Source organism: Saccostrea cucullata, unplaced genomic scaffold, assembly GCF_032062105.1.
Source record: "Saccostrea cucullata isolate Sc308-1 unplaced genomic scaffold, CSIRO_AGI_Scuc_v1 ctg1494, whole genome shotgun sequence".
Lineage (NCBI taxonomy): Eukaryota > Metazoa > Mollusca > Bivalvia > Ostreida > Ostreidae > Saccostrea > Saccostrea cuccullata.
In genome coordinates, this window is record NW_026918010.1 from 68 (window position 1) to 72156 (window position 72089).

General features: G+C 33.9%; 2 protein-coding genes and 2 long non-coding RNA genes across 5 annotated transcripts; 3 read left to right on the forward strand and 1 right to left on the reverse strand.

Moving 5' to 3' along the window:
- Nucleotides 1-3522: 3522 nt before the first annotated feature.
- LOC134231959 (uncharacterized) lies at nt 3523-4730 on the reverse strand. Its single transcript, XR_009984675.1, has 3 exons — nt 4672-4730; nt 3747-3831; nt 3523-3648 (listed from the first exon to the last, which is right to left on the reverse strand). It is a non-coding gene; the product is annotated as an uncharacterized LOC134231959 (long non-coding RNA).
- Nucleotides 4731-20604: 15874 nt separating this feature from the next.
- Nucleotides 20605-32422, forward strand: LOC134232449 (uncharacterized). Its single transcript, XM_062714441.1, has 4 exons — nt 20605-20625; nt 24576-24709; nt 25431-25537; nt 31930-32422. The coding sequence occupies exons 1-4, from the start codon at nt 20608-20610 to the stop codon at nt 32013-32015; spliced, it is 345 nt and encodes a 114-aa protein (XP_062570425.1). The 5' UTR covers nt 20605-20607; the 3' UTR covers nt 32016-32422.
- Nucleotides 32423-51976: 19554 nt separating this feature from the next.
- On the forward strand, nt 51977-56551 carry LOC134232179 (SUMO-interacting motif-containing protein 1-like). Its single transcript, XM_062714156.1, has 8 exons — nt 51977-52222; nt 52942-53798; nt 54045-54398; nt 54709-54818; nt 54928-55020; nt 55347-55618; nt 55725-55939; nt 56501-56551. Exons 2-8 carry the CDS (start codon nt 53499-53501, stop codon nt 56549-56551), a joined length of 1395 nt encoding a protein of 464 aa, XP_062570140.1. The 5' UTR covers nt 51977-52222; nt 52942-53498.
- A 1399-nt stretch (nt 56552-57950) lies between these two features.
- On the forward strand, nt 57951-64588 carry LOC134232017 (uncharacterized). Of its 2 annotated transcripts, XR_009984685.1 has the most exons (4): nt 57951-58331; nt 62947-63067; nt 63714-63784; nt 64237-64588. It is a non-coding gene; the product is annotated as an uncharacterized LOC134232017 (long non-coding RNA). The 2 variants fall into 2 exon arrangements; XR_009984681.1 differs by lacking the exon at nt 57951-58331 and having other exon boundaries at nt 62900-63067.
- The last annotated feature ends 7501 nt before the right edge of the window (nt 64589-72089 follow it).

The following is a 72089-nucleotide window of genomic DNA, read 5'->3' on the forward strand; positions in this document are numbered from 1 at the left end:
TGTTGTGACATAAAAATATTAGAGCAAGACAGCACGAGTTCGTTTTCCTTTACTTCTTTCGATCCGGTTTGATTTGTATTCTGAAGTAGTTCCCAGTCAGAGTTGTGTATTTTCATAGCCAGAAATTCCACAAGAAAATCTAGATTACTGGAAATGTTAAACATTAAATGTCTTGGAACAGATGTCGGATGATTTGTTTCTGGGGTTTCCTTGTAGTTTGCATCGTCTATTACAGCGAAGACCACAGATTTTCCTTTTGATGATTGATTAAAGTTTTGATAGAGATCATTACATTGGATTGAATAATTTGTTAAATCATACTTTGAAATAATTACAATGAAAATGTTCGAAGCAAAATTATAAACCTTAGCCATGTTTTTTGGTGAGAAAGTTAAATGTTTGGACTCAATATTAAACTTAGTCCTGATAATTTTCCTCAGCATTTTGGCGCTGTCTTGGCACTGATTGGTTGTAACGATTGTCATGGAAACAGAACTATTCGAACCAGTCCAAAAACATTTAATCAGTTTCTCTGAAAATTATGGAGACAATGTTAAACGAAATGTGTAAAATTATACAAAGTGGACATAAACTTTATACCATATAATTCATATAAAATTAATCTTTTTGATGAAGATCAATGTAGTTCTCTATCCTTTGTGTCGTCTTTAAGATTTTATGATTTCATAGTGAATATATTGTATTTGCTACCAACTTATTTTTTTCTTCATCAGCACGACACCTATTAGAATTCCTGCTACAGCTGCAAATCCACCACAAATTAGTGCCACTAGTAAAGGATCAATGTTAGACTTTTGTCTGACATTCGCTGAAAAAAAGCATATTAAAATATCATTTATTTATAGATCATTGTATTTATATCTTGATTTGTAAGCTTTCAAGTAAGCTCGTATACAAATACAAAGATTATTAACATGCAAGTTCACCTTTATTATTCTGCATTTATTAACTGTCGTAATTATGTATCATTTATAAAATAGAGGGAAAAAAACAAATGATCGATCAAAAAATTGATTTGAATTTTTATGTAAAATACAATTTCGCAGTTTGATATGCTAGTATATGTAGATTTATATTACTATTTTGTCTATCACTATAGTTACTTGTGTTCTTACCATCTTTTTTTATTGGATAGGTAAAAAGATCTGATTTTTTTGCAGTACAAGTAACACACTGTCTGTGTCCAGGGATGTTTATACTACAAGGACACTGACTCCCCTCCATCATCTGAAAGATACTCACCTACAATTAAAAATCACTGACGTTGTCCTTTTTAAATTTACCGTTAAATACTGACATATCACCATGAATAATGATATATCACAATGAATACTGATATATCACAGTGAATACTGATCTATCACAGTGAATACTGATCTATCACAGTGAATACTGATATATATCTCAGTGAATACTGACATATCACAGTGCATACCGACATACATGTATCACAGTGAATACTGAATATATCACAGTGAAAACTAAAATATCACAGTGAATACTGATATATATCTCAGTGAATACTGATATTTCACAGTGAATACTGATATTTCACAGTGAATACTGACATATCATAGTGACTACTGACATATCACAATGAGTACTGATATATCACAGTGAATACTTATATATATATCGCAGTGAATACTGATATATGATAATATCGCAGTGAATACTGATATATGATAATATCGCAGTGAATACTGATATATGATATTATCACAGTGTATACTGATATATATCTCGGTGAATATTGATATTTAACAGTGAATACTGAAATATCAAAGTGATAACTGATACGTGACAGTGAAAACTGACATATTCCAGTGAATACTGATATATCAAAGTGAATACTGATATATCTCAGTGAAATCTGATATACCACAGTGAATACAGAGGTGTCACATTGAATATGGTCTTATCATAATGAATACTACATATCTCAGAGAATACTGTCAATCACGGAGAATACTGTACGTTATATGAACATTCCAAAACTTGCTTTGAATACTAGTGGCTATAATTGAGACCAGACAAAAAATATGTGTCTCATTGTCAGTAGTGTATCCGTAGGTGACCGGGTATAGATTTGCAACTGACCGGGTATAAGTAATCCACCGCCTTCACGTGACAGACTTAAACCAATCGTAAGCCAGGATTTCACAGAAAAATCAACAGAGGTGGGGTAAAATAATATAATATACACTTATCCACTGGTTGTGAGTGGGATAGCTCTTTTATCAAACCCGCGACAGGGAACTATTCCCCGAGGGCTTGCCCGAGGGGAATAGTTCCTGTCAAGGGTTTGATAAAAGAGCTATCCCACTCACAACCAGTGGATAAGTGTTTTATTATACTGATGTATAATATAATTTCTGAGGTTTGAATTTTTTTGGAGTTAGATAATACTCCAAGAATAATCTGAAATCCTGATGACGTCACAGTGCTACTGAAATCATTATGACATCATTCGTCAATAGATTTATTTCTGGAAATCAAAATTGGAGGCAAAAATTGCATGAAAATTTTCCGAGGGTGGATAGCAAAAACTATACCCCAGGGTATAGCTTTGCTATGCGTGAACTATAAAAGATAGTTATTTTACCATCTTAACTTTATATAGGAAACATTTTAACAGAAGAATAATAATAAATATGTTTCCCTTGAATAAAGATAGATATCATTAATGAAAATTTTAAAATCATTAACAAATATTTGTCTTTTTTTACATGAATGTATTTTTTCTGACAATATCACATTGGTTTTTCGAAACGTGCTTTAATATATGTACTTCCACCTGCGAAATGGTAACATCGGCGAGTTATTAAATGATCTTAAGCCTCCCTTCTATTACATTTGTGAATTATTCTTCAATAAAAATATTCATACATACCACAGCGTAATATATTCCTTTTGTGACATTCATGAATACGATGTAATTCTGGAAAGAAAAATAAGAATTCTACAGTTGATAATAGCCCTTTTACATTTGCTTATTTTGCCAGATCATTTAACCATTGGTAATAAAAATTGAAGATCTGATATTGGTATAACTTAACCCTGTTTAATTTAAGATTTTCAATACTTTTGATTCCGTATACAAAAACTTCTGTCGAAAAACATATTCCAGTGAATTATTTGGTTTTTCTATTCTAATTGAAGGACTCTTTGCAGTGAATTATTTGGTTTTTGTTTGGCCTTATTTTGTAATTTACATTCCAATGTTTGTTAACACTTGTGGATATTAACTAATAAAAGAATGTAACATAATCCACGGACAATCCCTTCGCCATGTTTACCGTCAATGTCTGATTTGATTCACAGCAACAACAGAATTTCTTCCGTGTTTTGAATAATACAACAACGAAATATTCGACTATAAAATTTAATAATCGAGTAACTATGCAATGATCTTCCAAGTAATCATTAAAAGGTTGTATATGACGTGTGTTTGTTTCATTATTCTATCAAATGTATTTACCATTTCAGTTTTATCTGCTTTTATGAGATTGTTCTTGTTATCCCATAATTCCACTGCGTACCATTTAACGTCACGACTCTTTACGTCAAATGAAATCTTCAGATAAGACGAATTAGATCCGCTGGTCGTAATTTCACTTATCCAATCTTTAATATTGATATGTATAAAGATATTTAAAGCATTAAATGAAAACTAAAGAAAAGAAAAATTTGAATTTTCTATTAAACTTATCAAACAAAACCACCTTCTGTAACAGCACGTACATCCAACAGCTGATGAATTTCTGGGCCTGCACTAATTCTTCCACTGACTGACAGGGCAAGGGACGCCTGTAAAAATGTTCTCATCAGTTGATGTTACTTGATTTTATTAATAAGATGAGAGACTCCAGGGTAAAGTTAAAGACGCCTGTACCATTTATTCCAAAGGATTAAGACACATGTACCATTTATTTGATAGGGGTAAAGACGTCTGTACCATTTATTTCATAGGGTAACGAGAAATGTACCATTTATATTTGATTAGGTAAAGACGCCTGTTCCATTTATTTCATAGGATTAAAGACGCACGTTCCATTAATTGATATAGATTAAAGATGCTTCTACCATTTATTTGATAGGGTGATAGACACCTGTACCATGTATTGGATAGGGTTACAGCCATATATACCATCTATTTGATAAGGTAAAAGACGCCTGTACCATTTATTTCATAGGATTAAAGACACCTGCACCATTTATTTGATAGAGGTAAAGACGCCTGTACCATTAATTGATATTTTATGTTTTCATAGGATTAAAGACGCATGTACCATATATTAGTATTTGATAGAGTAAAAGATGCCTGTACTATTTATCTGATAGGTTAAAGATACCTGCACCATTCATTTGATAGGGTAATAGACGCCTGTACCATTTATTTGATAGGGAAAAGACGCCTGCACCATTAATTGATAGGGGTAAAAGACGCCTGTACCATTTATTTGATAGGGTAAAAGACGCCTTAAATGAAAAAAAAGGTTTAATTATTTTCAATAATGAATTAAAACAGATTATCTGTTACCGTTTATAGATTATATAGATTATACATTTGAAAAACAACAGAACTTTAAATTCCAGCGATTTAATTTTAACACGAAATTAGAATAGCACACAATTATAATACCATACCAGTTGGGCTCTACATCTTGGAAATAAGGTCGATTTACATAATAATCTGTCATCGTCATACATTAAAAAGATAAAAAGATAGCCTCTTCTGTACTCTGAATACTCTTCTACAATGATTTAATCATCATCATTTATCAATACAGAATATTTAAAGTTTTATTGAACTTCTAAAATAAATTGATAACGTAAATTGTAAAATTACAAATGTAAATTATAAATTGATAATGCAAATTATAAAATTATAAATGTATGCCATTTGAATTAACTTTTCTTTAAAAAAAAACTCACTTGAAATATCTAACTTAATGACAGTTCTGTTATTGACAAATTCACGAGACAAGACCTGGGTGTTTGAGCTCAACACGGTGAAGTTGTTCAGCCTGTGATTCCGGCCCGTGGCTTGACTGCAAACTAATAATTATGAGTTATATAAAAAAAAAACAAGTTTCATAAAGCTATATTAAAAAATTGTTTGGTTGACCTCTCCCGAACAATTGGATAAAAATGGTCAAACTCAAAGCTTCCGAGAAGTATGTTCCGAAAATTCATCATTATCTTTAATATTATATAGATAAAAAAATTTCACTTAACTACTGACGCCATTTTTTTATCCTGTTTTGGAAGAGTTCAAACAAACATTATTTTAAAGTGTAATTGTTTTTAAAATAAAATATAATAATAGAATCCTGTCGATTTCAGGAACCCCTCACCTTCCACTGAATATTGTTCCTCCAGGCAAGTGTCACATTGAACGTTTGATTTCTCCTATAAAATATGAAGTTATATGGGGAATAAAAAAAATAATAGGGTACAATGAAGATCAAACATTAAACTGGATATATAAAACTGGTTACAGATGTGATACTGGATAGATAATAAATACACCAAACTGGATATAGATAATTACTGGGTATCAAAGTCCAAATACAAACAAGAAATTGAATACAAGAATGAACCTGGATATAAAACTGTTGGCCCTATTCTAAATTTCTATTATTTCAATGGACATAAGAACTTGATTACTTTTTTTTTTATTTCCCATAAAGTTGGATAGAATAGTAAATGATAACTCTCAGTAGGCGGAGTGCTCATCAGAAATAGATATGGATGGATATGATTTATACTTAGAAGCAATAACATTTTAAACTCACCGTCGGCTGAATTTGACATCCATCAGAAAATATGAACAGATTCATCAGAATTACACAGCCATGAAGAATACGGCACCAAACCATTGTCGTTATAAGTTACAAGTGTTACTCGTTTCACTTTAATTCAGGATAAATACTGGCATGTGCTACTGTTTGTTCAATAAATCGGTAATCTTGTGCAAGCTCTCATGTTGTAATGACGTAGAATTGCTAATATATTCAAAATCCTCGGATTTCTTCCTCAAATAAAATTTATACATGCTATTAAGATTACTACACCTGGTAACTCATTTCTTTACAGAGTAAGTTTTGAAATTTGAAGAGAAAATAGTTTTGAATCATGTGAATGGAATCTGTCGTAAAGTTTCGTGTTTGTCTTGAAATATTATTATTCCTGATTGTTTTTTTTTTTTTAGCTCACATGAAGGCTCAAGTGAGCTTTTCTGATCAAAATTTGTCCGTTGTCTGTCGTCGTCGTTGTCGTCTTTGTTGTCGTTAACTTTTCACATTTTCGACTTCTTCTGAAGAACCACTAGGCCAATTTCAACCAAACTTGACACAAAGTATACTTAGGTAAAGGGAATTCAAGTTTGTTCAAATGAAGGGTCACGCCCTTATTCAAGAGGAGATAATTCAGAAATAGTGAAAATTTGGTACATATATGTTTTAAAAATCTTCCTCTCAAGAACCACTGTGCCAGGAAAGATGAAACTTATAGGGAAGCATCCTAAGGTAGTTAAGATTCAAGTATGTTCAAATCATGACCCCACGGGGACATAGAAATATATAGGAAAATTCTGTAAAAAATTTCTTCTCAAGGATAGCAAAGGCATGAATGATCATATCTATATGGAAGCATCTTCAGGTAGTGTAGATTCGGGTTTGTTGAAATCATGACCCCTGACTGTAGGGTGGGGCCACAACAGGGAATCCAAGTTTTACATAGAAATATGTAGGAAAATTCTTTAAAATTCTTCTTCTCAGGAATAGCATAGGCATAAATTATATTTTTATGGAAGCATCCTCAGGTAATGGAGATTCAGGTTTGTTCAAATCATGACCCCTGGGGCTTGGGCGGGGCCACAATGGCCGATCAAAGTTTCACATAGAAATATATAGGAAAATTCTTTAAAAATCTTCTTCTCTGGAATAGCAAAGGCATGAATGACACCCCCGACCCCCCTATAGATCCGCGCATGCCAATGAATTTTATTGAAATGTACATTCAAATGGTCTTACAAAATGTTTTAGTAGTATGAGGGTGTTTAATGTACAGGCAATTCGATATAAGAGATTTTGCATGGATAATTGTACTGTACTAAAAAAATTAAAGAGAAAATTGGTACTGTAAATTTGCATATACTCGCTACAGATGCTAATGATACTTAAGGAATGAAGCTAATTTCAACATATGTTTAAAAAAAAAAAAGTCCGCGTTTTCGTGAATGTTGCAGAATAACCTCCGAGGTCGAGAAATATTGTTTGAAAGATAAAAGCCGAGGCGTTAGCCGAGGCTTTTATATTTCAAACAACATTTCGAGACCGAGGAGGTTATTCTGCATCATTCACGACAACAAGGACTTTATTTCTATTCTACCATGTATAACTACAATCGCTAAATTACGGATAATCGTTTCCTCTATAGAGAAACGAATTAGGTAACCAAGTCTCGATTACGCTGTTTCATTTAACACCAGAGGTAAAATTTGTTTGCTTACCTGTGTATAGAATGCAGACGATTTGAGTTTTCTTTACATTAAAAATGGCCTTTTTAAATTACAAATTTGTTTGTAATATGTATTGATCAGTTAGAATGAATATACAATAACAAAATCATGTTCCTGTTTTACTGCTAAAATCACGTTGTTTAATGTGTAGGGAGGTCCGTGGAATAGCCCCGCCTAGCTATAAAAACCGACATTCATCAGCAACTTGATGCAATTTACAGTGTGTATACTGCAAAAGACGACACATCGATGCGGTCTAAACAAGTATTTCATTTTACAGCCAAACATGCATTTGAATTGTTCAGGTTTGATACGTGTTTCTGATCTGATAATTTTTTGATGACGTTCGTGATTTATTGGAAAATAATGTCCGCCGGTTTCCTTTGATGTTTCCAATAATCGTGGTAGAATATATGCTATAACATAACTTGGGGCAGTTTACGCTTTATAAACCGTATAACATATGCTGAAATTAGCTTCATTCCTTATAATTTAATTTCACTCCGGAAAAAAGCCTTTAAATAAAGCATATTTTAAAAGTAACGTCAAGCGGAGTAATACGTTTTTGACGTAACTCATTGTGACGTAAGCAAGTTATGTTATACAAAATATTATATGTTCCTCTAAATGATTCAGCCAATGAAATTGCTTGATACAAGTGAAATTAAATTATTTTTTGACAAAAAAAGTAAAACCTCAGTCAAAATATATTTCTAGGGGGCGGAGGCCGCTTTAAAACCTTCTAAAATCTCTAGGTTGAGGGATGTCCAAGATCACGTGTGAACAATTTCTAACACGAGGTAAATTATTAACAAGCAAGCTGATGAAACAAGAATAACAGCAGTCTCGTTTAAAGTCATCATCTCGCAAGTTCTATGATCGATACAATGACCTTGTCAGAAACTACAATTTATCATTGAGTCAAATGCTGACTGGCGTTTTTCATACCAATTGTTAGTCCATTATTTATACACTGAATTGACGACGGATTTTTCCGTTATTTCCCGATCATGACAAGGAGCACACGGCGGGTGAGACCGGCGGTCAGCAGGGGATGCTTACTCCTCCATGGCATCTGATCCCACCTCTGATGTTTCGGAGGTACATGTTTGCTCTGCTCCTATTTTGTAATTTTCATTGACTTTGATATTGTCAATACTGTTTGTTATAGAACTCCAAATCAAAATGTTACATTATCATTATCATGATTATGTCCGCCATCACGAAATGTCCGCCTCCCCACCCCACCCCTCCCAAGTTAACATTTTTTGTTGGTTTGTTATGTACATTTGATAGCTGCGCAAATTTAAGGGAGTGGGGTCCGGAACCATCCATACATATCTTTTGATCTGTGCATGAACTTGTCAAATTCAAAATGTGAGAACGATTTTTTAAACTGGCCTTTAAATAAACATTTTCAAACGTAAAAAATAAAAGAAGGGGGGGGGGAGGTAGCTCACTCCCCCGATGCTTCGAGCCTGTTATTGATAAAATGTCGCCGACACATCGTCATCTATAATATGAATACTTTTTTATATCTCGTAACCAGCCTCTATAACCAGGCAGAGCGCATGCGCGCAACAAATTTACATCGAGATCGGAAAACAGAAGAGAGGAAATTCGGAATATATAACGAAAACCAGTAACTGCTATTCTCAAATGCAGAAATTTATGCATAATTCAATAAAACTTTATTTAAAAAGCCGAAGAATAAATAAGTCCACATTGCAATTAGTTTTTATTCGTTTATTTAATCTTTTATTTATTTATTTATTTATTTATTTTTATTTATTTATTTATTTTTATTTTTTTAATTGTAATAATTATTAATAAACTAAGTAACTTATTTATTCATTAGGAAATTTATTTGTCTGTTTATTTATTTTATTTATTTATTTATTTATTTATTTATTTATTTATTTATTTATTTATTTATTTATTATTTATTATTTATTTATTTATTTATTCATTCATTTACTATATATTTTTTTCTCTCTCTCTGTTATAGACAGGTTCTGTTTTTGTATTGCTAGGGTTTATGTTCCCATAACCAGGGTTTGTATACCCATCATCACCAGGGTATATATACACATCAACAGGGTCCATTTTATCTATCACCAGGGTTTATATACCCATCACCAGGGTCTATATTATCTATCACCAGGGTCTGTATACCGATCACCAGGATCTGCATACCCATCACCAGGGTCTATATACCCATCACCAGGGTCCATATTATCTATCACCAGGGTTTATATACCCATCACCAGGGTCTATATTATCTATCACCAGGGTCTGTATACCCATCACCAGGGTCTATATACCCATCACCAGGGTCTGTATACCTATCACCAGGGTCTGTATACCCATCACCAGGGTCTATATACCCATCACCAGGGTCCATATTATCTATCACCAGGGTTTATATACCCATCACCAGGGTCTGTATACCCATCACCAGGGTCTATATACCCATCACCAGGGTCTGTATACCCATCACCAGGGTCTATATACCCATCACCAGGGTCCATATTATCTATCACCAGGGTTTATATACCCATCACCAGGGTCTATATACCCATCACCAGGGTCTATATACCCATCACCAGGGTCTGTATACCCATCACCAGGGTCTGTATACCCATCACCAGGGTCTATATTATCTATCACCAGGGTCTGTATACCCATCACCAGGGTCTATATACCCATCACCAGGGTTTGTATTATCTATCACCATACCCATCACCAGGGTCTATATACCCATCACCAGGGTCTATATACCCATCACTAGGGTCTATATACCCATCACCAGGGTTTGTATTACCTATCACCAGGGTCTGTATACCCATCACTAGGGTCTATATACCCATCACCAGGGTCTGTATACCCATCACCAGGGTCTGTATACCCATCACCAGGGTCTATATACCCATCACCAGGGTCCATATTATCTATCACCAGGGTTTCTATACCCATCACCAGGGTCTATATTCACATCACCAGGGTCCATATTATCTATCACCAGGGTTTCTATACCCATCACCAGGGTCTATATTATCTATTACCAGAGTCTGTATACCCATCACCAGGGTCTATATACCCATCACCAGGGTTTGTATTATCTAACACCAGGGTCTGTATACCCATCACCAGGGTCTGTATACCCATCACCAGGGTCTATATACCCATCACCAGGGTCCATATTATCTATCACCAGGGTTTATATGCCCATCACCAGGGTCTGTATACCCATCACCAGGGTCTATATACCCATATTATCTATCACCAGGGTCTGTATACCCATCACCAGGGTCTATATACCCATCACCAGGGTCTTTATACCCATCACCAGGGTCTGTATACCCATCACCAGGGTCCATATTATCTATCACCAGGGTTTATATACCCATCACCAGGGTCTATATCACCCTATATACCCATCACCAGGGTCTATATTTTCTATCACCAGGGTCTGTATACCCATCACCAGGGTCTATATACACATCACCAGGGTCCATATTATCTATCACCAGGGTTTCTATACCCATCACCAGGGTCTATATTATCTATTACCAGAGTCTGTATACCCATCACCAGGGTTTATATACCCATCACCAGGTTTGTATTATCTAACACCAGGGTCTGTATACCCATCACCAGGGTCTATATATCACCAGGGTCATGTCTATATACCGATCACCAGGGTCTGTATACCCATCACTAGGGTCTGTATACCCATCACCAGGGTCTATATACCCATCACCAGGGTCCATATACCCATCACCAGGGTCTGTATACCCATCACCAGGGTCTGTATACCCATCACCAGGGTCCATATTATCTATCACAGGGTTTATATACCCATCACCAGGGTCTATATACCCATCGCCAGGGTCTATATTCACATCACCAGGGTTCATATTATCTATTACCAGGGTTTCTAAACCCATCACCAGGGTCTATATTATCTATCACCAGGGTCTGTATACCCATCACAAGGGTCTATATACCGATCACCAGAGTCTGTATACCTATCACCAGGGTCTGTATTACCTATTACCAAGGTTTATATACCCATCACCAGGGTCTATATTATCTATCACCAGGGTCTATATTATCTATCACCAGGGTCTGTATACCCATCACCGGGGTCTGTGTACCCATCACCAGGGTCTATATACCCTTCACCAGGGTCTATATTTTCTATCACCAGGGTTTGTATATCCATCACCAGGGTCTGTATACCCATCACCAGGGTCTATATACCCATCACCAGGGTCTGTATTATCTATAACCAGGGTCTTTATACCCATCACCAGGGTCTATATACCCATCACCAGGGTCTATATTTTCTATCACCAGGGTTTTTATACCCATCACCAGGGTCTATATACCCATTACCAGGGTCTGTATACCCATCACCAGAATCTTTATATCAATCACCAGGGTCTGTATACCCTTCACCAGGGTCTGTATTATCTATCACCAGGGTCTGTATACCCATCACCTGGGTCCATTTTATCTATCATCAGGGTCTGTATACCCATCACAAGGGTCTGTATACCCATCACCCGGGTCCATATTATCTATCACCAGGTTCTGTATACCCATCACCAGGGTCTATATACCCATCACCAGGGTCTGTATACCCATCACCAGGGTCTATATACTTATTACCAGTTTCTGTATATTGATCACTTTTCTCTATATTAACAATGGTGTATATCAGAAAGAGTCTGTATTTGCAAGGGTTTGGTTTTTAATATAACCAGTATGTGCATCGCAGAGGGTTTGTCAAGGGTCTTAGTATTAACAAGGGTCTATGACTCTATGTATCACGCAGGGTCTTTGTCATCAAGGGTCTATGTATCATAAAAAGTATGTATATTACCAATGCCACGTGTTTCACCAACGGTATGTGTATCACCAAGGGACTGTATCACAAAGGTTATGTTTATCACCAAGTGCTTGTTTGTATCACCTAGGGTCTATTTGTCACCAAGGGTCAATATATTACCATGGGTGTCTGTATTACCAAGGGTCTGTGTGTCACCAAAGGTCAATGTATCACCAAGGGTCTGTGTATTACAAAGGGTCTATGTATAACCAAGGGTCTGTTTATCTCCAAGGGTCTATGTATCACCGAGGGTCTGTGTATCACCTAGGGTCTGTTTATCTCCAAGGGCCTTTGTATCAACAATGGTCTGTGTATCACCTAACGTCTTTGTATTACCAAGGATCTGTGTATCACTAAGGGTTTTCACCTAGGGTCTATGCATCACCTTGGGTCTATGTATCATCAAGGGTCTAAAAATCACCAAGGGTCTGTGTATCACCAAGGGTTTGTGTACTTTTGTCCATTAGCAATGATCATTAATCTATCAGAAGAGTGTGTATACTTATTACATAAGTCTGAAAAGCCATATTAAGGATTTTCCCTCTTGTTGGGCCGAAGTACCTTATTTTCTGTAGGATGTCCAACATTTTTTGCATTATCAAAATGAAATCCAATTTTTTAAGGATGTCTTTGGGTGTGTTCAGTTACAAGGTTAACATCTTGTAGAGGCCTGATCGAATTGTATAATGAACTATAATGATTGTCTTGAGATTAAAACCATATATGGCGTATGTACAATGAAAATTATGAGACTAAAATAATAAGAACTTATTATTTGTATCATTACTTTATATAAAGATAGAACTTTTCCGTACATTACAAAATCTAAGTCAATTGCGTTATAAAGATATCACAATTTAATTTGCATTCTCGGAATTTTCTCCGATTCGGAAGAAAATACAAAAGATTTAAATAACACAATACAGAGAAGGTAAAATCGTATAGTTAGTTGAAACGAGGTGTTCTCCGTGTTCAGAATTGTATGAAAAGTTTTAATATAGATGTATTTACTATATTTCTTCTCTTAATTTTGTATTTTTTAAGATTATACTTTTTGATCAGTTACGCCATATATGGCTTTAAAATTTCTTGATCTAAAGTTATTATTTTATGTTGTCATTATAGCATACCTTTTTTATTTTGTAGTTGAATCCTGTTAAGGAGGAAGCAAAGGACATTGAACTTTATATCGATAGACAAAGATTTTTTTATTTATGTGGAAATATTTTGACATTGAAAATTTCAGTCATTATGTATCTTGATTCATCTACATGTATTTCATAAATGGAAAGAAATCATAAAATTCCATCATGTTGTTCATTTGTTCCACAGAAAATCTGAACATATACATCTCTTCATAATTAATGAATAAAGTGTGCAATGGTAGAAATCCTCATAAAAGTAGATCGACCAACACAAAGTTCAAATTTCATTTATGTTCGAATCTGGCGGATTTAAGGGGGGGCGTGGGGGGGCGCACGCCCCCCCTAAAATTTTCAAAGTATGATGTGACTAATATTTATAATGCCACATTTTGGTACAAAACTAACCAAATAAGTGTTATTCTGCTTGGTTTTATTCTTAAAATACACAAAAATCCAGGAGCTTCCGGGGGCTGCGCCCCCTGGGCCCCCACTATTCAAAGTATGACATGACTAGTATTAAACACGTCGACATACAATGAGAATTGAGAAACATTCAATACATTTATTATTCAAACAACTATATGCTAGAGGTTCGATGTAACACGTCGTACTTTGGTACATCACTAACCAATACCACTATTAGTAAGTAATTAATCGTTTATTGCAGTGGCATCTGTTATAATACAATGAGAATTGAGAAATATTCTATTTCTTCATTATTCAAACATCCGGACCTATATGCTATTTACTTTTTTATGACAGTAGAACAAAAGTGCCATGTAGAGGTTTATAGAACAAAAGTGCCAAAATAGATGCATTCTACAAACTCTACAAATTCTGAATAATGACATTTTGTCAAGCAGAAAACCAAAGTGTAGTTTTGCTGCAGGGAAATGATATGCAGTGTCTGTGATTTTTGAATGGGATGCAGTCGTCTATGGCAAAGTTCATTTGTCATATCTTTTCACATGAAGATGTAAAAGACCTGTCTCATCAAGTGCAAAGCTTTGGCCAAGATTAAAGTTTTGTTAAGGTGAAATGTCAAGGTCAAAGATCATATGCAAAATAAATTGGACTCCTAATAGTTTTGTCAGGGGCATTACACAGGTGAATTATGCTTTGATCAGGGCACTAGTAATTCTTAGCCGGCCTTGTTGCTGACTATTGTCACGTTGTTTGAGACAGGAAGGGGTTGACACCGGCCACAATCGCCCAATTAAAATTACGTATAAAATTGTTATCCTTACCCTTAGCCGCTTTTGATTTATAATAAATGTATGAAAATTAAACATTATCATAAGATAAAAAAAATAAAATATTCATAAACGGTTTGTAATAGATAATTCATATGTTGAATAGGAGAGTCTGATCTTCTGAAAAGTATAGGGGGTCGACCTTTCAATGAATATGTTCAAAAGTTAAATGATGCGTTTAGAAAACAGGGGGAAGGGGGCAACACCACCACCCCATGTTACGTGCCTTGTCAATACGTTAGGTGCCTCTTAACATATATGTGCAACATACACATAGAAATTTCATGTTACTTTTTATAGATGCAGGTAAGGAGGTTTTTGTTATAAATATAACTCATGTATGTACAAGTGAAATCTGAATTACTAAAATTTTATTTCCATCAAATGTTCCGAATATTCAACTATCATTCGAATAAAGTAAATGAGAAGTCGACTAAGGTATAAATAAATATTTTGTTAATAAAATTTATCTCAATTTATCCAAAAGAGGAATCTAAATACATTATGATTCACATTAACAATGTAAAGATATTTCCACAATCCACATAAATAAACTCTTTGCCCATCGTTTTAAGTTAATTTGAATGTCCTTTGCATCCTCTTTAACAGGCTTACACTACAAAATAAAAAGTAAATAAGATCAATATTAGAATCAAGAAATTTTAATCATAAGAAAATCAATATACATGTATTTCTTTATGCAATTCGATCATGCCTTCTCTACAAGAGGTTAACTTTACTAAACACATCCACAGACCTTCTTAATATTGGATTTCATTTTAATAATGCAAATTATGTTAGACATATAGGCCTACAAAATAATGCAATAAAACCCTGCAAGATAAAAATTTCCTTGATATGGCTATTCAGACATATGTAATAAACATGCACACTCTTATGATACGTATTCAAACCCTGCTGATGGACAAAGGTGCACAGACCCTCGATAATACACAAACCCTTGGTGATACACATATCCTTGGTAATACATGTACAGACCCTTGGTGACATACATACATACCCTTAGTGATACAGATCCTTGCTGATAAAGACCCTAGGTGATACATAGACCCTTGATGATACATAGACCACCGGTGATATACAGACCCTATGTGATGTATAGACCTTTGGTGATACACAGACCCTAGGTGATACATATACCCTTGGTGATACACAGACCCTAAGTGATACATAGACCTTTGGTGATACACAGACCCTAGGTGATACAATATATACCCTTGGTGATACACAGACCTTCAGTATAATTCACAAACCCTTGGTGATATACATATCCTTGGTAATATAGACCCCTGGTGACATACATACCCAAAGTAAACTTATCCTTGTTGATACAGACTCCAGGTGATATATAAACCCTTGGTGAAACATAGACCACTGGTGATACACAAGTCCTAGGTGATACACAGACCTTTGGTGATACAAAGACCACTAGTAATAGACAGACCCTAGGTGATACACATACCCTTGGTGATACAGAGACCCTAGTTGATACACCGACACTTCGTGATACACAGACCCTAGGTAATACACATACCCTTGGTGACAAAAAGACCCTTGACGACACATAGACCACTGGTGATACATAGACACTTGGTGATACATAGACCCCTGGTAGAACACAGACCCTTTATGATACACGTTCCCTTGGTGATACACATAATCTCAGTGATACACATAATCTTGGTGATACATAGACCCTTGGAGATACATTTACCCTTCGTGATACACATTATCTTGGTGATACATAGACCCTTGGAGATACATTTACCCTTGTTGAAACAGACCCTAGGTGATAAATAGCCCCTTGATGATACATACCCCTGGTGATAGAAACCCTTGTTGAAACACAGATCACTGGTTATTGACAGACACTTTATGATGCACAAACCCTTGGTAATAAATATACCCTTGGTGATACATAGACTGTTGGTGATAGACACCTTTAGTGGTAGTACACAGACCCTTAATGATACACATACCCTTGGTGATACCGTAATCTTAGTTATACATAAGGCCTTAGTGATAAAGACCCTGAGTGATACATAGAGTCATTTTCCCCTTGTTGATACTGAGACCCTTGAAAGACCCTCTGCGATGCACATACTCTTGGTGATATCAAAACCAAACCTATATAAATACAGACTGTTGGTGATAGATCCTTGTTGATAACGAGAAATAGGTGATCGGTATATAGACCTTGGTGATTAATATATAGGTTCTGGTGATGGGTATACAGACCCTGGTGATGGGTATATGGACCCTGTTGATGGGTATACAGAGCCTGGTGATAGATAATACAGACCCTGGTGATGGGTATACAGACCCTGGTGATGGGTATACTGACCCTGGTGATGGGTATACAGACCCTGGTGATAGAGAATATAGACCCTGGTGATGGGTAAATAAACCTTGGTGTTAGATAATACAGACCCTGATGATGAGTATATAGACCCTGGTGATGGGTGTACAGACCCTAGTGATAGATAATATAGACCCTGATGATGGGTATATAGACCCTGGTGATGGTATACAGACTCTGGTGATGGGTAAATAGACCCTGGTGATGGGTATACAGACCCTGGTGATAGATAATACAGACCCTGGTGACGGGTATATAGACCCTGATGATAGGTATACAGACCCTGGTGATGGGTATATAGACCCTGGTGATGGGTATACAGACCATGGTGATAGATGATATAGACCCTGGTGATGGGTATATAAACCTTGGTGATAGATAATATGGACCCTGATGATGGGTATACAGACCCTGGTGATGGGTATATAGACCCTGGTGATGGGTATATAAACCCTGGTGATAGATAATATGGACCCTGGTGATGGGTATACAGACCCTGGTGAAAGATAATACAAACCCTGGTGATGGGTATATAGACCCTGGTGATGGATATACAGACCCTGGTGATAGATAATAGACCCTGGTGATGGGTATATAGACCCGGTTGATGGGTATATAAACCCTGATGATAGATAATATGGACCCTGTTGATGGGTATAGCAGCCCTGGTGATGGGTATAAAGATCCTGGTGATGGGTATACAGACCCTGGTGATGGGTGTACAGACCCTAGTGATAGATATTATAGACCCTGATGATGGGTAAATAGACCCTGGTGATGGGTATACAGACCCTGGTGATAGATAAAACAGACCCTGGTGACGGGTATATAGGCCCTGATGATGGGTATACAGACCCTGGTGATAATTAATATAGACCCTGGTGATGGGTATATAAACCCTGGTGATAGATAATACGGACCCTGGTGATGTATATATAGACCCTGGTGATGGGTATACAGACCCTGGTGATGGGTACATAGACCCTGATGATGGGTATACAGACCCTGGTGATAGATAATAGAGACTATAGTGATAGGTATATAGACCCTGGTGATGGGTATACAGACCATGGTGATAGATGATATAGACCCTGGTGATGGGTATATAAACCTTGGTGATAGATAATATGGACCCTGGTGATGGGTATATAGACCCTGGTGATGGATATATAGACCCTGGTAATAGGTATACAGACCCTGGTGATTGGTATATAGACCCTGGTGATGGGTATATAAACCCTGGTGATAGATAATATGGACCCTGGTGATGGGTATATAGACCCTGGTGATGGATATATAGACCCTGGTGATAGGTATACAGACCCTGGTGATTGGTATATAGACCCTGGTGATGGGTATATAAACCCTGGTGATAGATAATATGGACCCTGGTGATTGGTAAACAGACCCTGGTGAAAGATAATACAAACCCTGGTGATGGGTATATAGACCCTGGTGATGGATATACAGACCCTGGTGATAGATAATAGACCCTAGTGTTGGGTATATAGACCCAGTTGATGGGTATATAAACCCTGATGATAGATAATATGGACGCTGGTGATGGGTATATAGACCCTGGTGATGGGTATACAGATCCTGGTGATGGGTATACAGACCCTGGTGATGGGTGTATAGACCCTGGTGATGGGTATACTAGCCCTGGTGATGGGTATAAAGACCCTGGTGATGGGTATACAGACCATGATGATGGGTATATAGACCCTGGTGATTGATATACAGACCCTGGTGATGTGTATACAGACCCTGGTGATAGATAATAGAGACCCTGGTTATGGGTATATAGACCCTGGTGATGGGTATACAAACCCTGGTGATGGGTATAAAGACCCTGGTGATGGGTATACAGACCCTGATGCTGGGTATATAGACCCTGGTGATTGATATACAGACCCTGATGATGGGTATATAGACCCTGATGATGGGTATACAGACCCTGGTGATAGATAATATAGACCCTGGTGATGGGTATATAAACCCTGGTGATAGATAATATGGACCCTGGTGATGTGTATATAGACCCTGGTGATGGGTATACAGACCCTGGTGATAGATAATAGAGACCCTGGTTATGGGTATATAGACCCTGGCGATGGGTATACAGATCCTGGTGATGGGTATACAGACCCTGGTGATGGGTATACAGAGCCTGGTGATAGATAATACAGACCCTAGTGATGGGTATATAGACCCTGGTGATGGGTATACAGACCCTGGTGATAGATAATATAGACCCTGGTGATGGGTATATTAATCCCGGTGATAGATAATATGGACCCTGGTGATGGGTATATAGACCCTGGTAATGGGTATACAGACCCTGGTGATAGATAATATTGACCCTGGTGATAGATAATATAGACCCTGGTGATTGGTATATAAACCCTGGTGATAGATAAAATGGACCCTGGTGATGTGCAAATAGACCCCGGTGATGGGTATACAAACCCTGGTTATGGGAACATAAACCCTAGCAATACATAAACAGACCCTTTCTATAACAGAGAGGGAGAGAGAGAGAAAAAATTATAGTAAATGAAAAAATAAATAAATAAATAAAAAGATAATTAAAATAATAAATAAATAAATTAATTAATTGATTAATTTTAAGAGAATGTTAACAAAAAGGAATAAATATGATAGATAAATAAATAAATAAATTATTTATTAGTAAATCAAACATTTACTTTAATCATCAGAAATAATAAATAAACCAATAAATAAAGAAGGAAACCAATAAATAAATAAACAATAAAGCAAAATATAAAGTAAGTAAACAAATAATCAAACAAATTAAAATATAAATGAATTAAAACATAAATAATAAATTAATCGATAAATTTATTAATTAAATAAAAGAATAAATGAATAATAAATAAATAGAAGAATTGATTACTCATTAGAATAATTAATTAATGAAGAAAAGAATGTATTCATAAATAAACAGACAAATAAATTTTCTAATGAATAAATAAGTTACTTAGTTTATCAATAATTATTACAATTAAAAAAATAAAAATAAATAAATAAATAAATAAATAAATAAATAAATAAATAAATAAATAAATAAATAAATAAATAAATAAATAAACAAATAAATAAATAAAAGATTAAATAAACAAATAAAAACTAATTGCAATGTCGACTTATTAATTCTTCGGCTTTTTAAATAAAATTTTATTGAATTATGCATAAATTTCTGCATCTGAGAATAGCACTACTAGTTTTCGTTATATATTCCGAATTTCCTCTCTGCTGTTTTCCGAACTCGATGTAAATTTGTTGCGCGCATGCGCTCTGCCTGGTTATAGAGGCTGGTTACGAGATACAAAAATGTATTCATATTATACCTCTATGAAATTATGAAGACCACATGGAAGGTAATAACAAGTTTCTGAAGTTTCAGAAAAGCCTGAAATGTCATCTCTTTCAGTTTGGCTTCATTAATATCACAAAATAAACAGTGGAATGTAACTGTATTTTCTCAGTTTTTACAGACAGAAGATAGAAGATTTTTCTAGGAGGGGGTGGTAGTTACAACTTACCCAAACAATGAAAAGTCCTATGTTGTGATTTTTTTTTAGAAAAACACATTTATTTGGGGAGAACATGACTATATACTCCAACAAAAAGTGTGGATAAGGGAGGGGACCTACAGTGAACAATTACAACAGTAAGGTTAACAGGTTAGGCACACCCCAGCAAATGGTCCTTTATACCCCGTTTGGTAGACAATCTCCCATATCAGTGACATATTTTACTGACCAAATGGTGGACTTTTTTTATTCTATTGCAATTTTTATTAAAAAAAAGCAAATGCGCATTTGCATAGACTTTGGGGAATTTAGTGAATGTATTTCTTGCACAATTAACATAAATCGGTCGAATTTCCATGTGCAATTTCTCCGTAACTTCGTAAAAACATTACCCACAGTTGTCCGTAACAGCAGAACTTCTTGATCTATCAATCAAAAAAAAAGATCTATTGTGTCTTCTTAGATAAAAAGTCTATTTCATTCAGTAGATGAATTAATTTTCAATCTCTTTTTGGATTTTTGTCAATATTTACCAATGTTTACCTCCGTAAAATCCTGATAAACCTGAGCTCCTCATGCTTTAAGTACTGGTATGGTGGGCACTTACTGCTATAAAGTTGAATTTTTTCTAGAGTTGAACGTAATATTTGTTGGTGTTTTTCTATTAGGATAAAGTTGCAGATTCCATGCGACCTTTTGTTGTTTAATATATATGTTCCAAGTACATCATTTTAAAACGATAACTTTATCATAATCCAACTGCATTTATTAGGGCTGTCACGGTTCCAAAATTTTTCGGGTCGGGTCTGTTCTGATTTTTTTAGGTTCGGTTTCGGGTATCTCAGGTCGGGTAGGTAATGGAAGAAAAGCTCATGATTTTTATTATTTTCAACAATAAAAAGAATATTTTCATTTAATCTTAGAAATTGCAACATTATAACCAGTTTAAAGTAGCCTCCTGACTAAACAACAATTGTACCAAATTATTTAAATCACCTTATAATGACAATGTACTAACCAATCTCTCGTTTTTGACGCCATTTTTATAGTAAAATCTACTCTATTATACAAATCGAAACCAAACCGAATTCCGGAAAAACAGAACCATACCCGACCCGAATTAATTGTTCCGCGGTTCCGGGTCATTTCAGGTACCCGTGACAGCCCTAGCATTTATTATTCTTATAGAGCACAAATCTATTGCATTTAGAATAAAATGAAATAAAGGTGAAAACTTAATTTTTCTTTTGATTTCCTAATTAAAGATTTACACAAATGTGCCTCCGTAGTTAAATCCGACTTTTGATCATGTTTAAAAAAGATTGTCATTTTCATTGGTTTGTATTATTTGATTGGTTGCCTGGATAATCAAAATAGAAAGTAAAGGACATGATTGACAGGTGCAGCATCGTTGGAGAATTAGAGAATTTTCTTGTAAGTTAAAAAACGGAAATATATTGCACTTGTTTACATACGGGAAGTTTTTGTCAAATTTTTTAATGACTCTGCGCAAGAAATGCACGTTGAAATTTCGATTTTTTTTCACTTAGAACACCGATAAATATCTATATTTTATTCCACATGGTTAAAAATTATGCGCCATTCTACGCCACTCCATGGAGTTGAACACAACCATTTTTCTCCCCCAAATGGTTAGTTAAAATACGTCACTGATATTGGAAATTGTCTACCAAACAAGGCTTAAAGGACCATTTGGTGGGGTGTGCCCAACCTGGTTAAATGAGCATGGACACAGATTTCTAGATCATATTTTTTAGAATATTCTAATAACATGATTAATATGTTGCTAAACCATTTCACATGGTCACACCGAAATATATAAAAATCCTGTTTAGAGACCTCTCTTATCTTGTCTTTGTAAGTGACATATTGATAAAAATGGAGCATTTGGATCTAGCTGATTTTAATCAGATTGAGTGAGTTGGTTTTGCTTTCTTGCATTTCTACTCTGAACTTTCTGGATTGCCCTGATTTTTAGCTCTACTGGTCAGAGACCAGAAGAGCTTATGCAATAGTAATGCGTCCGGCGTCCGTCCGTCTGTCTAGCTGTCTGTCTGTCCGTCTGTCTGTAAACAATTTTTCAAAACGCTACTCCTCCTACAATTTTAGTCTGATTTCAATATTACTTGGCACACAAGTAGACTACACTAAGATACATAGAATAGTGCATCGGTTTTTAATTTCAATGAACGGTGTTGCCATGGTTACTAAAAATAGAATTCTCTGTGAAATTTCTTTAAAACACTACTCCTTCTACAGTTTTGGTCTGATTTCAATATTACTTGGCACACAAGTAGACTACACTAAGATACATAGAATAGTGCATCGGTTTTTAATTTTGATGTTCGGTGTTGCCATGGTTACTAAAAATAGAATTTTCTGTGAAATTCCTTAAAAACGCTACTCCTTCTACAGTTTTGGTCTGATTTCAATATAACTTGGCACACAAGTAGACTACACTAAGATACATAGAATAGTGCATCGGTTTTTGATTTCGATGAAAAGTGTTACCATGGTTACTAAAACTAGAATTCTCTGTGAAATTCCTTTAAAACACTACTCCTTCTACAGTTTTGGTCTGATTTCAATATAACTTGGCACACAAGTAGACTACACTAAGATATATAGAATAGTGCATCGGTTTTTGATTTCGGTGAACGGTGTTACCATGGTTACTAAAAATAGAATTTTCTGTGAAATTCCTATAAAACTCTACTCCTTCTACAGTTTTGGTCTGATTTCAATATAACTTTGCACACAAGTAGACTACACAAAGATCATTAGAATACTTCATCGGTTTTTGATTTCGATGAACGGTGTTGCCATGGTTACTAAAATAGAATTCTCTGTGAAATTTCTTTAAAATGCTACTCCTTCTACAGTTTTGGTCTGATTTCAATATAACTTAGCACACAAGTAGACTACACTAAGATACATAGAATATTCCATCGGTTTTTGATTGCGATGAACGGTGTTACCATGGTTACTAAAAATAGAATTTTCTGTAAAATTCCTTTAAAACTCTACTCCTTCTACAGTTTTAGTTTGATTTCAAAATAAGTTGGCACACAAGTAGACTACACAAAGATACATAAAATAGTGCAATGGTTTTTGATAAGTACAAACCAGTAGAGCTACAGTCTCGACAGAGACTTCTGGTTATATTTTTCATTAATCATGTTAATGCACAACAAAATTTGTTCTTGTCTTTTAAAAACATTATGGATAAAGTTTAATTTGTGAAAGTGCAAGGATACACCTATGTGTCAATCAAACACATCTTGACTTTCATAGTTTTGATACTTTCAAGGTAAAAGAGGTTTCTTAATTAACACAAGTTTTTGGAATGATTTCTGTATAAACTGGCAAAAGAGTAGACTACACTAGGGTACATATAATTAAATTCTATTTATTGCTGCCTATTCCAAAGTTTCAAGTCTCATCAGATTAACATCTGAATTTAATTTAACAATTATTACTGAACTATTTAGTTTATTCTATCTTCAATGCTGAGGTGGCACTTTCAATCTCTTGGGCCGTTAATAAAAATTTCTATGTTTTTTTCCATTATCCATTTTTCCAGTTATATAGTGTACTTTGAATAAATTATTCTTAATGTTAAAATAGTCATTGGCTTTTGATTGAAGAAGTAAAAGCATGTCACATTGTGATTTTTTAAAAACCATTGCATTTGTCGGTGTTAAAGTAAAAGAAAAACAAGCTATAATGTCTTAATAATTTTGGAACAGTTTGATCCTTTTTTTTATTTGTAGACCAAAAAGAGTAGGTTGGTGAGTTCTAAAGCCAAACATCAAGCATCAGTTTTAAAGAAGAAACAACAGAAGCCGGATATAAAGAGCATCCCAGGGACAGAGTATCTCAGTGAGAAACAAAAGAAGCATGTCAAGTGAGTGATTTATCCTCTAATGTTCAGAATATCTCAGTGAGAAACAAAAGAAGCATGTCAAGTGAGTGATTTTTCCTCTAATGTTCAGAATATCTCAGTGAGATACAAAAGAAGCATGTCAAGTGAGTGATTTATCCTCTAATGTTCAGAATATCTCAGTGAGATACAAAAGAAGCATGTCAAGTGAGTGATTTATCCTCTAATGTTCAGAATATCTTAGTGAAATACAATAGAAGCATGTCAAGTGAGTGATTTATCCTCTAATGTTCAGAATATCTCAGAATATGTAAGCATTCTTAGTATAGATTCAAGTTAATTCAAATAATACCCCCTCCCTTGGCCTTTAGGGTTAGGCTGGGACCACTTATGCATTTAAGTTTTTCATTATTGGATTGATTTTCACTGTTTTTCCTAGCTTAGGTGAGGAATGTGACCTATTGGCCTCTTGTTTTTCCTTGGTTAGAGTAACTAAAGATTGACGTGAAAGATGATTTATATATACAGTAAAACTCATTTAGTATGAACATGGATATTGCTAATTTACGGATATAGCGAAGTTATCTTAGATCCCCAGCTATATGAATCATTTATACAGATATAAGTAATTTATATGGATATAGCGAAGTAATTTCACAGGTCCTGACAACTTTGTTACAACTGAGTTTTACTGTATATTTGATGCATTATTTTTCATATTTCTCTGTACATTTTGGGTCTTCAGAGTTCATACAAAAAGTGCCCGCATAAAAGTTAGTGGGAAGAGGAAGAGAAAAGTACTAAAGCGACTGAAGCACGAGAAGAAAAAAGAGACTGTGGAAATGGAAGATGGTAAGATAATGATAGCATTAGTACAGGATAATTTAGGATTGAAAATATTTAGAACTCTGTTGAGAAATATGGTTCACAGGTGCTCCAAAGAGTAGATAGATTAATTGCATGTTAAAAATATTCAAATATTGATAAATCCAAAAAAAAAATGTGGGGGGGGGGGGGGAAAGAGAAGGAATTTTAATATCTCAAAATTAAAAAAGTATTGACCTCCTCAAGCAGTATAGTGTACATCATCGGATGAATTATGTACAATTTCAAAATCAGAATTAATCAGTAAGAGCTAGGTTCACTTTATGCATAAAATGGCCCTGTACTTATATCAATTAATTAACTATCACCCTCTTTCCCATATCATATATCAAAGTAATTTAAAAGTAGACACTTGGTGCTTTCATTTCCTGTAATAAAATTTCTTTTTGAGAATCCAGATATTGGAAAACGGGCTTTGAGAAATTGCAATGTTCTTGTTATTTGCAGAAAACCTGCTTATTTGACTACCTTCAGCAAAGAATTGAAATATGAGCACAGCCCACGATCCAAAAAATAAAACGTGGTTTTTGATCTTCAGAAACAAATCTTTCATTATGCATTCAATATTTTGGATCAGAGGTTGTGCTTTATATGAAATATTTAAACAAGAGGCCCAAGGGCCACATCGCTCACCCAAACATTGTGGCTAGGAAAAAGTAGTAATTGGTTTACTATTGAAAAGTTTAAATCCAAAAGTTTGGCCCCGCCCTACCCCCGGGGGTCATGATTTGTACAAACTTGAATCTACACTATCTGGGGATTCTTCCACATGAATATGAGCAATTATAGCTTTTCTGTTCTTGAGAAGAAGATTTTTAAAGAATTTTCCTATATATTTCTATGTAAAACTTTGGTCGGCCATTGTGGCCGCGCCCTACCCCGGGGGTCACGATTTGAACAAATTTGAATCTACACTACCTGGGGATGCTTCCATATAAATATGAGCAATTACGGCTCTGCTGTTCTTGAGAAGAAGATTTTTAAAGAATTTTCCTATATAATTCTATGTAAAACTTTGGTCTGCCATTGCGGCCGCGCCCTACCCCCGGGGGTCACGATTTGAACAAATTTGAATCTACACTACCTGGGGATGCTTCCATATAAATATGAGCAATTATGGCTCTGCTGTTCTTGAGAAGAAGATTTTTAAAGAATTTTCCTATATATTTCTATGTAAAACTTTGGTCGGCCATTGTGGCCCCGCCCTACCCCCGGGGGTCACGATTTGAACAAATTTGAATCTACACTACCTGGGGATGCTTCCATATAAATTTGAGCAATTATGGCTCTGCTGTTCTTGAGAAGAAGAATTTTAAAGAATTTTCCTATATATTTCCATGTAAAACTTTGATCGGCCATTGTGGCCCCGCCCTACCCCCGGGGGTCATGATTTGAACAAATTTAAATCTACACTACCTGAGAATGTTTCCCCATAAGTTTCATCTTTCCTGGCACAGTGGTTCTTGAGAAGAAGATTTTTAAAACATACCACCAAATTTTCACTAATTCTCAATTATCTCCCCTTGAATGAGGGCGTGGCCCTTTATTTGAACAAACTTGAATCCCCTTCGCTCAAGGTAACTTTGTGGCAAGTTTGGTCGAAATTGGCCCAGCGGTTCTTGAGAAGAAGTCAAAAATGTGAAAAGTTTACGGACAGACAGACAGACGGACACCGGACAAAATGAAATCAGAAAAGCTCACTTGAGCCTCGGCTCAGGTGAGCTAAAAATACTTCAACTATAGGCCATTTTCAAAGGAATTTACAGAATATGAGGAAAATGATGCATTTCATGACGTCATAATGCATTGACTAGAGGGAAAATTATGTTATGATTAATAGATACGTGTTCACCAACACTCCAAGTGATAAATACTGCATTTGCAACCTAACGAGAGCGGTTTTGATTTTTAGCTCACCTGAGCTGAGAGCTCAAGTGAGCTTTTCTGATCACATTTTGTCCGGCGTCCGTTTGTCTGTCCGTCTGTCTGTCTGTAAACTTTTCACATTTTTAACTTCTTCTCAAGAACCGCTGGGCCAATTTCAACCAAACTTGCCACAAAGTATCCTTGGGTAAAGGGGATTCAAGTTTGTTCAAATGAAGGGCCACGCCCTCATACAAGGGGAGATAATTGGGAATAAATGAAAATATGGTGGCATATTTTAAAAATCTTCTTCTCAAGAACCACTGTGTCAGGAAAGAGGAAACTTATGGAGAAACAACGTCAGGTAGTGTAGATTCAATTTTGTTCCAATCATGACCCCCGGGGGTAGGGCGGGGCCACAATGGCCGACCAAAGTTTTACATGGAAATATATAGGAAAATTCTTTAAAAATCTTCTTCTCAAGAATGACAAAGCCATAATTCATCATATATATATGGAAGCATGCTCAGGTAGTGTAGATTCAAATTTTTTCCAATCATGACCCCCGGGGGTAGGGCGGGGCCAAAATGGCCGACCAAAGTTTTACATAGAAATATATAGGAAATTTCTTCAAAAATCTTCCTCTCAAGAATGACAAAGCCATAATTCATCATATATATATATATGGAAGCATGCTCAGGTAGTGTAGATTCAAATTTGTTCAAATCATGACCCCCGGGGGTAGGGCGGGGCCAAAATGGCCGACCAAAGTTTTACATAGAAATATATAGGAAAATTCTTTAAAAATCTTCTTCTCAAGAATGACAAAGCCATAATTCATCATATTTATATGGAAGTATGCTCAGGTAGTGTAGATTCAAGTTTGATCAAATCATGACCCCCGGGGGTAGGGTGGGGCCAAAATGGCCTACCAAAGTTTTACATAGAAATATATAGGAAAATTATTTAAAAATCTTCTTCTCAAGAATGACAAAGCCATAATTCATCATATATATATGGAAGCATGCTCAGGTAGTGTAGATTCAATTTTGTTCAAATCATGACCCCCGGGGGTAGGGCAGGGCCAAAATGGCCGACCAAAGTTTTACATAGAAATATATAGGAAAATTCTTTAAAAATCTTCTTCTCAAGAATGACAAAGCCATAATTCATCATATTTATATGGAAGCATGCTCAGGTAGTGTAGATTCAAGTTTGTTCCAGTCATGACCCCCGGGGGTAGGACGGGGCCAAAATGGCCGACCAAAGTTTTACATAGAAATATATAGGAAATTTCTTTAAAAATCTTCCTCTCAAGAATGACAAAGCCATAATTCATCATATATATATATATGGAAGCATGCTCAGGTAGTGTAGATTCAAATTTGTTCAAATCATGACCCCCGGGGGTAGGGCGGGGCCAAAATGGCCGCCCAAAGTTTTACATGGAAATATATAGGAAAATTCTTTAAAAATCTTCTTCTCAAGAATGTCAAAGCCATAATTCATCATATATATATATATATGGAAGCATGCTCAGGTAGTGTAGATTCAAATTTGTTCAAATCATGACCCCCGGGGGTAGGGCCAAATAAGGCCCAAAGTGGCTCTTGCTCTTTCCCAAAACAAAATCTGCTGACTTTAAGGCATCATCGGAAACCCAAGGGTGATCTCGTCATTACTTATCACCCGTGGGAAAACTTGCCGAAAAATCGTCGTATGTAATTAAATATGCATGGATCATTTGATTGGCCGCATCACAGAGTCACGATGCGAAACAACGAATCACAGTTCACGTTACATATGCATGTTCGGCATTGCCAAAAACATGAAAAACTCATTCCGTTGTTAACACAGCTGATAAATCCCCTCACCAGTGCATTTTGCAGTTAGAAAGAGGTACTCCTTCATAATATCTGACAGATATTAATGTCAATGACCTGTACGAATTTACTTTCATTGTTTTAAATCAAACTTTGCACGTTTTAACGAGCGTCAAAATATTTACCATAAATAGCAAAGTAATAAACGTATTTTTCAAAATTGAAGAGTTCCAACTTTCTGATTGGTTGACTAAAAACAACAAATTAGCATATTTTATGCCGATATTTTAGCTAGTTTGCCCACAGGTGATAAGTAAAGACGAGATCACCCATGGGTTTCCGACGATGACTTTAAGTGAACTTGTGGAAAGTACAGTAATTTCAAATGCTTCACTACAGCAATAAATAGTTCACCTGAGCTGAAAGCTCAAGTGAGCTTTTCTGATCACATTTTGTCCAGCGCCAGTCCGTCTGTCTAGCTGTCCAGCTAACTGTCCGTCTGTCTGTAAACTTTTCACATTTTCATCTTCTTCTCAAGAACTACTGGGCCAATTTCAACCAAACATGCCAAAAAGTATTCTTAGGTGAAGGGGATTTAAGTTTGTTCAAATAAAGGGCCACACCCTCTTCCAAGGGGAGATAATGACTTAGTGAAAAATTAATGACATTTTTAACAAATCTTCTTCTCAAGAACCACTGGGCCAGGAAAGATGAAACTCATGTGGAATCATCCTCAGGTAGTGTAGATTCATGTTTGTTCAAATCATAACCCCCTGGGTTGGGCGGGGCCACAATGGCCGACCAAAGTTTTACATAGAAATATATAGGATAATTCTTTAAAAAAAATTTTCTCAAGAATAACAAAGCCATGATTGGTCATATTTATATGGAAGCATCCTCAGGTAGTGTAGATTCGAGTTTGTTCAAATCATGACCCCCGGGGGTAGGGCAGGGCCACAATGGCCAACCAAAGCTTTACATAGAAATATACATGTATAGGAAAATTCTTTAAAAATCTTTTTCTCAAGAATAACAAAGCCATGATTGATCATATGTATATGGAAGCATCCTCAGGTAGTGTAGATTCAAGTTTATGCAAATCATGACCCTCGGGGGTTGGGTGGGGCCACACTGGCTGACCAAAGTTTAACATAGAAATATACCCTAAAATCTTGAAAATAAGCCGCGGCTTATTTTAAGTTTTGGTAAGAAAGTGGGGGCTTATTTTCAAGACCGGCTTATTTTCAAATTGCGGCTTATTATCAATGCAAAAAACTGGTAAGAGAAGAGAGCACTCTTGTATTCATTGGCGTTTCCCGGTATACGTTCTTTAGGATCGTCTACTTTATATTCTGAGAATGCCGATCCCGAAAAGTTAATTTCATTGTATACAGCATATGAATTTACATGAAATATAAACTTGTTTTAAAAAAGTAAAAATAATATATAAGATATCCGCTTGCAATTGAATTACTTGATAAATTATAATCAAACAAACACATATTTAAACAACTCAATTACATGTATACGGTACATTGAAATGTAATTACTACCAAGCCCTGCCGATCAGCAGGTTTCGATCTTGCCTCGGGCAGTATTACCTGGCAGTTAAATGCTTTACAAACAAAAACTTTCTTTTATCCATTTACTTTTTTAATTATTACCACCTTTTAACACATCGTTAGCTTGCACAGGTCTAGATGAGATAATTATTGTTCTGAAAATTTCATGAAAAAAATTCACCATTTTAGCTGGTTCCGCAATTAAGTTTTTTTAGCCAGCGTAACATGATTACTGGTGAAAAAAAAATTAACTTTATAAACAACCCTTTATTTAGTAATTTTACATACGTTCATTAGTAGCTACAGACTTAGTTCGTACTATGGAGTCGTTACTCGTACTCGTTCGTACTATGTCTTATGCAGAAATTGGTAAAGGTTAAATGAATTAAAGAAAGATAATTTTTTATTTTGCACAATAGATAAATATCGTCAAAGTTTTCACTCGTCAAATTTTTAAGACGAGGAAATCGTCAAATGTTTAACATCTTTCCTAAATGGCATTGTCATGACCGGCTTATTTTCAAAACTGGCTTATTTTCGAGTAATTTTTAATGCAAGAAATAGGTGGCTTATTTTCAAAACCGGCTTATTATTAAATCCTTCTTATTTTCAAGATTTTAGGGTATAGTAAAATTCTTTAAAAATCTTCTCAAGAATAGCAAAGCCATGATTGGTCATACATGTATATGGAAGCATTCTCAGGTAGTGTAGATTCAAGTTTGTGAAATCATACCCTCTCCCCTTTAAGGAATGGTTGGGACTACGTTTGGGTTTAAACTTTTCAATAATAAACTAGTTTCTGCTTTTATGCTAGCCACAGTGCTCAGGTGAGCAATGTGGCCCATGGGCCTCTTGTTATCAATTTATGACAGGTTGGGTTTTGTAATAATTATTCAACACTTTACTGTAAAATGATTAATTATAATTTGATTTCAAACCGTGTACCAATTACAAATTATAACTCTTAACTTGTTATGAACATCAAAATGCCACTTCTATTGTCAAAAATTACATTTATAGCATTTCTTATAAGAATGAGAAAGATTTGTTTTAAAGCTTCAAATAGGATTGAAACCAAGTAATACATATATTTATAATTTTTACTTTACAGTTGACATGGGGGATGATTCTGGCAAAAAACAGAGGAGAAAAAAAACAAAAACCAAGTCGAAGGGGATGGACATTGATGAAGACTGACATTAGAGAGGGAGACATCACAGGCATATGACAGAGAAATCAACAAAAAGTCATCATCCAATCATATCATTTCAAAGACTGAAATAGGATTTTTTAAAAAAAATTATATAAATTTTGAATATGTGTATCAGGTATAATTGTTAACGTGAATGAATTTAAGTGATTCGTGAAAAATTCACAGGGACATATCTAGATTCCTAGAAATGCATTTGTTTATAATTAATATAAATATATAATCAATTTAAATATACAGTGTATTTTAAATTCAAAGAAAAGATACAAGATGGTTATAACTGGTATTGTGTATGTAGTGGAAAAGATAGCTTACATACACAGGTTGCAATTGATTTTAGAAAGCATGCAACTGTTTTATATGTGAACATGCATGCACTGTCAGATTATGTTTACTTCTGTAAAAAATAAATATATTTTAAAATATTTTTTTAAGTTGCTTCAGACACCTACTTTGGCCTTTGCCATCAGAGACTTCTGAAAACCGTTGCACGCCGAATAATAATACGACTAAAAGGTCAAGGATGCAGTACTATGACGTCAACTAAGATGTAAAATAGTTGCGTCAAATTGATAATGAAAAAGCACCTGTTTAACCAAGGTAATAGCCGTATTTATTCTAATAATTTTAATCGTCATATTGAAATAGAACAAAAGCGATGCCAAATCTTTTTTTTTTTTTTCAAATAATATTTGTACTAAATGTTAATATATTTCTGTTATTATGACTACTGTAGACGAGAAAATGGGCACGTATGAGACCATGGAACAAGATTGGAAATATTCAGCTTACGTCATTTTTATCTGTTACAATCAAAACATTTAATGATAAACATTGAAATGGATGGGTACGACTCGATGCAGACAGTCAAGAAAACATTGGATTGAAATTCTATAGGTTGAAATTCATTTTCAATCCACTTCAGCTATGCTAGAAGGCACATTATTACTGATTGACGCAGAAGACAAATAATTTCAATTTCGGTAGAGTTTAAATATAATATTTAAATCAGAATTTTCTGTCCAGCTTTTTAAACAAAGTATATGAAGGGACAATATTTGATTTCTGTTTGGTATAATTTATGTATGTGTGTGTGTGTGTGTGTGGGGGGGGGGGGGTAATGATCTTGGAAAGTTGTCATAACAAACAATTTTCATTGAAGACAGAACTAAAAAAAAGTTCTTTTCATTCTAAAAATTAAATTGTTACAAACTAATAATAAAGAATGATCTGAATTAGGTCAAAATTATATTGAAAGATTATTTTCGGATTAGCCAACAGGAGCATTCTTATGTATGATTTGCAATTAATGCTGCCAGATAAATGTTATTTTTCTTGAGAATTGATGCTTTGATCTCAGGTCCCAGAAGGGATCGTATTTTAGACATACATGTAATTGATTGGTAAGAATAGTAGAAAAAGTATCCTAGAAATCCATAAAATAAGAACACAGGAAATGGATAAAAGGGGATAGGATCTAAAGAGCATTTTTTGTTGACAAACAAAAGGGCTTTCATACTTCACAAAAGTAATTATTGTGACAAGACCTTTTATTGAATACCAATAACCTTGACCTTCTGACCTTGATCGTGGAGTTTGACCTACTCTTAAAATTTTTTTAACCTTGGCCATAACTTAGTGGCAAGACCTTTTATTTTATACCACTAACCCTGACATTCTGACTTTGATTTTGAATAATTCTGTACTTATGAAAAACTTGAACCTGGTCATAGCTTGGGAACAGATGGTGATAGAGGAAAGCCCAGAAGGCTCATTCGAAATTCGAGTTTCGAAATACGAGATTCGAAATTCGAGTTTCAAGATTCAAGATCCAAACTAACCAATCAAAAGGCGGTTTGAGATTCAATTACTCCCCTTTATTATTTTTTACTATCAAGAAACCGTTGAGTATATTTATACCGAAGAGGTCATTTGATTAAATTACAAAGCAAGAAAAAGTGTTATGTATTATCAGAACGAAATTTAAAGAAATATTGGACTTTGATCTGCAAGAAATGCTTAGTTTATAATAGCTTCTTAAATGTCATAATAGATTTATATAAAGAATATATATATTTCGAATTATCTACTTTGGTTAAAGGGTTGATGACATAATAGTAAACTAAGATTAACAGAACATGCCTCCCCCTTTGTTACAAACATAATTTTTTTTACTATTGAAAATGTTCATCGAAAGGTCGGTTGCCGAGCCCCCCCCCCCCCCCCCCCCCCCCGTTTTGATGCAGTGGTGCAGTATAGTCAAAGAAGGTTAAGTGGTAGTGTATTAAAAGAAATTAAATGAAGTTCGAACCCCTCCCTCCCCACCCCCTCCCGTCCCCTTTTACGCCCCGAAATAGAATTTTCGGGTTTGGACAAATTTTTCTGTCATTTTTTTTTTACGTTTGAAATATTTTTCTGCCCCCCCCCTTCCTTTCAAAATCGATGCTACGTCTCTGTAATAATTAGTACTACAGGTTTCAAGGTGGATAGTGTTTGTGACACGGTATTAGAACGTGGCCAGTGACCAAGTTTGTGAAACCAATAGAAAGCCCCTTAAATACGGATGGCTGAAACATGCATGCTTAGTAAAGATAATGATTTCTTTCTGTTCAGACCCATTTGGAATGAGAAATTAAAAAAAAATATTGTAAATCCCCTTATCCCAACCCCACCCCCGAAAAATAGGGGTTATCATGGTTATTGGACGTTAATTTTGAATGGACATAGGCAAAAGTTACTGTTTTCTACACAGGTACTTGTGGACAGGACCCCCCCCCCCCCCATATACACCCCTGATCAAATTTTTTTTTCTTTTTTTGTCATGAAGTATGTTTCTAGTACTTATTTACAACGTATTCCATATGAAAGATCCAAAAAATAACATAGATTTAACGATTTAATTAAAAAGTCATACCCTGGTATTATAAAATAGAGTTCTATTTTATAATACCAGGGTATGACTTTTCAAGTAAATCGTTAAATCTATGTTATTTTTTGGATTTTTCATATGGAATACATAAAAAAAAAATATTTTGACCAGGGGTGTATATGGGGGGGGGGGGGGGTCCTGTCAACAAGTACCTGTGGTTATTGTTTTATATTTTAGTCTCTGACCATAGTGTCTTCTGGGCTTTCGTAATAATGTAATTTTGCTTCATTTAAAGCTTGTAAAAATTCTTCCATTGCAAATATGAACAACAGTACTATTTTTCTGTCATTGTAATAGTTGATTACAAATTTACATCAAAATTTTTCCATGTCAAATTTGCAGCTCATATTTTTGTACTAACACAGGCAACTTTGCAAAAATGAACCACATATCCAAATAATTTGATCAAAATGTAATCTAAACTAATGACAAATCATTGATGTTTTAGTCGGACATTCTTAAAGTTTTGATATTAGCCGCAGATTAAAGGTTTCAGTCAATATGCTTTGAAAATAAAACAATGTTTTTTCAATCAGCATCTTCATTTTGTCATTAAGGTCATGCTCTTATAGTTTAAATGTTGATATCATTTTAAAATTTTGTTTCCTAGGAAGATGATTTTCTTTTTTAACTTCTTTTTTTTTGTGAAGGTCACCTAAAAATATTATATTTCTTTTTATTTGCTGTCTAGAAAAAAAAAGTTTTAAGAAAAACTTGATCGGAAGGAAAGTAATGGAAGTAATTTTTGATAACTTTGATGTCGGAATTTTTTGTTGCAAAATCGTTAATAACTATTTCAATGACAGAAAAAAACAGCAATGAACTTCTGTTGTTCATATTTGCGTTGAAAGAAGTATTTATAACCTTCGATGGAATCAAACTGACGTACATCGTCCTGTACAATAATAATTTCTTATATAAAACTGTATATTGGGTTGTATATAAAATTCTTTCATCTGCTTTACTTTGGTAGTTTCATACAAATATTTTTTAGCAGCAAAATAAATTTTTTTAAAATGCAGCTCATATTGCTTTTAAAAACATATAAATTATTAATCGTTAAAACTTGTGTTCGACCCAACAGTTGACAATCATAAGCCAAGCAAGATATGTGTATTACTCGGAGAATGTTTTCTCATCTCGTTAAAATACCAATTTTATTTGCTTTTTTAGAATTCCAATTTTTTTTACGGATATGCAGGTAAGTTCATTATGTTTTGAAATGTTTAAATGAAATGAATTTTGTAAAGAAAAAAGTAGCTTTTAACAATCAAAAAGCTATGAAATAAATGGTTTTGCATAAGTATTAACATTTAGAGTGAATACGGACTAATGACAATTACTGCCCCTTGGTTTAGGGGTTATCACTACTACATATATTATATAAAAACTGTTTGTTGCTTAAATTTGATTTATTTTGCAATCCTCAAAAAATAAAGGAAGTTATTCTTCATGGCCTGTGACAGTGTCTCTTCTAAATAACTGTAACTTCCTGTGATTTAAGGAAAGAATTTAATCGCCCATTCTCAGCAATAAGGTGCAATTAATGTCGTTCCCTTGTTACTCGATATTTAATAATATAAGAATGTTTTTCAGTACGAGCAAGCAAACATAGGTTATGGTCCGTCAACATCCACAAAAATGAGCAATATCGGGAAAAGTCTTCCGAGACAAATACGTTTCTGTATTTATGAAAACAATACATACGTTACTGTCGCCAAATCCGTATTTCAAAAATATAACATAATTGAAAAACTCAAATATAATAAACGTGTATTTTTATGCACAGAAATTTATTGCACACCATATGAGAGTAAAAAATAATTATAAAAGTAAAGCATAAATCACTTGTAAATGGCAATTTTTTTGCAGCATGTCGTTGTCGCCCAGTTGTTTGATACCTACGTAACGCCATCATATAACTGAGCTTGTAGATTATGTTTATGCAAATATATTTTCATTTTCAAGAAAATCAAACAGTAGACACCTTGTACTATCTTGTAAAATTTATCTGATATTTACTTTCCTTGAAATATTTTCAAACGACATATACGCATTATAAAACTGCGTCGGTTGTATTTTAGCAAATACATACGTTATACATCATTCTAAAAGTATATAAATGTGTTAGGCCCTACTAATGGTGCTTATATGATTAGGAAATGGTTCATATTTTTTATTGCATACACATTTTTAAATCATTCTCAACATTTGAAAAATGTACAGTGTATTAACTTACCGGAATTTACATACGTTACCAATACTTACGTTACTGAAAGAATATTACGCATATTCTTGTATCACGTGTTTTCCACATGATGTACCTCTCTACTTGATGTTTAAAGTAAGAAACTCATGGTTGTAAATACAGATATGCAATAAATATCAATGTAGTACATGCATATCAGTAAATCTTAAAGAGCTTCGAAATTTTCGGATACCTACATAACATTCGGTAACGTTGGTATTAACTGAGCCTTAATTTTTCATATCTTTTTTTTAAATAAAAAAAATAAGGTTTTTATAAAGGCAGGAGTTATGTTGACAATAATTCTACCATTTTAAATTATAATTAACTCGTAAACTTTATTATCTATATACCTAATACTCTTTTTAATCACTACAAAATCTTTGATCTATTCAGTACTTCTTTGTTTATAAATTTCCCCTAGTTTATTTCAATAGATGACCAAATTTGTTGATTATGGTACAAACACAATTTGATAGATCTATACCTTCAGGAAAAAACACAAAAATTGCAAGATTTTAAACTTTAACCCAACAAATCATATAAAATCTTTTGTCATAGCTAGTAACGTATGTAACGATTTTACGTTACGACAATAACGTAATATTTTATCATTTGTTTTCATATTCTGATTCAGTTATAGTCTGGATTTTCAAAATGGTATGTAAACTTATCCATATGAAGTATTCAAACAGTGTAATCTAATTACGGTTGATAGTTACCAAATTACCTTATTAGTTAATACTTACGTTACTTTAGACGTACACAATTCTGAGACCGTATATTATTCTTTATAAATATTATAATTATGATTGTTTTTGAATTTACTGATTTTTCCATCGTCCACTTATTTCAATTTGATACAGGTCATGTTTTTCATGAAGGCAATTAAAAGTAATAAGTAACGTAACATACTACATTTTTCAGTAATTATTAAAAGTGTTCTTCAGTTGTTCTAAAAAAGAGGATTATTGACTCTTATGCCTTAAAAAGTACAGATTATTTGCCCTTGCATCGAATAAGAATTATATTCCTGCATATAAATGTTTTCTAAAGTAGTCAAAATGCCTTAATCATTGTATTTCCAATATCAATATACACAGTAACGTATATATTGGGGTGATTTTAAAGAAAAAATACCATGTATTTCAATTTGTCATAATTTTGTCATCAACAAATTGGTGTTATGGATATTTTACCATATAACTCAGAATTATCTGGAGAAAACTTTGCAGGAAAAAAATTTAGCGTATACTCAAGTTGAATTTTACGTCTCTGATATACCGTAATTGCACATTATTACTGAGAATGGGCGTAATAGCTATCCAAGTTATAATAGAATCATAAGAAATGAATTTAATTTTTGAAGATTCATGATGACATGAACTATGACTCTTCACGCCGGCATATTTCATGTAGCGAGTTGACTCTTCATGATAAATATCCCGATGTAACGACGAAAAGTGACCCCTGTAGAATATTGACCAGGGGGTCATTTTTCTACGTAGAATATATTATACATAACCCTTGACTTTTTGTTGAGTATATTAATTTTAGGTAACGTAGAATATATCAGTGGCGGATTTAAGGGGGGCGCACCCGGCGCGCGCCCCCCCTAAGATTGTAAAAGTTAGCGTAAATCAAATATGTCTACTTGGTAGAACTCATTTTTACCCTTCAAAATCTCTAGAATCCAGGAGCTTCCGGGGGCTTCGCCCCCTGGGCCCCCACCAGGGCTTTGGTAGACCTCATTTTAACCCTTCAAAATCTCTAGAATCCAGGAGCTTCCGGGGGCTTCGCCCCCTGGGCCCCCAGACCCCTTGCCTAATTTTGGCGCCCCCCCTAACTCCAAATCCTGGATCCGCGCCTGTATATTATATATAATCCTTGATTTTTTGTTGAGTATATTAATTTTAGGTAACGTATAGCTTTGATTTTGTTATTTAAGCTTCAAAGCTTTCAGAAATGAACACTTCATATCATATAAGGCTGCTTGATATTACTGGTATGCATTTTTCTAACAAGAATATTCCTCCCTAAACGAATGCTTTTGCATCAAAAAATGACAAGGTGTCAATATTCTACGGGGTTATTTTTCTACAATGCATCTGGAGAAAAACGACCCAAAGGCCATAATTTCTACAAAAAGTGTGTCATTTTTCTACGTAGAATATTGACCAGCGGGTAAAATGTCTACGTAGAAAAATAACCCTGGTCAATATTCTATGGGGGTCACTTTTCGCAGTTACATGGGCGTTGTAGTTCATGTACTTCATAAATTTTCCAAAAAAAAAAAATAATAATAAATCATATTTTTTTTCTTATATTTTAATTATTTTTTCTGATTAGATGCCACAATTTAACGGTAATTTTTAGAGCAAAACAGTTTGCACTATAGTTTCGACGTCAGGCACATTCTTTTGACGTAACAATGGAGATACTAGTATTCATGCTCACCCATTGTAGTTCATGAGAAAATGAGCACTACTTTAATTTGCAGGGAATCTTAAGGGAACATATATGGAAATGTAAATATTTCTATGTGAATTTTCGGGGGTCAGAGGTCATAGAGCGAGGTGATATTTTGTCTACATATTTCTGTCACGGTGCAACTTGTTTTGGAATATTTCTAAGTTAATAACAATGAAAAGGATAAAATGATAAACAATATGGATATTTACAATCACGAAATGTACAGAAAATTTTCTTTCGATGTGAATAATGTTTTGAATACTATAATAAGCCTAAAACCGACATTACGTTTTTGACCCGAAATTCCTTTGGAGTTATGTAAACTGAGACAGGTGATACCAACGCCTTTGACTTCAAATATTTTAAGAACTTATGAAATAAATATAGATTATTCTCAGCGGCGATCATGATTGTTCTTTCACTATACACTGTATACAGATATTTCCTGAAGTGGACTGCTAAACATGGATGTAAACATTCAAATATTGGAGCGAGGTGAACTTTCCAGACAACTTCTAGATCATTGCGCGTCACAACATAGCAATATGACGGTCCTTTCGCGTAATAAATGCAGTTTACTGGAAATTAATTCGTCTAAATTGTAAATATAAGTAATGAACAATAATGTTAAAAAGTTCACTGGGAAATGAACTTTTAGTTGGTAGGTGATCAAATCTACTTACAAGCCCTTAGGGCTTCACAGAATTTGATAACATGACCAATTAAGAGTTCATTTCCCAGAAAACTTGTTACCATTTATTTAGTGTTTACGTATTTCTTAATAAACTGGGTAGGTACAGTCTTTATAAACCGTTTATAAACTAAGACGGTAACTGTCTGTTCCAACCAAGTTTATACCAGCAAAACTGACGTACTTCTACAATAGGCGACAAAAAGATTTTTTCCCCTTTAAAAACACCTTCAAATTGAACATATCTTAAATTTAACGTTAAACAATAAATCATTAACGTAAGTCATTGTGTCGTCGGCAATATATGTTATACAATATACAGTGTAACTACATTATTATCCTTCAGAATTATACAGTCAATCTGATTGGTTTAGGGCAGGTCACGTGCATGGAGACAACTCGTAATGTCTCCCTCACGCACAAGGTGACAACTGTTGCCTCCCTTCAGATGACATTGAAATAGCTTAAGCGAGCATGCACAGTTAAAACTGTGTTGTCGCCCTTTGAATGAAAACTACAGTGGTTTAAGCGATATAACTCGTATTTATAATTATAAGGTAGGATTCTTCTCTGGTTTCTGATTAGCTGGTTTATTCAAAGTACATTTGTTGATATGTCTTATATATTTAGATGTAAGAGATTTAAAAGACCACATTTTTCTTTCCTCATCACAGTTATACAACTTTAAATAGAAATGGTAAACTTCGTTTGAAAACTAACAGGGACTATATTTTTGGCAGAATGGTGGCGTATGAAAATATCTTCTTTTCTGCCTCTCAAATTTATTATAGAACATTGAATTTAGTTATAATTTTTATGCAATCAAAGACTAGACAAAATTTTCAAATGTAAGTTAGATTAATAATAAGGAACTAAAGTTTTAAAATATATCTAATAAATAAGATTTTTCATACATACTAGAACTATGTTGGCTTTTAAATGCTTCAAATCTAGTACAGATTTGAGCCAAAAATCCGTAAAAAGTGTTATTTCTCTCTTAGTAAACGATCAAAAGTTTTAGTTTTTGTATCATTTTGTACCTTTATTTAACAACTTTACTATATGTGAAAATTAGAAAAAGTTAAATATAGGAAAGATATAAAAATAACTAATAAATCCTAAAAATTTAAGAAAAGTAGAGGAAATTCGGATCAGCAAATATCCGTTTTATTTAAATTATCCATGTCAATTTGGTAATATTATCTTATAGGCCCTATATGGTAGTATCTTTTTAAGCAAAAAGAAAAACATTCAATCTTTTGAATTACAAGTAGGGATTGCATGATTGGAAACAGTAATTTTTTATTCTAAAAGATAATGACCTTGACCTGACCTTGCCTCTAATATTAAACGGTCAAATTTAATCTCACTGATACCATCACTTAGTGATATTGTCCTCTTGATTCTGTGAAAATTTCATTTAATTTTTAAATACAAGAAATGTGAAAAGAATCCTACCTTATAAGTGTACAATTGCTAAATTTATATGCGAGATCGGTAAACAATAAATTCTAACGATGACGTCAAAGTTGTCTGTTGATATATTTTGAAAGTATGGAATCAGAGTAGAGTAGGGGAACACATGAGGTTTGATTACCATTTTCTACTCTATTTGATAATTTAGATTCTTCAGAATAATCGCAGTAGCACCCCTAAAAGATAAAGTGCATTTCATTAACGACGGCAAAGAGAAAGCAAAAATCTTTTTTTAAGGCAAATTTCACCAGTCTTTACAAAGGAAAAAATAAAAGTAATGCCCTCGACAAACATCAACCTCAAATCAGGAATAAAAAGGATCATCAACAGGGAAGAAGGCATGGTAAAACTGCTGAAAAACATCAATCCATCAAAAGCAGCAGGTGTAAAGATGAATAATGACCCCCTTCGAATATTGACCGGGGGTCATTTTTCACCAACAAAAAATGACCCCCATCCGTAGAAAAAAAATCATTTTTTGTAGAAAAAGAGTCCTAGGGGTCATTATTTTATATGTTAGTCCTATAAAAAATTGACCCCCATTGAAAAATGACCCCTTTAAAGTGATACAAAATTTATAACAGGTGAAAGGGAAAATTTTGCTGCATATTATAATTGTCCTTCCTTCGAGTAAATCATGCATTTGTTCGAATAATTTTGATCTTTGATCTTCTTAGCACGTAGGGGTACTAACACTCCTGGCTTTTAAAACCAATTTATCTTAAAAATACAAAGTCACTCCAAGTATTTCATAGATTAAACAGGTGTTAGCAAAAAATAATGAGAATAAATTAATAAATTACTATAAAAAAAATGATTAAATAATTTATGAAAAAATAGATAGATAAATACTTTCTGAAGCAATGATTTATTAATTTTTTCAGAGTTATATTTCAGAATTATGACAGAACTCAATAAGTCTTTGCACAAATAAAAAAAATTACTACCATGTGTTTCAAATCTTGTTAAAAATTTCACAGGTAAATAACTCTGTGTAATAAATTGATAATCCCATATCCTAGGTAACCATACAGTGCTCTGGGAGTGTGTATACTTCTTCCTTTTGCTTCGTCGCCCGCGTGGCGCAGTGGTTAAAGCGTCTGCTCTAGAGTCAAGAAGTAAGTAGTCAATTCTTACGTCGCGGGTTCGAATCCGACGTGGAGACCGGTCCTTCGAAAGAGACCGTATAAACTGAGGTCCCGTGTCGCAGTAGGTGCTGGCACGAAAAAGATCCCTCCCTGCTCAATGGCCCTGAGTGCCGAGTTAAGGACAAAATTTGCAGCTCTCCACCGGCAAATGGTGGCGTCTCCATATGAGCGAAAAATTCTCGAGTGGGACATTAAACAATATACAATCAATCAATCAATCTTTTTGCTTTGAACAATGAACATGTGCAGGGGCGTACTGGGGCATATACTGGGGTTTACAGCAGGTGTCTGTAGGAAACAGTAGCTATACAGTGGCATACTGTAGGCGTATCGGGGCCTACTGTATGTAACTGTGGCATGCTGTGGATACATACAGTGGCCTATATTGCTATTGCTGGCATACCGTACCATACTGTAGATATATCGTTGATTACTGTGAACATGCTGTAGGATACAGAGAAAGACAGGGGATTTTTATACGGACAGGGGTTTTAAAAGCCAGTAGTGAAAGTTCCTCATTTCTCTCTGCCGAAATATTGACAAATTAGTTTTAAGCAATTAACAATCAATCAATTAATCTTCATTTCTCTGACAAAGGAGCAAACCTAGAAAATCAAAGATGCTACATGTAAATGGATCAAACGCACGCTGGAGATGAAATTTATGCATATAATTTTTTTTCTTTACTGACTCCATTGAAACGTTGTTTCAGAAAAAAAATATTTGTTGGGAAAAAGTAGAAATTTGTAGCAGATAAATTAATATCGGTGCGTACAAAGAAGTAATTTGTTCAAATTAATCCTACAGACCCTAAACCGTGCTACTACACCACTTGCACGGTACGGTTCGGTACGCTTTGCGAACGGAACGGTTCGCTTTGTGAACGGTACGGTACGCTTTGTGCACGGAACGGTTCGCTTTGTGCACGGAACGGTACGCTTTGGGCACGGAACGGTACGCTTTGTGCACGGTACGGTTCGCTTTATGCACGGAACGGTACGCTTTGTGGACGGTACGGTTCGCTTCTTGCACGGAACGGTACGCTTTGTGGACGGTACGCTTTGGGAAACGGTATGCAAATGAAGTGGGCGGAGCCTGTTAGCTTTGGTCCTTGATTGGCTGCTAATTTTACAATTTTATTTCCGTTATTAAAGAATGTAATTTATTTATTATTCATATCAATTGAAGTATCAATGAGTTTCTATTTATTAGAGAAGTTTAAATGTTTTATTGCATGTATGTTATTGTGCCGATCATAGTCTTGTATGCTATGTCTGGGTTTCAATTTTAAATACTAATTTACACTACAGCAGTGATGGAGGAAATAAGAAAAAAATGAAAGGAAATAAACATCGTCCCACTGATCGTTTTCGCATTTGTATATATATTGATATATAGAAGGTAAATATTTCCGTGTGTATTTTTTTTCGTATGCCGAGGCTGCGTTTTAAATAGAAAAATAAATACCTGTATATAATATTTTTTTTCATCTTAAAATAAAGCTTTAACAGAACTGAATATATACTTGTTCTTTAAATAATACTACACACGTATATAAATTATTTTTAATTGATTGATCTATAGAAAAATATTCGCGCTTATATTTTTATTCTTAGTATTAAGAAATGTACATTGTTTCTTATGTTTAAAATTGTAGATCTGTCGTTTAAACGTCTGCCTTAGAAGAGAAATATCAGCAAACAAAAAACAAATTACATGTAATTAATAAAAAAAATTAAAGGAAAAGATTATAAAAATAATTTACAGGGCATAGAAGACTTGTTTGTTTGTTTGTTTTTCTTTTTTCTTATGTAAATCTTTAATTATTCTGAAAATCTTTGATTATACTGAATTTAGATACGAAAATCGGCAGCAGAAACTCGGAATCAATCAAATGACTTCCGGGCGTTTTTCTTGTTACAGAAAACATTTCTTTTCATAAACTAGCATTATGTTTTCAAAAATCCTTTAAGTCTAAGTAATTATTTTAATCATTTTTTTCTTTTTTTTAATAAGTAATTAAGTGTGTAAATAAATGTACAATGATGTGAATGAGAGAGAGAGAGAGAGAGAGAGAGAGAGAGAGAGAGAGAGATGCAACCCCTTGTTTCTTAATATAATCTGTAAAAAGAAAATGTATTTATTCTCATTCTCCGTTTTATTTACATCGCCAAAGTCACATTTAATCTGTCTATGATGCTATTTAATTTCCCCAACTTTCGTTCAAACTCAGCCTATTTACAACTATTGCGCAATGCATTCGTTCTCTGCACATGCACGAAATCCTTGTGCATCACTTGTCAGTCAAAATCGCATGACGCTAGGTGACCCTGAGAGTCTGTTTACGTGGAAAGAATTTCTCTTGTGATTTGAAACATTCTTATGGTCAGTTCACACCTGTTTAAAAAATATTGGGTCACAGCCAGAGGGCCGGGGTGCCGTGTGTTTAACACACCTTTCAAATTATTTAGCTCTGACCACATTAAGTGTACATGCATTTTTAAAACTCACTCAACTGACATCAAGCGAAACTCATCTTCCAGGTTTCACCACAACACTGATTAGATATTTTCTTCCTAAAATATCCATTTCAGACGCAATTAGATAAGCATGAATCCCTTAATTATCATTTTACATTAAAAAAAAAAAGTACAATAGCGTCACATAAATTCGCAGACTTTTGATGATTTTTAGTAGCTGATTAGTATCGCCTTCTAGAAAGGGGGGGGGGTATCAAACTAAATGTGGCTTGAAAGAGGATTGAGAAAAATCATTGTCTTTGTTATTTACATTTTATTTTGTATATTATCCTTTTCCAGACACAAATAAGCAGGTGTCCTGTAGATTACCGGGTATGATTTTTTTCAAAAAATTTACAACAACGTAACATTTTGAACACTTCTAAAGAACTTATAACCTGCTAATTCGTATCGTTTTCATGAAAGGGGATGGGGTACAGTGTAACAAACCTTATAATATCTATAAATTTTTTCGCAAATTTTTTTTGTATGCAGCTTGTAAGTTGATCACAATTTTATTAGTCAGATTATCATCTCTATCCGTTCAGTAGAAATCTTCCTGTTTATTGCATGTAATATTTTAATTCATATTTGACATAATTACCGATTTTCAGTGTAAGTCTAACTGCATCAATGATTCGCCGAGTAATTATCTGAGCAGAATTAATGTGCAAGTCTAAAACGGTATTTTTTTTTACTCCAGACAGTTCATATATGTTTTAAAATTCTTACAAAATTAATGATTAATTAGTAAAATCACGCATCTGATATGAACTACATATGAATGCACACTTACGGCAAAAAGGATCACGTATCTGATTCAATAATTTAAATGGGCAAAATAAAAAAAAATAAGTCAAGAAAACCAGGGAATTAGTTTAAACATCTGTATAGTTTCATTACGAATATTTAAGTACAACAAATATTTCAAAAAGAAGTTGATTTAATTTGATCAAATAAAGGAAATGAAAATATTTATTATCAGATCCGTAATGGGGAACTGTGATACACCTTGTTACATGGTGTCCACGATCGCTGACATCAAGGATGCCGACATCGAGTTCAAGGTTCACGGTGCGACGTGTTTTGCGGGAAAAACCCGTGGTCTGTACTGTACCTTTGATTACAAACACAACGAGTTGATCTAATTTATAGCATATAAGGAATCGTCTCAAAACTCTGTCTAGTTGTTTTAAAGTTGTTTGTTTCGAGTAGTTTCTTTTATTTTCACAGTTGAAAGCCCAGATGCATGATACTTGATAATGGTGTTTCGAACAGCCAGACACAAACTCCCTCCTCCTTTCACGGGCGCTATTGCGAAAAATAAACCAAAATGACTTATTTGGTCATTGCACAGTTCAAAATTCATTGGGGGCGTGGTTTGCATAATTAACCAAAGAACGGTACGGTCCGTTTCTTGCACGGAACGGTACGCTTTGTGGACGGTACGGTACGCTTTGTGCACGGAACGGTTCGCTTTGTGGACGGTACGGTACGCTTTGAGCACGGAACGGTTCGCTTTGTGGACGGTACGGTACGCTTTGTGAACGGAACGGTTCGCTTTGTGCACGGAACGGTTCGCTTTGTTCACGGTACGGTACGCTTTGTGCACGGAACGGTACGGTTCGTTTCTGAGGTGTAGTAGCACGGTTTAGGGTCTGTATTTGACAATGAAAGAGGATGAAATTTTTATCGCCCCCCCCCTACCCAAAAAAAGAACATTACGTTGAATAAAAAAAAATAATAAAAAATAAATAAATAAATGAAAAGCAAAAATATAGATAAAACTCTATACCTTTCAATAATACTGAAAGAGGCCCTAGATAAAATACTGAAATGAAGTTAATCCTTCACACAAGTACTATATCATATCATAATTTACTTCGCCATGATAAAAGCATACTTTAAATGTTGGTTGGGGTATACTTGAAAGTATTGTGGCAAAGTAACACTTGACAATTAGTAGAATAGTAGATTATTTAAGCTTATTATTAGTCGCTCCTTATAGAAAAATAAAGGTAAGGTGGTTTTTTTCATGCTTTTGTTGATAATTGACTTCTTCCTAAATAAGTAAGGGAGTGGGGTGGGTATAACACCTAAAATATGCTCTGTAAAGCTATGGGCTAGTGCAAAATACACATTCTAATGCAAAAACTATACATGTAGACATCACCATTTGATTTAGCACACAGTATTCATTACATTTCTTAATTCTTGTTTTACTCCAGTTCTGAGAATATTTTTCAGAGTATTTAAGGATGTATTCTGCTGATACGCGGAAAAAAAACGTGCATTAAACTTTCCACATGCTTATACTTTTCTGAAAGTGTAATATCCAAGGAATAATTTAAAGACAAGAAAAGTGTATGTTAGTGTTCATCCAAGAGAGATTCAACCCCTCCAACATAGGCCAAAATAGAGCATTTGAAATTTCATTAAAAATAGCTATTAGACCATAAAAATACCTCATAAAGTTACAAATACACTCAATTTAAACCTAATTTGGCTTAAATTTACTTGAAAGTATTGCAAAGTGAATTTTTTAAGCAAAATATGAGCAAATAAACACCAAATAGATAACTTGTACCTTAAAATGTTGCTCACCGGTGTCAAATTTAGGTAAATTTTTCCCCATAAAATTGCTAAAAAAAAAACAGGGAAAAACATATTTCTACAATTAAACTTTTTGAGAAAATTGTTGTACAGTTTCTTTAGGTATTATGGTTCCTTTTCACAGTATGAAAAGTAGGGGTTAGTGAACATATAAGAAAGTTTTGATATTTTTTATATCCCCATCCCCTATTTCTTTTTTTAGCATTTCATGAAAATAAATCAAGGCATTTAGGCTTCAAAGTATGTGTTTTATTCGCAAAATATTCAAAATTTGTGTAATAATTTCAGGTAATAATTGCAATTTTGTTAAGAAAAGCTTTTTATGAACAAAAAGTTATTATTTAACAAATAAAACTTCATAATAGTTTGTTAGATGTCCTCTCTTTCTCTTGCCCTGCGGGTTCTAGATTGGGTTCTGGTTTGTGGTGTTGGATGGTGGCTTCCCTGGGATTAGTCAAATCCAGTCCCACTTTCTCAGTCTGATTTGCATGGATTTCTCCATCCGATTCTAGTGGTTCTAAAAACCTGCTCTCTTCTTAAGTTCATTTGTGATTCTTGTGACAACAAGACTTACCTGAAAAAAATTATTTTAGAAAAAAAATACATTATAATTACTGTTAATTTCATTGTTCAAAAAATGTAAAATTATTATTTTGTTTATCTGACTTTGTTTTTATGAACCCAAGCCTGTAGTTTAGAATCAAATAATTTCTATATGTTCTATGATGTTTCAGAAATATTCCATTTTTTTTATCCGCATAGGCCGCCATAGAATGAAGCGACCTAGTTTTTATCGAATGTAAACAGCTAAAAATTATAGATGTTATCTTATTATTTTCGTACGGTATGTCTATAAATTTTGGATAGATATTCTGCATTTACAATATCAAAGGAATTTTACCATATACTACGAGCTAAAGTTGCAATGAAAAGGATATTACGAATATTGTCGTCTGCACGAATCTGAAGACCCCTTATGCCTACATGTAGGTAGAATATAATATGTTCAGTTTGCGATGTGACAGTATACTAGGTATTTTGAAACTTTTGTATCTATAATGCATAAACATTGCTATTTCAATAAGTTTGAAAGCATCGGAAACCTACATTTTCGCTTTTCCACTGCTACTGGAACGTAGTCAGCACACTTCGGCGCTCTTGGCTGGCATGTTTGGGGACCGCTTTCGAGAATGTACATGGCCTGATTGTGATATCGGCGATTTTTTAAATGTTTTAAAATTTCTGTCGGTTGGCTCTTTTATTACGGAGTGCCATTGGATATTCCTGTTCGCTTTGAAACGGGAGATCCCGTACTCTTCTAGCCTAGGTCACGCAAGTCGTTTGACCCCCCACTCAAACGCCTTGGAGCATACTGTAGATAAAATTTTCACCACGGGGCGGCGCTGTTAAAGAACGTTAACTCTAAATTTTTATGGCGACTCCGCTGAAAGTCATTACGTTTAAAAAGTAAATAAGCATATATACTGTCAAACATTCTATACATTTCTTTTTTTTTTTAATTCAGCAAGTGATTAGAAAGTGTGTACTCTAACATTTAGACTGATTATTATTTCATCTGCAAACTCCTACACCTGCATACGCACTGTGTGTACCAGATGACTAATGACCTATATAAATTACTACGGCACACTGTAAATTATCTTCAACTTCAAGCATCAATTTCGGTCAAATAACGAATAGCATTGACTTCCCATAACCCGTAGCTAGCACTGCAAATATGTCGAACCTATTTGCTAATTTCTCCAGGCATACTTTCTGTGATGTTTTTAAAGGAAAGTCGATTCTAAGATCAGCCAAAACTCTGCTGTCAAATGTTTATTTTTGTTCAACCAATCACAGGCTTTATCAAATTCTGGATAAGCCTCGTTCTGAAGTAAAAATATTTATAGTGGAATGCTCCTAGACGTTTGGTGTGAGACCATGCATCGATTATGGTTGGCCGTTCTACTCACAATTATTTATTTTTACTCCACTAAAATTATTTTTACTGCAGTAAAAATAAAACACTGGCCAATGCTACTCACAATTAAATATTTTTACTCCAGTAAAATTATTTTTACTCCAGTAAAATTATTTTTACTCCAGTAAAAATAATTTACTTCTCTACTGGAGTAAAAATGCAATGTGGCCATTTAACTCACAATTAATTAATTTTACTACAGTAAAAATATTTTTACTGCAGTAAAAATATAACACTGGCCATTTCTACTCACAATTAAATATTTTTACTCAAGTGAAAATCAACCAATCACAGTCCATGTTAGATATTTGGTGACTCATAGCTCAACGGGGAAAATTCCCCAGACTGTTTACACATGACATGATATACATAGACTTTCAATGTGCTTCCTACGCCTAAGACAGGGAATATAACTGCAAATGGACTATACTGTACGGATTTGCCGATATACAGTATACAATATAATCTTTAAAAAACATATTAAGAGTATAGAAAACATGTAGTGATACTATAGGAGAGATCAATTAATTAAACTTCTTATGCCTTTTTCCGCTTGTCAAGGAATTTCTGGTAGTTGATAGTGTCCCCAACTTAAAATATTTGGCTGTGCCAACAGTAGCAGCACTATGTATATAATTTAAGAAGTTTTTCTCGTGAAATTATAGACTGAATGATATGAAAAAGTTTCTATGATAAACATATAGAAGACAGTTCCGCATCTTTTGATATCATAACTTTGGTTTTTTAATTAACTCAATATCCAAACTGCCAAGTAAATCAATTCATATTGGGTACTTTCTATTTAAGTTTTCAAAAATTGTTAGCTAGTACAAAATAGAAATCAGTTTAGGGCTAGATCTTCACATTTGTGGAAATTAATTGTTTTTAAATTATTTGACCTCTAGGGGCAATTTTTGCACGTGTTTGTAATGCTTCGTCATCTGACATCTCTCTCCTCAGTCTCACGATATCGATGTCATTTGCCGATGGCTGTTATCAAATTTTATAGCCAGATCTTACACTGGTATACCTTTGAATGGAATTTGCTTATTTTTGTCATTTCCTGCTCTATAAATTAATGTTGATTGAGATTGACATTTCAACTCTCTAAAATTGTTTTATTGACTCAATGCATCGAATTTAATTGAATTGAGTCAGTTATACTTCCACTCTGTTTTGGACCTGTTCTGTTATAGCATTCTGCATAGGAAAAAATATATCTTTTGCAAAAGTTACGATTTTTGTAATATATATACCGGTATATAATACGCGTCAAATGGAAAATATGGATGGTTCAGATACGGATGACTTTTTGCCTGAGATTTCGAGACTGCATGACAGGGCTCATATCGTCCGAAGATTGCAGAGGAGAGGGGCAAGGATCGCCAGATCTATCTCTCAGATCACCACTAGTTCTCCGGACCAGGACAGCGCCGGAAATCCATCGATCGTACAAAGGTACGGATATCAAGTACTTCGCATATAGGGGCAAATCCATAAATTAATTAGAGGGGGAGGGGGAGTGAACCTAAACTGAAATCTTTCCATCTATTTGCCATATATCATGTATATATATAAACGTGTAATTAGATCAATGATACTATTTATATAAATTTAGTGAAGTAATGACGCCACAAATAAGAATAATTCATTATTTTTTTAACAAAATTAAAATGCTAAATATCCAGTGATATTCAATTACTCAGCAGTTTATTGATCAATCAAGGGCCGTCATGGGGCAAGTACATTTTAATAAATACTGATATATATAGTCATATACTTGTGTAACACAGTGAAAAGTTTTCTACTAGTACATGTATATATGTAAGATTGCCATAATAGAACATTATTTAAGCTTAATTTGTTTAAATTCCTATTTTTTTCTAAAGATTGATTTATAATTCTGGACAAAAAGAATATTATATAATACCGGTACATAATTAATTTCAGATTCAGTTTGTTTAGAAACCAGGGTAGACAAAGTCGAGGGAATAGATCTAGACTAAGAAAGAGGGGTAGACCCACGAATGATCTACGCATGCGCCTTTGCTGCTTACAGAAACCAGGGGTGTATATTTCGGGTGTGGAAATTGCAAAGCTGAACAAAGTTGGTCTTGGTAAGTTTTGAAAAGTAACCTGTTTATAAATGTACCAGTAGATGGAATGCATATATTTGGGAGTAGCATATGTATCGGTACCGTGATGAGGGGAAGGGGGGGGGCTAGACACAAAAATGTCAAAAATATACATAAAATGAGCATTGAAAATTGGGGACTACCTGGGCTGGGGGGGGGTATTCCACTTTCAATTTGATACCGACGGTAATGTAAAAGAAAAAGAGTTGGGCTGAGAAGCAATAATTCTACTCGTCTTCTCCTAGTTCTCAATGGTGTTAAAACAATACATGCAAATTAAAAAGTTTTTCGAAATATATAATTACTGTGTATTACATTTTGATTTTCTCAATAACTAAAATCTAAGTATAGAATTTTTGTCCTATACATTTTTTTCAAAGTTCGTCATATGTCCCTATGGTATATGGTTTTATGTACAGTCTTAACACACTATGAATTTTTTTTTTAAATGCGTTGAGAATGTCCCAAAAACGCACTTTAAAAAAAAATTTTCAAAGTGCGTAATTGTTTGAAAGGGCTTTGCCATATAGAGCTTTTCTGATCTCATTTTGTCCGGCGTCCGTCTGTCTAGCTGTCTTATATGAATCTTAAATATTTTATTGGGTATTATTTGTCAATGAAACCATTGTTAGTGTATACTATTTATAAAAAAAAAAATAAAAAAAAAAATTAGAGGTTTGAAATTATTCATTTTTACCAAGGCTCCACAAGATGCAAAGAGAAACTATCTTTAGATTGGACCAAAGAGGAGATGGACCAGTTTATAAGGAGGAAATACCCCTTGCTTGGAACATCCACTTACAAACTGTGTAAACTGGACAAAAGAAAGCTGGAACCTCTGCCTGAACATTCTACCACTCCAGCATGTATAAAGCAGTGGGGACAAATGAAGTGTTCTGCATTATATATTATGCCTGACGGTGAACTTGATGTACACTGGGTAACCCTCCCTTTATCAAGAATCAAATTTCTAAGCCTTAAATGCAAAAAGACTTATAAATTAAATTGCTGTATTTCATCATATTAGAACAAATGTCACACAAAAATCATTTTATACTAGGTATTGATAGTCAAAGTTCATGTTTTAAAAGAAGGGTTGTAGAAAATAGTATTCATTTGAAAGGAAACCAAATCGCTATATTTTTAAAACTATTTTTAAAAGGTTGAATCAGTGACACCATCCACACAGGAAAGCGACACGCCAGAACAGACACCTTCAGGCAGCAGTACTGGACAGATACCCAGCAGTATTAGACAGATGTCCAGCAGTATTGCACAGATACCCAGCAGTATTGCACAGATACCCAGCAGTAGTGGACAGATACCCAGCAGTAGTGGTCAGATACCCAGCAGTAGTGGACAGATACCCAGCAGTATTGCACAGATACCCAGCAGTATTGCACAGATACCCAGCAGTATTAGACAGATACCCAGCAGTATTGGACAGATACCCAGCAGTACTGGACAGATACCCAGCAGTATTGGACAGATACCCAGCAGTATTGGACAGATACCCAGCAGTAGTGGTCAGATACCTGGCAGTAGTGGTCAGTCCCAGGTACATGTAATATTGTTTAAAAAGTTAATATTTAAGAAATAAGGTATTTTTTTAAAAGTTTTATTGGAATATAAAACGGGTTGGTCAAGTGATAAAAATCCCATGAAGCCCAAAGGGCTTTATGGAAGATTTGATCATTTGCCAACCCATTTTACATTCCAGTAATTTATTTTAGGACCCCTGAATCAGTTAAATCCCTTAGTTCAAGTGTGTAAATGTATTTTATATATTTTTTGATTATTTAAGGTTGAATCGGTGACACCATCCACACAGGAGAGGGACACACCAGAACAGACACCTTCGGGCAGCAGTACTGGACAGATACCTAACAGTTTTGGACAGATGCCCAGCAGTAATGGACAGATACCCAGCAGTATTGGACAAATGTCCAGCAGTAGTGGACAAATACCCAGCAGTAGTGGACAGATGTCCAGCAGTATTGCACAGATACCCAGCAGTATTGGACAGATGTCCAGCAGTAGTGGACAGATACCCAGCAGTAGTGGACAGATGTCTAGCAGTAGTGGACAAATACCCAGCAGTAGTGGACAGATACCCAGCAGTAGTGGACAGATGTCTAGCAGTAATGATCAGTCCCAGGTAACAGAAGGAATCATTTGTACCAGTAGACTGATACATGTATTAAAAATTGTAGATTTAAAAGCAAAAAGTCTAAGTTTTAAATTCATTAATGAATAATTTCATTGGGTTGAAGAGGTAAAACTGTAAACCAACTTTTATTCACGAAAATTTTATTTCACGATTTAATTTATCGTATCAGTATATAGGCCGAGTTCTATTTTGGCTACGATTGAGCTATTTGGGACAGAGTTATGCCCCTTGGACATGGAACAATTTCAATTTTTTTGTGGAGAGGGCATAAGTGTTTTGCAAACATCTCTTTTTACAGGTAAACTACAGATTTGTTTGTGCGGGTACACCAACGGTTCAGTTTAGAGAAGCTAACCCTTCTGTAAACAATGCTGGACCAGTTAGACAGCTTATTGATTTAGAAACCAGGTGATTACTTCTTATCTACTTTTGCCAATAAATAAACTTTTTTGCTATCAATTTAAGCAATTTAATTAAAATCTTAATTATGAACATATACATGTATATTTCACAACAGGTCTTTCATTACACCATCAATAGAAAATGCCATCATTGACCACAACAGAATCAATGACTTTGTCCCAGAGGTGCTTCCTTCTGTATTGTCAAGGTAAAACTTTTTTATTTGCTTTGAAAAATTCTAAGGTGTGAGGGTTTTCTTACACCACTTCCACAAAGTGACTGGAACATATTAAAAAGAAAACACCATTATTTTAATTCATTAATTAACAGTAATAGTAAGGTAAATTCTGTAATTATTGTGAAACTGTACATGATAAACAATGTCATGTGCCATAGAAATTATGCATTTAATTTTTCTGTTGCAACAGTTCACCAGTATCAAATACACTTTTTCCAACTTCAAAAAAAGGCAATGAAATTTGTATTTTTATATACTTTATAGACATTGAAATAAGAAATTCTTTTATTTTTCAGACCAAGTTCCTCTGTAGATGATATAAAAGAATTTATACTACAAAATCGAGAAAATTTCATTAATATGCGATCCGAAGACCCTCTCTTACTAGAAGTAAGGAGGGAACATGTTCTAATGGATGCTATAGCTATAATCAGGTACTCCCAGGAAGACCTTCACAGTCCTCTCCAAATTAAATTTTGTGGAGAGCAGGGGGTTGATGTAGGTGGACTAAGGAGAGAGTTTTGGAGTCTTTTTCTGTATCAGCTCTCGCATTCAATTTTTGTGACAGGTAAAAATTACGTACATTAATGACCATATAATCTGTGGATAATATCTGCAAAAACTTGAACAATGATATCCTGGTGTCAATGATTTTGTTTCCCTTTTATTGACAGGAAAGGAAGGAAGACTTAGTTTCCAAGCAAATTTTATGGAAAGGAAAAAGAACACTTTTTTCCACCTTGGACAGCTAGTTGCATTATCCATTCTTCAAGATGGTCCAGGAGCACCAATCTTCTCAGAGTGTATCACGGACTATATACTAAATGGAAAATACGATTCACTGGACCCAGAGGATTTGATGGAAGGTCCAAAGGAAATCTTGGAAAAAGTACATTTTTTTTCAGTAATAATGTTAATATATTAATAAATGCTAAGAAATCAGAATGTTGTTAGATGGCCAGTGTTTTATTTTTACTGCAGTAAAATTAATTAAATGTGAGTAATGTGGCCAAAGAGTAATCTTACTTCAGTAAGAAATTAAATGATTTTTACTGGAGTAAAAATGATTTTTACTGGAGTAAAAATAATTTTACTGGAGTAAAAATATTTTTACTGGAGTAAAAATATTTAATTGTGAGTAGCATTGGCCAGTGTTTTATTTTTACTGCAGTAAAAATAATTTTAGTGGAGTAAAAATAAATAATTGTGAGTAGAACGGCCAACCATAATCGATGCAACAAACGTGTAGGTGACCTAGACTAGTACTCTTCCCCTCTCGATCATGTCGATTTCACTTGTCGACTTTCTTAGGCCTATGTCGTAAATATCGTATTTTTCCACACGTCTTGATCATCAATACAAATTAGAAAGATTTTTTATTTAAAAATAAGTATAGTTAAACATGTAAATCATAAAAAACTTTAAAAACTTGTTTTTAAATTGTTGTCAGTTTGAATTTTACGACACGTTTAAGTACGAAGACCCACTTGTGGTAAAATGATCAGCAGAATTCATCCTTAATATGAAAATCAGAACAAACATTTTCATTTTTGTAACGTTTTCTTTATACTGTATCATGATATGAAAAGTTAATTGAAGACCATTTCTTTTTATGTCCCCGTAATCGAAGAATGTCTATCTGGCGGTCTGTTTGTCCGCAAAAATTTAACTTGACCATAACTTATCATTTATTGGAGCTATGACTTTCATATTTAATATGTGTATTCCTTGTGACAAGACCTTACTTTGGGTACCACCTTTTGACCTTGGAGATTTCCGTACTTATGAAAAAAACTTTAACCTTGGCCTTAGCTTTTGAACGATAAGGGCTGGGGTTTTCAGACTTCACATAAGTTATCCTTGTTACATTAAACCTTTCTTAAGAAACCATCAACTTTGACCCTTTGATCTTTGAGTTTGACCTACCTTTCAAAAACTTACCCGTAGCCATTACTATTGAACAAGTTGTGCTAGGGCTTTCCTATTTTTGCAGTTGTATTTCTTGTGAGAAGACCCTGGGTACCAATATATTTAAACTGCATTTAAGAAAAGTTTAATCTTCATTATGTTGCCATACAGGGGCATAGCTGTTTCACAAACACATCTTTTTATATATGAGGAGTTGCGGATAAGAGATGGATACCGCAAAGCGTAACAGACGGACGGACGGACATCCCGATCACTATATACCCTCCCGCTTTTCAAGCGGAGGATATAAAAATATATAATACTGCTGATTTTTTCTGTCAGTACGATGATTTCCACCATCGAAAAGCAATGTTTACATAACCCTTGAGACTCGATAAATCTTTTACTCCTTTAGATTCTGAATATTCCCAATTAGCTCAGGTGAGCATTTTGGCCAATATGCTTCTTTATCTATTTTTTTTTTTTTTTTTGCCATCCTAAAAATTTCAGCTTTAATCCACAGGGAGTCATTTTTCTACGGGGGTCATTTTTCTTCACGTACACAGGAAAAATGTCCACATGTGTTAAACATGTGTTTGGTTTCACATGTGTTCAACACGTTTTTCACATGTAATACATGTGTGTAAATAAACACATATAAAATATGTGTTTTATTTATATGTAAAACATATATAATATACACATGTAATACACCTGTGAGATAATATATATGTAAAACACATGTTTTTCACCACATATGTATAACACATGTTATATATATGTAATATATGTGTGCGAAAATACAGATGAATTATACATGTTTAATTTATATGAAATATATGTGTATTCATATTCACATGTTATACACATGTTAAGTTTTATCTCATATGTGTGTGTACATTAATTCAAAAGAATTTGTAAATGTTAGTAAAATTTTACTCATGTAAAGTTTTACTTTGTTTATCCCCCCCCCCCCTTTCCCTTCTAAAAAAACTTTCACAATTTTTTTTTCTGTAATAATGCATTTATCAGACAAAATTGATAAAGAATGAATTCATTTTCTTTTCATTTTAAATCTTTTGGGCTTGGCTTACTTCTTGAGTAAAATTAAAATAATTCCGTATTTGTCTCCGGGCCGGTTTTGTCTTTTATCGGATGAAAATGTACGTCATTTTTGACGTCACTGCTGCAGCAGACGTGCTGGGTGTATTGGAAAGGTAAGTGATCTCCAAACAATTTTAAAAGACTTTTAATTCATATTGTTTTAATATCATTTCATTATAGTTACAGGTGCATATGAACTTTCTATATACATGTAATACTCTTATCATTGTGACTTGTCATGCATTTCGTAAACCTAATGATAGTGATCTGTAAGTAATTTTGGTGAAAAATGTTTCTCAATCTGACTGAATGTAAGCACGGGCACTGGAAGTTAATTAATGTAAATATATAGTATGTGTATGTATAAAAAAAGACCCTTCTTTTTTTTTATACATACACATACTATATGGGTCATTTTCAAAAAATGTCCAAATTCCTGTTATACAAGCTTTTTTGAAAATTTTGCAATAAAAATCAATTTTTTTTTTACCCGATGAATTTAACAACAATCTATTAGTGTAGAAAAAAATTAAGTGCGATTAAAAATTGACTTGAATACTGAAAAAAGTCCTTCAACCTGACTAAAATTAAAGAAAATTGCTTGTGATTTCGCCGGATGTTTGACTTCAACTCTGATTATTGATGTATTAGATATAATTAAGCAGTGTAAAATGACCTTTATTGTGTTGTACATGTTTAATACTGTCTAAATGCATGCTAAAATGTGATTGAAAAAGACTAAGAATATGATTTTTTTTAATGGTAAGTGTGTGTTATTTTTGCCGTGTCCTTGGAGTAACCAGGACATAAAAGTTATCTGTAACAGTTATCTTTCCTAAAGAAACTCTTCACTATCAGCCTCCTTCTTTTGGTCTTGTTCCCGCCAAAATATCATGAGACACTTAACACAGATCTTTTATACCATAGGCACAATATGTGGTTGAAGGCAAGTTTGATTGCAATAGTAATTTATTTTTGAGTCCTAGGAGTTACTTCGATATAGTGATGATAAATTAATTTGCCATTTCTTTGATGCATTGAGCAAGTTTGTAACAAAATACCTATCATCTAGGAGCTGTGCTTTATGTTCATAAGTCAGTTATTGCTTTTATACTTCCAATTATTTATATAATAATTCCCTGGTGTTACTGTCCATTTTGTTACTGCAAGAAAAGTTACTCTAAGGACGTATCTAATTACTCCATGGACAATTTACATAGAAAAAAATTAAAAAGAATGAAAGTTGGAGTCATGTGTTTTATTTTCCTCCCTTATTAAAACTAACCAGTAACTAATTTTGTTTTAAAATGACAAATTATTTACTAAATGTTTTTACCATTTGAAAATCATATGATTTTGCAGTCTTGGTTATGCAAAGGACAGAAGTGGGTAACTCCGCAGACCAATTGAAAAAAAAACCCTTTAAATTGCCAATTTTAATACAACATTTGTGTAAAGTTTATTACAACATAAAATAACAGAAATATTTTTATCAAATTGGCATTTATTTTTCATATTATGTTTCCATGAGCTATAAATTAATTCAATAAATAATTTGAGTTACACAAAGGACAATGTTTGGTAACACAATGGATGTAAAAACGATTAAATATTTATGTTATTAATATACTCTTGCATGTTCTTTTGTTTCTGTAGGAAAATATACAACTTTTATTCCTTTTGAATAAATTGAAATATCAAAATTCATTATGTAATGCAATCATATCCCATTTTATGCTCTTTAAAGTAACCTATGGTAACACCATAGACAAATTCAGTTACTCAAGGGACACAGCAAGGATTAAAGATAGAAAAATGAAACAAGCGTATTACATATGGAGTGGTGATTGTGTTCATTGTATTGCAGAAAACAAATGTGGTAGGATATTGCAATTCAAGTAACAATAAATAATGAAGTGCTAAAAATATATGATGGTTAAAAATGGTAACACAAAGGAAGTTTTAGGTAACACAAGGGAATGTGAAATAAGGCAGAATATGATTTGTTTTCTTTAGTCTGGGGATTCTAGTTATGTTCTCTTGATGAAGATGATGTAAACAAGACACATTAAAAAGTTGCAATGAAGCCAATAAAATCCAAGACGTAAAAGGTAGATTTATATCATTGAATTGAAAATACCTTTATCAGATACGGAACATTTCTTTGCAAATGCATTTAAAGTTTTTTAATCATATAAACCCTTAGATGAAAAAGTCACAAATTGTTCATAGCTGTTCTAAAAGGATTTCAAAAGATGTTTTTAAGGAGACAATGTACCAGTCATTACCATAGAATACAGTTTTGCATTTAGTCGAGGATGTTCTTCAGATTTGTCCAACTGAAATCCCTCATGACTGTGTTCGAATTGTTCTACATCCTGTAAAAGTTGGTGCTGAAAGAAGTTTTTAACCTTGTATGTACATAAGCTTTTGGAAAGTGGTGGTGAAGATTATATAGTCGAGGCAGCATTGGACAACAACAAGGCCAGATATGGTGGCAGACCACTACATTTCAAGCCACTTTGTTTGATTGTTACCCTGAAGAACTGTCAATGAAAGTTTGGCAAATGATCAGTGGATACAAGAGCAAAAAGGGCAGAAAAATATCAATGAAAAAAATGAAAAAGAGTACAGATTAAAAAAAGTCAAGAGTTCCTGATAGGAAATCCGACTAAAGAAACTGAAAAGACTGACACCCTGGAAGAGAAAGAAATGGAGTCAATAATGAACATCAGACTACAGATGAAGAAAAATCAGATCCCTTGGAAGAGAGACTGGATAAAGATACAGAAAAATTGAACTAAAATGTATGCACAGGGTTAGACAGAACATAAAAGCACGTTCCTTTTTAACAGGCCAAAAACTGTAAAAGATTAAAGCTGGTATAGCATTGCTAATGTTTTAATAATATTGTCACTATCATATCTTGTAGATGTGTATTATGTAGAGAGCTCACTGTGGAAAGAGGCTAGCTGTAGATAAATGAAATGAAAATGTAAAATCCATAAAAAGATTAATGCATTCTATATGTTTGAAATCTGGTCATTTACAAATACATGTACATGTTCTAGTTTCACAATTATTTCTTTATTAAAAATTAGTTCTAGCTGATCTAAGACTCATCTATATGTTAACCTATGGATCTTTTAAAGGTGTCCTTTGTGTTATTTTTTGTCATTGGTGTTACAGCTTCTGCTTGGATATGTAAATACACTAACAAGTACTGATCAATGATTCAAAGTCATGTGATAGTAATTATTTATTATTCGGGCATAACAATTTGATTTCATTTTTCTACTGTCATATATCTTATGATTGGATAGTTATGTCTATGTCGTTACTGTTTTATCCTTGGTATTACTAGTCAGACTCAAAATGTAAAGTGAAAGAAATCCCCCGCCAATTTTTTATGTTAAAACCATATACTCTTATATTCACCTCTAGGGTAATTTCATCACTATCCTTTTCGGAAGGAAGGAGAACAACTTTATTGTTTCTTTCTAAGTATTACACAAAATATCCTTAGTGTAACCTTTATGTCCTTTGTGTTATGCAAATATCCTTGGTGTTACCAACACATTTTTCCTATATTTATGTTCTAAATCTTTATACAATTTTATCGAAACTTGCAACACAATACTGTCGTTTTCTAATACTAAGTTTATTTGCAAAGCAAGTATTTTGTGCCGAGGTAAATGATGTATGCCTTAAGTAAACGTGTAAAATATAGACAAAAGTTACAACACTTACAACTTCCAGCTATACTTTATCTGATAATTTTCTGTTATGAAACTTCAGTTTGATTCAATAGAATAATTTTATTACTATGTTGAGATTGTTATTCTAAAAACCTTAAATTTTTTTTTAAAATTATGATTTTACTATGACTTTTAACTAAGTAACACCATGGACATTTATTGTTGGGTCCATGTACATATATAATGTTTTTTTTAGTATATGTTAATAAAATTCTTTGTGCTTTAACATTGTTTATGCATCTATGATGTTTGAATGCTAAAATAAAACTTTAAAAACTTTAGATCGCCACATTTATTTTTGCAAAATACTGGTGGTGGAATTTGGACAAATTTTGAAAATGACTCTTATACATGATATATTTATATTAACTTCCTGTGCCCGTGAATGTAAGCGGTTACATGTTAGGCTAAACATGCTAAAGGCATTACTATTTTTTATAGCGAGCGCAGCGAGCGTCGCGAAGGCGAGCTCAATAGACTAACGTGTAAGAACAGAGAAAATTCGGATTGAAATCTGTACATACGTCAGCCAAATTTCTCTGTGCAACATTCCCAGAATTCCTGCACTACCCAATGTCCTTTGCGCGAATTTTGCCGAATAAATAAATAAATAATAACGTAAAGCATATATCAGACTTTCAGTTTGTAGAAATCTTTCAAAGAAACAAGAAATAACTCTGCAATGTTTTTCGACAAAAATTGCACTAGTTCTATAGTTTCAAACAGACGCTCGGCTGTCTCCGTAAGCTCCGACGAGCTTTGTGACGTCGTATGACGTCACAGCTAGTCGAGAAGTCTCGTGCGGCTTGACGTTCGAAGTGGCTGATCTCAAGTGTTTTCGATGGTACAACTGCGCTCGCCCCAACGGTCACACCGTAAAACATATTAATTTGTATACAGGTAAGTAATTTTGGATAAATTTGTTTCTGAATGAACGTAAACATTACATGTTAGGCTATTTTTTAAAGGCATTATTGGTTTTCCTTTTGTTACGTACTGATATGAAAGTGAAAGTAGAAACCTTGAAACCATTGTGTCTGTCAGTTGGTGTTCATGTATGTTGAGATGGCTGTAAGTCGATTCTTTCATCAACTTGATAACAAGTGTTTGTTTTTATGGCCTATAGATGCATGCAGTACCTTGAGTTCAGTGTCACATTGCTGCGTCTAAAAAGCCCAAAGCTGATAAGACTGGCGATTGATCCTAAAGCTGATTTGACAGAAGATTGTATCTTCACAATATTAAAGGTAAAAATAAATACTTGCAATAAAAAATCAAAGTAAACATCTGTAATGACTCCTTCATGACAAAATATTTCTTGATACATTGTAATTTCTTTTTGTTCCTTTATAATTCTACATTATATTGTTTGCACGACTTCATAAATAATAAGTCCAACTCAATACTACAATAACATTATTCTATATTATAAAACAGTTTTAATCCAGTGCACTTTTAAAATATGGAAAGTATGAATAGAATTTGCTGGCTTTAAAAGCTATGAAACTGGTACATGTACTGTAAATGACTTCAGGGGGGAGGGGGGTATTGAATTTTTGAATTTCAGTTAAAAATTAATAATAACAGCGACATCCAACTTTCAAGGTACAAGTACATGTGCATATGTGTTGATTGTTGAAAGTACATCAGCTAGCTAATCCATTGGATATATACATCTATTGTGTACCGGTATTCATTACCTGACATTTATTATTTTTTTCCAACACTAGAGAACATAGTTTCTGGTAAAATGTAAGATATTAATTAAGACTATTAAGAACCTACAAACATGTACTCTCTCTTTTTTGTAGTTGTAGTTTTGTAGTTTAATTAAGTTTTAGTTATGCTTAGAAGATATCTACTGTGTGAATATTTGTTTTACAGGAAACTGAGGTTCAATATACAGTCAGCGTCTCATAAGAATAAATCCCAAGATCCAAGACTTGCTTAAAAGCTTAATTAAGGTAACTACACACTGTTAAATAAACTTTGTTATATTCTTCCCAACAACGTTTGTGATATCCTGGAATCACACTGTCTGTTTTTCTTCCTGTCTACTTCTCTGTAGTATTTTTCAATTTTGTCCAGAAATAAAATATTTGTGTCAGAATCTTCTTAATTTTTGGCAATATGAATTAGTAATACTGTTTGAACATTCCAAATTTAATTGACAAAATAAAAAAAAATGCTTTTTATGACTTTATTATGAAGCATATCTTCCAACAGTGTAATTGTCTTGCAAATTACATAGGATTCCGAAAAACACCTAGTATAGCATATATAACATTAGTTTTATCTCTTATCATATCTCTGTTGGTGAATTGGGCATACATTTGTTTGAGAACTTTAATATTACTTGTAGAATTGATTTTGTAATTTAAGAATTGTTTTATTTTTACTTTTGAAATTTTTGTAGAGACCATTCTGTGCCACAAAGAAATTGTTCAGGAAAGGGAGAAATGGTGGATTTGCATTAATGGTACAGTTCAAAGAGAGTTCAAAATGGTCAAGCTCATGGAAGATCAGAGGGAGGACAACTGAAGAAAACTGAAAGATTCAGAAGGAAAAAGAACAAGAAAATATATGAAATAATTATGAAATTGGGAGGATGTACACAATCTTGTCTGCATTTGACCTGTAAAGATTTAATTCCCATTCTTATTTGTATGCTGTAATATCAAATAACTTGATTTTTCCATAAATTTACAATAGAGAATACATGACAAATGTTATATGTGATATTTCAATTTTGCTTTGGACACTTTCATGACAAATCATATAATTTATAAAAAAGTGAATGGACTAATTATGTTATTCATTTGTACATGTATGCATGTTTAACTATTTAATCATTTTGTGGAAATCTTATAATTGTACTCAACTTAGAATTTGTAAAATATATGTATCGACAAATGCTACTGACTTGTTTGTATACTTTCCTGTTTAGAAAGTACACTGAAAAATAAGTTATTTCTCTTGATGAAAATAATTTATCAAAAAAGTTGTAAGCATTTTAAGATATTAGTTTTCAAATATTTAACCCTTGAAGATAGATCATTGGAATGTAATGAATTTTCATCTAAAGCAGAAATATCTGATTTTTAAATGTGTACAAAAATGTGTTTTTCCTTGTGATAAATATTGAAAGAGAACACATGTATCTATTTCATATGATTTACATATGCTGCCCTTTTCATATGATTCACATATGTGGACAGACATGAAAAAAGTATAAAAATGATAATAAGTAAAACAGTAATATTATACACGTATAATTCACATATAAAGTATAACATATATAAAACACATGTTTAACACATGTTTCATATGTATAAATATACAGTGTGTTTATTTTTACACATGTTAAACACATGTGAAACATATGTTTAACATGTGTAAAAATAAACACCTTATACATGTGTGCTCCTTTTATGTGTTTTACATGTGTAAAAAATATATGTTAAACACATGTTTAACATATGTTTAACACATGTGGACATTTTTCCTGTGTAGGTTCTGCAAATTTTTAGGGTGGTGACACTTTTTCTACGGGCAAAAGGGTCATTTTTCGACGTCGAAAAATGACCGGGGGTCATTTTTCGACAGCGAAAAATGACCCCCGGTCATTATTCGATGGGGGTCATTTTTCGTCTTTACACCGGACCTGATAACATCCCAAAAAGAGTCTTAAACAATGCGCAGACCAAATAGCACCATCATTGTTGATTATATACCAAAACTCTCTAGATACTGGGAAACTTCCAAAAGACTGGCTTAGCGCAAACATATCGTCTTTCTATAAAAAGGGTGATAGACATTCAGCTGAAAACTACAGACCAGTCTCCTTTACATCAGTACCTTGCAAACTACTAGAACATATTATAAGTCGACAAATGATGAAGCATCTGAAAAGCAATAAAATACTAACATCCTTGAATCATGGCTTCAGGTCTGGATATTCATGTGAAACCCAGCTCGCTATTACCATGCATGACATGTTTTAAAAAATCCTGCGATAAGGGCCATCAAGTAGACGTAGCAATCCTTGATTTTCCAAAGCATTCGACACTGTCCCCCATTATAGATTCCTACACAAACTCAATCAATATGGGTTAAGAGGAGACATCCATAACTGGTTAAACAAATTTCCTTACAAAAAGGACAATGAGAGTTCAGTTGTAAGGGGAATACTCAGATGACACCAACGTGGAATCCGGGGTACCGCAAGGAACAGTACTTGGGCCTATACTTTTTCTCTGTCACATAAATGATCTTCCTGGTCACTGTGATGTACCAATACAGATACAGATATTAAAACTATTATGGACTGTTAAGACGGGTGACATCACCAATTATCAGGTCTGAGTAGGACAGCCCTACTCAGACCTGATAATTGGTGATGTCTCCCATCTTAACAGTCCATAATTGTATCATACTTCATGCTGCCACAAAATAAAAAAAATCTACGATATAAATTTTACAAAATATATTTTTGAAGATGTAAACACCCTTTTGGGGGATAACAAGTTTTACAATCTATCTGTGCAAAATTTGAAAATAAATAAATTATAATGTTTGCATGCACATGTTCGCCCGGTATGCATACATTTCTAACTATTGCATATGGAAAAAAAACTTTTGAACATGTTATCCCAACATGCCCAAGAGTAGCTTATATTATTTAATTTTTTTATATATAGGTAACATGAATACGGCTTTTTGTACAGTTGACTATTTTTGACGTCATAAACTTTTTATGCGCCCGGATTTATAGATCCGAGGCGTATATTTTTTTTTGTTCTGTCTGTCTGTTTGTTTGTCTCCAAACTTTAACCCCCGCCATGAAGTTTGAACTATAAAAGATAGAGATTTCATATTTGGTACGCATGGTCCACTAATAAAGCTCTTTAAAATGACACCAAGTTTAATGACCTTGTGAGCTCGACTGTGACCTATATGCTAAAAATAGCTTTTTTGTTTTCAAATTTTAACATTCACCATAACTTTTTAACTATGTAAGATAGAGACTTCATTTTTGGTATGCATACTCCACTAATTAAGATTCCACTAACTAAATTTCAAAGGAGATCAAAGTCAATGACCTTGTGACCTTGACTGTGACATATAAGCTAAAAATAGCTTTTTTAACCTTCACCAAAAGTTTTGAACCATAAGAGAACTTTATATTTGGTATGCATACTCCACTAATTAAATGACTTCATGTTGAATTACCTTTTGACCCTGTCTGTGACCTATATGCTAAAATAGCTTTTTTTGGAACTCTGTTGCTACCGGGCGCATAGTGTTTAACAAACACAAATTGTTATTTACAGTTTTAATAAAATTTCGAAAGGTTTCAACCAGGCTAGAACTCACAGAACCGTCGTCTGCTCTCTGGACAGGAGCCGCAGAGAGCAGGATGCACTGTTGTTTGATTTGTACAAAAGAGAACCAGTGCATTTCTGTATTACACGATAAAAAGAATGGGACATGTCAGCTTTTTAATTTTCTTCTCAACTGGGATCAACTTGGAGACGAAAAAGAAACTGAATATCTTATAATGGACAATGCAGCAAGCGACAGAAGACGTGAGTATATTTCTTTCATGAAGGATCGTTGTTTGTACAAGTAGAAATTCCCATAACAACACCAGCTTAACTACTATTTGTGTACATCAATTGACATATCAACGTAACTACTGTACGCCTACATAAATTAACATGTTCAAAATTAACAGCTATCACTGGGTACGGTGGAATTGGTGTGTCACAGGAACATTATTTATGATTTACTATGATTGTGTATGTGCGCATACGTCATTTCATTTATTCATTCATACATGGTTTGCAAGTTCATGACCTTTGATATCATACGGTGAGTATGGAATGTGTATTGGTGTGTTTGACTGGTTTTTCCAGTCACTGCGCATGACTGGCGCGAATTTTATCAACATTTGCATGAGATAATATTTTTTATCACGTATGGAAACCCTTTGAACGACAGACGTTACTTCAGACTTGTGTAGTAACCTTAACTATCCTGATAAATAGGAGTGATTAAATTCTGTCTACATGCCATGTAAATTTAATTAAACTACAATTTAATTGTAAATTTACAATTTACAAAAACGTCCGTCCGTCGGTCGGTCTGTCTGTCTGTCCGTCTGTCTGTCTGTAAACAATTTTTCAAAATGCTACTCCTCCTACAGTTTTGTTCTGATTTAAATATAACTTGGCACACAAGTAGACTACACCAAGATACATAATTCTGTGTATCGGTTTTTGATTTCGATGAACGGTGTTGCCTTGTTGACTAAAAATAGAAATTTCTGTGAAATTCTTTCAAAATGCTACTCCTCCTACAGTTTTGGACTGATTTCAATATAACTTAACACACAAGTAGACTACACCAAGATACATAATTTTGTATATCGGTTTTTGATTTTGATGAACGGTGTTGCTGTGGTTACTAAAAATAGAAATTTCTGTGAAATTCTTTCAAAATGCTACACCTTCTACAGTTTTGGTCTGATTTCAATATAACTTGGCACACAAGTAGACTACACTAAGATACATAATTCTATATATTGGTTTTTGATTTCGATGAAAGGTGTTGCCGTGGTTACTAAAAATAGAAATTTCTGTGAAATTCTTTCAAAATGCTACTCCTCCTACAGTTTTGGTCTGATTTCAATATAACTTGGCACACAAAGAGACTACACTAAGATACATAATTCTTTGTATTGTTTGCCAAAATTCAGCAAATAATTACTGATTGTGTATGATTTACTTGAAGACACATAGCATTGATAGACATCATTTTGGGAGTAGCTTACACTGTTTTAAAGAAACATTTAACTGTAAAAAGCTAAGTATTCAAAGATCACCCTATATTTTGAAAAAAAAGATTGAAAACAGGAGACTTATTGTTCACAGAACAATAAGAGGTCTTTCCACCTTATTTGAATTTTTCAATTTTGTTTTATTTCTGCTTCCTTAAAATTAAAGTCCATGAATAAGAAACCGAAATTGTTTTAAAGGATAGAAAAAAAATGAAAATTTAAAAAAAAAAAAAAGTGAAATGACCTTGACCTTTGACTTTGAGAAAATATTCAAGGTCGAAGATCAAGGGTCACAATGCAATTGACCCCATGCTTCTACGACTTACATTTTACAAGTTATAAGGTTTTATATTAAGTACATAGAAGTTAAAGGGCAATAACTCATATAAGGGGGGTCATCAGATCCTTTCGCATTTATACAGTGAAGTTAGGCCTAAAGACCCTTAAGACATTAGTGAAAGTTTGGTGTCTCTATGGTCTATAGTTTGGGAGGAGTAGCGATAACAAGATCTTTCGCACAAGGGGCAATAACTTTTAAAAGGGTTAATCTTTGGAGACAAGAATCAATGATGCATAGATATTGAGTATATGTTGAAAGACCAAAGAGATATAAGAAGAGCTAAATTTCTCATTTTTGGAATGACCTTGAACTTTGACCTTTACATGAATTTTAAGGTCAAAGGTCAATGAATCTTATGGAGTTGGTCCCATGTCTCTACGACTTGTTGTTTTGAAGATTTTTAATTATTTGTAAAATTCAAAAAGTTTCAGGGGCAATAACTCATTAAAGGGTTCACCGAATGCTTTCACAATGAATAGATTGAAGAGTCCCCATAATTAGTCAAAGACATTGGTGAAGGTTTAATACCTCTACGCTTTACGGTTTCGAAGGAGTAGCGATAATAAGCATTTCTTGCGAAAGGGGTCAAGGTTCATTTATGCAGGGTGAACTGCAATAATCTTTTACTGAGTACATTCTTATCGACTAAATATTTTTTCGATAAATCTTGAAACTCAAAATCACACGGCAGAAAAATAATAAAAAAGGAACAGAAGAAACAGAAGAAAATCAATAGGTCTTTCCACAGAAAGGTGGAAAGACCTATTGACAGCATGTATTAATATCTAAACAATTTTTTTAAAACATAAGAAATTGTACTGATTTACGTTTATCTGAAATTCAAACTGAAACTTGTATCTATTGCTTAAAACCCTCGAAATAAAAATTACAATAAGATATACTTGACAATAACAGAAAAGGTCTGAGAAGAGCAAAGAATTGCAAGAGCACAATTAAAGACAGATTTATTTGCCATTTTCTTAAATATTAGTGGTCTTGTTGTTCAAATTCATACTCGTGGATGCATTTTAAATTCCGAAGGAGTCTAGAAAGCAAAATCTTTGCAAGAAATCGAAAGGTTTATGAGAGGAAGGAACCAAAATCAGGAATCCGCTACATTAAATTTCTTCATGACACCGTCCAAAACAGCAAGCCCTTAAAAGTGAAGGAGTTTTTGGGATAAACAGAAAGTTAATGTTTTGTCACATCAACAATATTCGCCAGATCTTTCACCTTGTGACTTGTTTCATTTTCCAAACTTGAAAAAAATCTTTTTAGAAAGAAGTAACAAGTCAATGAAATCATAGGATCTGCCATTTTCAAGTATACGAAGGGCCATACTCATAAATGAGTTCTAAAAACAATCAGGCATTGGTTAAAAATGTTACGGACGTGTATTTTATTTAAAAGAGAATATTTACGTAAAATCATTAAGACTATATCATTGAAAAGCGTTTTTTATTCTTTCCGAGCATCGAGGACATCATTTATTGAACTGCCCTCGTATTTTTATTGATCATGCTAAAACTACCGTTTGATATTTTTTAAAATAAATGTTTTATCTACATTTACTACGAGTGATGACTGATTAATTTTGAATATGTTTCGATTTGGTGATGACTGGAACAATTTTTTCTAATTATTCATCCGAAAGATGACAGGGATATCTTATGAAGTAAAATTACGAAATCTTTGCTGTTACTTTTGAATCAGCAATTTACATTAATGCATCGTTTCCGATGTTAAGTGGTGTTGTCACCAAAAGTACTTTGATTTGATACATTTTGCAATTCCTGAATTTTTTTTTCATGTTCAATATAGATAATGAAGGGTTATAAACGTCAGATTCAATAATGATGATGAGCATGATGATGATGATAATGAAAATAATCATCATTATTATCATCAATCAATCAACATTAATATCATCATCAGCATCAACATCAATATAATCATCACCAGCATCATCATTAACATCACCATCAATCAACATCATCATCACTAACATCATCATTATCATCATCAATATAATCAACATCAATCAACATCAATATTATCATCACCAACATCATCATCACTAACATCATCATTATCATCATCAACATCAATCAACATCAATCAACATCATCATCATCAACATTATCAACATCAATCAACATCAATAATATCATCACCAACATCATCATTAACATCATCATCATCATCAATATAACAATACTAATACTAATGATGTGAATTATTATTTTTATTATCGTAAAATGTTGTTCTGTAAAATTTTATTTGTGTTTAATGAAGTACCCCAGTCGTGTTCCGACATCGCTAGATGCTCTGGAATAACTAAGGATGGTGAATACTGGTTGTATCCTGCAGTAACGAATGGGACGAGGGTGAAGATTTATTGTCATGACATGCAAACAGATCCGAAGGAGTTTGTCACTCTGAGGAATGAAAACTCTTTTATTCAACACGACAAATCAAACTGGTTAAGTACTAACAACGAACGCTGCACATCTACATATACTCCTCCACTAAAGAAAGCAGTTTTTTTGAAAGTGGCCATTAACATGCAGGTAACACTACATACGGAGTTATTTTGCAGTTGCAATCAATTTTTGTCCGTTTTAACTATTTCAAATTACATGTATACCGTCTTCTTACAAATTGCCCAATTTTAAATTCACCCGACTGTGATTAGGGCGAAAGGGGAAATTCGAGGGCAAAAATTTCCTTGGATATTTAGCAATTGTCTAAATTACTCGTAAATATCTCAGAACATTTAGAAATGAATATTAAAAGTTAACAAAAATGTTGAGATTTAATATTGAACAAAATTTGGAATCGAAATGAGGATGACGTTTACTCGGGTTTCAGAAGTCAGACATGAAATTTCATAAACTGTAATAATTATGTTAAATCAGGAAAAATCTTTAAAAACCTTTTTCTCAAGAACCACTGGACCAGAAAAGCTGAAACTTATGTGGAAGTATCCTGGGGTAGTGTAGATTCTAAATTGTTCAAATCATGACCCCCGGGGTCAAAAATTGTTCTAAATGGATGAAATAATCAAGTTTTAACTCAAAATCAATTT

Excerpts from the sequence above, each read along its gene's own strand:
- LOC134232179 (XM_062714156.1), top strand. The coding sequence starts at position 53,499 with ATGTCCAGCAGTATTGCACAGATACCCAGCAGTATTGCACAGATACCC. Across the intron at positions 54,399-54,708 it reads GCAGTAATGATCAGTCCCAG|GTAAACTACAGATTTGTTTG; the intron begins GTAACAGAAGGA and ends CTCTTTTTACAG. Across the intron at positions 55,619-55,724 it reads GCATTCAATTTTTGTGACAG|GAAAGGAAGGAAGACTTAGT; the intron begins GTAAAAATTACG and ends TTTTATTGACAG.
- LOC134232449 (XM_062714441.1), top strand. Across the intron at positions 24,710-25,430 it reads AAACAAAAGAAGCATGTCAA|AGTTCATACAAAAAGTGCCC; the intron begins GTGAGTGATTTA and ends TTGGGTCTTCAG. Across the intron at positions 25,538-31,929 it reads GACTGTGGAAATGGAAGATG|TTGACATGGGGGATGATTCT; the intron begins GTAAGATAATGA and ends TTTACTTTACAG.